The 62,044-nt window shown below is 31.0% G+C and overlaps 4 protein-coding genes and 1 long non-coding RNA gene across 12 annotated transcripts; 1 reads left to right on the top strand and 4 right to left on the bottom strand.

The window, feature by feature from the left end:
- Positions 1-1,935: 1,935 nt before the first annotated feature.
- On the top strand, positions 1,936-4,936 carry LOC130975891 (protein FAR1-RELATED SEQUENCE 5-like). The gene is made up of 3 exons (XM_057900608.1): positions 1,936-4,275; positions 4,380-4,460; positions 4,745-4,936. Exons 1-3 carry the CDS (start codon positions 1,936-1,938, stop codon positions 4,934-4,936), a joined length of 2,613 nt encoding a protein of 870 aa, XP_057756591.1.
- A 692-nt stretch (positions 4,937-5,628) lies between these two features.
- Positions 5,629-30,721, bottom strand: LOC130977097 (uncharacterized). 8 transcript variants are annotated; one of them, XR_009084836.1, is made up of 14 exons: positions 30,333-30,721; positions 29,932-30,161; positions 29,265-29,584; positions 28,860-29,085; positions 28,063-28,367; positions 26,975-27,040; positions 26,806-26,892; positions 26,352-26,510; positions 9,435-9,548; positions 8,913-9,341; positions 7,486-8,811; positions 6,235-7,326; positions 6,007-6,060; positions 5,629-5,898 (listed from the first exon to the last, which is right to left on the bottom strand). XR_009084836.1 is itself a non-coding variant. In XM_057902107.1 (5 exons), exons 2-5 carry the CDS (start codon positions 29,944-29,946, stop codon positions 28,095-28,097), a joined length of 690 nt encoding a protein of 229 aa, XP_057758090.1. In that variant the 5' UTR covers positions 29,947-30,161; positions 30,333-30,533; the 3' UTR covers positions 27,425-28,094. The 8 variants fall into 8 exon arrangements, 1 of the variants encoding a protein (XP_057758090.1); XR_009084834.1 differs by having other exon boundaries at positions 6,235-6,377; positions 7,140-7,326; positions 29,265-30,161; positions 30,333-30,716; XR_009084835.1 differs by having other exon boundaries at positions 6,235-6,366; positions 7,140-7,326; positions 29,265-30,161; positions 30,333-30,716.
- Positions 30,722-36,143: 5,422 nt separating this feature from the next.
- Positions 36,144-37,620, bottom strand: LOC130976473 (uncharacterized). The gene is made up of 2 exons (XR_009084687.1): positions 37,224-37,620; positions 36,144-36,675 (listed from the first exon to the last, which is right to left on the bottom strand). It is a non-coding gene; the product is annotated as an uncharacterized LOC130976473 (long non-coding RNA).
- A 2,949-nt stretch (positions 37,621-40,569) lies between these two features.
- Positions 40,570-41,632, bottom strand: LOC130976542 (uncharacterized). The gene is made up of 2 exons (XM_057901429.1): positions 41,409-41,632; positions 40,570-41,043 (listed from the first exon to the last, which is right to left on the bottom strand). Exons 1-2 carry the CDS (start codon positions 41,491-41,493, stop codon positions 40,883-40,885), a joined length of 246 nt encoding a protein of 81 aa, XP_057757412.1. The 5' UTR covers positions 41,494-41,632; the 3' UTR covers positions 40,570-40,882.
- An 11,489-nt stretch (positions 41,633-53,121) lies between these two features.
- On the bottom strand, positions 53,122-54,324 carry LOC130973701 (uncharacterized). Its single transcript, XM_057898334.1, has 2 exons — positions 54,074-54,324; positions 53,122-53,602 (listed from the first exon to the last, which is right to left on the bottom strand). The coding sequence occupies exons 1-2, from the start codon at positions 54,162-54,164 to the stop codon at positions 53,349-53,351; spliced, it is 345 nt and encodes a 114-aa protein (XP_057754317.1). The 5' UTR covers positions 54,165-54,324; the 3' UTR covers positions 53,122-53,348.
- Positions 54,325-62,044: the final 7,720 nt, after the last annotated feature.

Raw genomic sequence — 62,044 nt, 5'->3', positions numbered from 1 at the left:
AAATGTTTGTACATAAAATTACGAACTCAAAAATTACAAACTAGTATGTGTATGTATACATGTAAAAGTTCATAATGTGACCATATTTATTTTTTATATTGCAAACTAGTATGTGTATGTATACATGTGTTAAGGGTCGACAAATTTTGTGATTTGTAGTCACCAATTAATCATCAATCGTATTTTTAATAGCATAAAATTTCATCTAATATTAAAAAAGTATTTATTTTTTTCTGGCTAGATGCTGGTCTGATTTTAATAATAACGCTAGTGCTATAGAGTCCTAGACTTTCTCTAATTCTATTATTATGATAAAGTGTCGCCTCCTACTGGTAATTCAGTCAAATGAAAATTGAGTGGATTTCTCTTTCTCCTTTTACTGTGACTAGAATTTGCTCCTAATAATAATTCATCGTATATAAGAATTTTCGTATGTCAAGAGGCTCGTATGTATATGAAAATTTAATTACTTTATAAAATAATGAAATAACTAAGCTCTCTTGGAACAAAAGGTGTAATAATTAATGGCTTTCATGATTCTACCCTATATATATGCAAGAAGTAATAGCCAGTTAACCATAGCCATATCAATAGAGCATATACACGTTGGATTTATATTTTCCGGAACATATATATACATAACATTTTAAACGTCCTACCCAGTTAGCTTGTTAGTTAGATAAAATCATTAATCAATAAGATGCATATATAAGCCAATATAATGCGTTTCTTTTTATTCGATAAACATTACATACAAAAACTTACATCAATTTCTATTTGAAATTGCTGAAACACTGAAATAACACATCATTGACAATAAGATACCAAACTTATTCATTAATTAATCATAATAATAAAGGCTAGGCTCTTTAGTTCCCTCCATTGAACCCTATTATTATATTAAGGTTACTATTTAGGTGAATTCTTCCAAACCCATGGCAATTTTGTGGGTAATTTATCCCTGTACATGTGTCTTCATCTCAGCCATTCATCAAAAAAATTTTCAACCTTGCATTAATGCATTCATTGGTTATAGCAAAAGCTTTTAATGAACATATACCATAATAGATACTTCATTAATTAGAGTATATACATATTGTATAGTGTATTGGAGAACATTTGTAATTATAATTTCTACTATATCACTTATTTTTCATTTTAAAAAATACCCTCCATCTCTTCCTGAAATTCAACATGCATCTCTCAGAACTTGAAAAACACAGCCTCCAACAGTGAAAATTTTTATACTAGTACCCACTATCCAACCCTGTTTGGTTTTTTGGCTTTCGTTGAGTGTTACACCAAAGAGGAATCCACCCAGCGTCCATTTAGCAATATTGATCTCCTTCGAGTAACGGGAGCCGGAACTGGTACTCTGGTTCCGTCGGCTAGGCATCGACGTCAACTGAGGAGATGGCGAACGCTAAACTGAGGAGAATTTTGTAGCAGAACTTCTGCTAGATCCGAAGTTGTGGCTGCTGGAAGCTGGTTTAACAACATTCATTTTTCGGCTGCCTTCGAATTAGGTGCGTCGGATTAGGAAAAGGTCACCTCCCTCCGACTCCGACAGTGCAATTTTTATCCGTTGAAGCTCAACCTCTGGTTCTCATCAAGGTATGTCCGATTAAGTTTTTTTGTTAATCCAGATTAGTTTAATTTTGACGATAGTCTATGCCTTTTCAACGGTTCTCTGTTTAACGGTGTTGGATTGCTATTCTGGATTTTGCAAATAAAGCAACATTGTCCAGTTCTAAGCTGTGGCTAGGTTTGGGGAATTGAAATTAAAACCTAATACTTGGGTCCAAAACAATTGGGTTAGTTTAATTGAATTTGGTTCATTTAATTTTACATGCAGGTTAGTTTAGTTTTCCTTCGTTGCTGCCATTGGCTCTGGTAATTGACATTTTTGGGTAAAATTATGGCAGGGGTTAAATTATGTCCATTAACGAGGATGATGTGAAGAATGATTCTGATAATGATTTGGGTGTTGATTTCGATTATCAACCGAATGCAGAAGACAATGCTGAAGACGACGATGTGGATTCGCTGGATTCTACTAGCAAGAGTGAAGAAGTTTGTGGGGTAAAAAGAATAGCAGATCTAATGGTGGAGGATATTTGGAACCTGGAGTTTAGGACAGAGGATGAGGCCTGCCAGTTTTATAACGCTTATTCTTGTTGGCATGGATTTGTAATGAGGAAGGACGACGTGGTTAGGGATAATCAAGGTCGAATTATTAGCAGGCAACTTGTTTGCAACAAAGAGGGCTGGAGAAATATGAGGTATCTTGATATGGATGATAGATCAAGGGAGGCAAGGTCGCTAACGCGAACCAAGTGTCCAGCTCGGCTTAGGGTAAAGCTTGACTACGGCTGCGGTAGATGGAAGGTATCATGTTTTGTTGAATCTCACAACCACGATCTGACGCCACCCCAATTTGCGCATCTGGTACCGGCCAATCGTCGTCTCACTGTGAGTGATAGAGTCCAAGTGGAAAATCTTCATAATTTTGGTGTCAAGAGCTGCCATATTATGGGGTATATTGCATTCCAGAAGGGTGGATATCGTCATGCTGGCTTCACACGGAAAGATTTGTACAACCACATCGATTGCTATCGTCGGGCAAAAGTTAAAAACGGGGATGCCAATGCGGCAATAAACTATTTGATTGGCAAGTCAAACAACGATCCGCTGTTCTTTGGAAAGTATACGTTCACTAGTGACGAAAGGCTGGAGCATATTTTTTGGGCAGATGGGCAGTCGATTATCGACTATCACTGCTTTGGAGATATTGTTGCCTTTGATTCAACCTACAAGAAGAATAAATACAACAAGCCTTTGGTGATTTTTTCTGGATGCAATCATCACGGGCAGACTGTTATCTTCGGCTCCGGCCTACTATCCGACGAAACCACAGAGACGTATAAGTGGTTGTTGGAAACCTTTGTTGAAGCGATGGGTGGGAAAAGTCCAAAAGCAGTAATAACTGACGGAGACCTTGCCATGCGAGATGCAATCAAGAATGTTCTGCCTGATGCGACCCATCGGTTATGCGGCTGGCATCTGCAGAGAAATGCATGTGAAAATATAAAGAATCCTAATTTCCTACGCGATTTCAAGGGTCTTATATACGACAACAACGACCAGAGAGACTTTGATCGGAGATGGACAGCCATTTTGGATAAGCACAACCTTGTTGGCAGTACCTGGATGGAGAAGACGTACGAAACCCGTGAGATGTGGTCCCATTGTTTTCTCCGGGATAAGTTTTTCGGTTACATAAGGACGACATCACAGTGTGAAGGTATAAATTCTCTCATCAGATTTTATGTTAATCGCAAGAACACCCTCATTGACTTCATGCATAACCTGGATAGGGCCTTAAAGGAGTATAGAAACAATGAATTAATAGCTGACTTTAAGTCTCAGTGCTCAGAGCCTGTGATGATTACCTCATTGGAGGTATATGAAAGATCTGCATCCTGTTATTTCACGCGAAACATTTTCAAGGAAATTCGTAATGAGATTCAGAGGGCAGGGGCTTTGAATATAACGGTACTAAGCACAACCTTGGACAAGGTAGAGTTCAGTGTGACTGCTCTGGGAGACCCGGCCAAAGATCGCCGGGTGGAAGTCGATAGAGGTAAGAATCTGTTCTCGTGCTCGTGCAAGCTGTTTGAATCACGTGGTATTCCCTGTAGTCATATCTTCTGTGCCATGAAGTTCGAAAACATACTTGAGTTTCCAGATTCGTTGATATACAAAAGGTGGACAAAGAATGCAAAGAACGAATTTATTAGCACAGATATGCCTGTGAATGATGACATCGAAAGGGTCTTAAAGTTTCGAGTTGGAGCGTTGGCATCGAACTGCAACAAGCTGTGTGATATTGCTTGCAAGGATCTTGCAGACTTTGATGAAGTCCAGTCTGAACTTGTCAATTTAGTTATCCGCCTGCAGTCACGCAAACAAGGCAAGTCAACTCCTAATGTTAACGTGGAAGGCATTAACGATCCATTCGTTGTCAGAAGCAAAGGAGCCCCTTCGAAGAGGTCTTCTTGGAGGAAGAAGAGAGCATGCTCTAATTGCCACAAGTACGGTCATTACTACAAGCGCTGTCCAGATCTGATGCAGCATAGTGTGGAAGGCAACCCTCGCGATGGATCATACGGCAATGCATCAGCCAAGGACTCAGGTTTTAGTCCACAAAGGTTTGCTAATTCTTCAAGGTCGTTCTCAATTAAGTCCGAACACCACTCAGGAGCTAATACCAAGGTACGATCTGTTTATTCGAAATAGGCTCCTGCTGTGAAAATCTTGTTCGGTGTGTGTCCCTTTAAAAACCATTAAACTATGTGAATGTTCCTCTGTTTGGGCAGCCTTTTAAAAAGGGTGGAACAAGGAAGTTTACGGCGACGGGTATGAGGAACCGGAAGGGTAAAGACAACACTTTTGTTGAGGTAATTTTTTTGAATATAAACATCTAATTTCCGTGTCATGAACCGGGTAAATTAATGATGATCTCGGACTTCTTGTATATAAAAAAAATATAAAACAGCGGAGCCTCCATGAAAGCAGCGAATCCATTGACATCGCGTCCACGAATGGTGTTTTCAATAAAAATCTCTACTCGTTAACACAGGTGTGATGCGTAAAACTCCACTTAACCACTTTGCGATGAATGACCATTATGGTTTTATGCATGATTATAGTTTCTGATTGGGGATTATGATGTTATCAGCAGGTGAAGGAGTCACAGCAGGACAAGAGACATTCATTCAAGAACTATGATTGCGTTAATGATGTCGTTGATGATAAATGTGACACACGACATGTGCAGATCGATGTCCGAGATCCGTTAACATCGTCACTGCCTTGTGGCAACAAACAAGGATCGTACATGGCATTGTTCGCGTCGATGCACAGGACACTTTGACCATTTCAAGGAATTAGTCTTCTGAATTTAGTGCAATGAAAGTATAATTGGTTCTAAAAGCATGATTTATCCTGATTTAGTGACCGCAATGTATTAGTCACTGCTTGGTATTGAGGAGTTTTTTAGTTGTAGTTATTTACGTTAAGTATGAACATTGCTGTGTTCTTGTTGCAGTTAATTGCGGTTGACTTTTGGGTGACGATTTGCAACCATTGTGATTATGCAATTCAGTTGATCAATTAGAGTTGTGTAAATTGATTTTTTTCCCTACTTAGTCCATTATGATGACAATAATCAATATGCATGTGTTTTGCTTACATTGCTGTATTTTAGTTGAAGTTTATTGTGGTTGCATTTGGAGTAAAGATTTCCTACCATTGTGGTTATGCAATACAGTTGAAAAAACAGAGCTGTGTTAAATGAATTTTTTTCCTTTCTTATTGCATTTGATTTACCAACCAAATTATTTGATTGAATGGGTTGTAGTCACCAAGGTTGATTTGTTCTTAGACGGTTACGAATCTCTTTTGTAACGTTGAGTTTGTGAATCTGCTTTGTTATTATGGATTTCCTGTATTCATTGAAAATTTTATTTTAGGGAAAATGGCACACTTCGTATGAAAGCAGTTTGAAATATATATCGATATATGAAGCAGATAAATCGTAAACAGAAACACATTTTTGTTGGCTCATATCATATTTTCGATTGTTAGGTTCAATAATATTTTGAGGTTGTTAGACTCTTACATACTGACTGAATTTAACACTAGAAACAATAAATGTTTGAAACACTGCCGACATTTCCTTTAAGTTGTACAATAACGAAGATTTCTATCTTCTCAGCTACTTGACTACGGCATGATTTTACTTTGACAGGCAGGGTTTTCCTTCCCGGCATTGAGAGCTTGAATATTTCCAGAATGTAGTCATCCAGCATCCGTAACATTGTTTAGTATTAGGACCTGATATTAAGAAAACTCATCACGACAACTATACACATTAGATGAATCAAAAAATTCAATTAATTCAACAAGAAGAAAAAAAAAAGGATCCACGAAACTGCTAGTTACCCTTTAGCCTTTGGGTTCTAGGTTCTTCATCAATTTTCTTTCCCAGTGTTCCACCTACATACACAACAACAGCCTATGTTAAATATAAGTATATAAATTCAAATAAATACATCACATGGACCAACCATACATTAATCAGATTATTTTAATAGGTCTACTGCATGCGCCCAAACACCATCCGAGACACTTGTACTCTAAATTACAACAAGAAGCATCTTTTTTTTTTACCTTTAGACGGATTTCTTCCGTGGGAAAATGAATCGGTCCCGCAGCTCAAGTGCCTAAGTTGGTTTGGGAATGGTCCTTCTCATTTTCACCATCTTCCTGATCTCTTGGGGGAGAAGCAACGTCATCTGTTCCCTTCGCGCATCCTCGTCGTGCATTGAGATGAGATACGGTTAGTTAATATTTTGCTTTTGTCTTCCGTGCATAAGTATGTGGAAAAGGTATAAGTACAACTGTTCGTGAAACATATACGGTGTTCCGCTACGTAGGAAAATTATGAATTACTCGAGACAAAACCAAGTGGGAATGATTATCAACTCCAATTTTGTCGGAGCTACCAACTGGTGACGGAATGAAAGTCAGACGGAAGAATGTAGATGATAGTGTATGGTTAAATGAAGGTTGGTATGCACTTCCTGAGTTCTTAGGACTAAAACATGGATATTTTGTGGTTTTCAAGTACATGTTAAATCCTTATACGAATTATTTGTGATCCACTTTGAGCGAATCAAAGTTTGAGTAGTCAAGTTTGAAATGTTTTCATAACGACCAGCAGGAAGTGATACGGAAAATCATTTCCCACATCCACTGCTCGTGATGGAAACCGATCAACCTCGAAAATTCAATCATATATTCACTCAGTAGTGTCATAAGGAATTCATCATGGATTTACCAGTGTACAAAAAAACAACAAAATACCCAAGCCTTAGCGCTAAGAAACCAACAACTCCATACCAACTTTCATTCAAACATACACGAGCATCTATATTTTTTCTGAGTCAAAACTTTTTTCCGTCACCCGCTGGTATCTCCGACAATATTGACTCCGACAACATTGTATTAAAAGAGCCTAACCTAGTAACCCTTAAAATTTTATTCACATTACAACCATCACGCCATTGTCTTACCTTCATAGTCAGACGTGTTGGCTGCTTTGGGTTCGGTTATTGAGTGGCTTCACATGTAAATGCAGTTTCCAGGATCTGAATGGCGACGGCAACCCCATTGCTGTCAATTTCATCAACCAATGTGCATCTTGGAACACAAATGTCCACCCAGCAACACTTTGAAAGAACACTGCTTCCCGAACACAATCTGAAATCCCAGAAAGACACATCAGGTATAAAACACTCGATAAGTCATTCATCAAATAAATTATATACGTTAACAACCGTGTTCCAACAAAATCATCTCCAAGTATACAACCTAATATAATGACTTCACGAATTATTCCATAAATGGAGAAGAACTTACCATCGTATCGACGAAAGAGCCACTTTGATTTAGCGAGAAACAAACCATCCTGTGAGTCGATTCAGGGCATCCATGATACTACCGCTAATTGTGACGATTAAAGAAATTAGGGAAAACCTCAACCTCACGAGCGTTGATGGGGTTGAAGAGAATCTGCCCATTTGTAGAACCCTCGCTTGGTGTTGGATAGAGTGATATTGGATGTGGATAAAGTCTTATCTCATTAGAATCGGCAATTAGTGGTTCTCGTTCTTCTCTTCAAGATCCACCGCTTCTTATCTATGCGCTGGACCTGCAAAATAATTAAAAAAAAAAGGCAGACACTCCACTCTAGACCAGTGACCCAACTGAGATCCAAGCCCAACAACAATAAATTACCCACCCTTGCTTGATTAAAATAAACGACGGTTGGGCTATTTTACGCATTGATTGGGCCTAAAAAATTTTTACTATTCTGTTCATGTGTCAAAAAAGAAAAACATTTCTCATTAAACCAAGTTAAAAAAAACAAAAAGTGTTCACATACGACTTCATTCAAACATTACCGGTGTTTTCATGTTTCTCGATTTACTTTTTTTTCTTTAACATTTTGAGGTCAAATAAAATCAATTTTTTTAAAAAAAACCCCCTTTACATTGTAAATTTAAAGCCCAACATATAAGGGATAGCATCACATAAAAAGATACGAGGTTTTGTTTTCTTCCATGCCTATTGGGCCAGATTTTTTTTATAAATTTTTGTAAAGGCCATCAAACATTTATTCCGGCTATACATCATAGTTAAAAAAATTAAGGCAACTCTGCCTTTTGTACTTGGAAAACTAATTTCTGTCCAATCAAGTTAAAATGGAAAACTCAATTAAAAAAACGAGCAGAAAAGTATATCATTTGCGAATGCGATTTTGTTTTAGGGTTACTACCAAAAGTTGTTTTCAATTTCATAACACCAAAAAAAAAAAGTCATTATAACTGTTCAACAAACAAAACACATATAAACCTAATGCAAAAGTCGTATCATGATATATTTTGACACTGAGGTCAAACACAGGGGCTAAGCGCCTTCAGTCACTCATCCTTCTGCATCCTATCTGCATCTGACCTGGATGATCGTCACTGGCTCCGTTGATATCACCTCGAAGACACCCACGCCGCCTGGCTTGAAGTTGCACAATGAAGCAAAGTTCTCCCATCCTCCAGAAATGACGCCGAAGCTTCCATCCCTTTTTTCACTATACCTTGTATATGTAGCTTCGACCTGTATGTGGCCGTGTGTGAGGATGAGACGGTGTCTCTGACCAGTGAAGTTACTGAGATGAGGGACGTTCGGCTGTTTATAGCACAAGAAATTTCAGTTAGCATTATCTACTTTAACGCTTACTTCAGTAAAACATCATTCCAACCAAACTGTCTTAACAACTTAGCGCTTACCAATAATCTCGACGACATCATGGGAGCAGTTAGGTCCATCACAAAGAAAGGCCACTTGCTTTTGACCTTTGCGGCAACCGCTCTAGCACTGGCTGAAGGAGGGATGTTGATACACTTTGCAATTTCATAATTACCAGTCCTTATATATGGTGGTTCTTCAGGATCACGGAGTTGGTACGAGTTCTCAATACCACCAAAATCAAAAATCCTAACTTGGAAAGTGGAGTTTCCTTTGTGTGTGAAATATAGCATGGAGTCCAGATTGATCTTGTACATCTGATAGAACTCCTCCCAGCCTCGAGTCAATGCAATTTTCCCACTTTGGAGCTGTGTCCAGAAGCACCTACAGGGGTTATTCCTTCCGTCAGGAACAACCAGGTCCAGGTAGGGGGTACGGTTTGGTAGCTGATCGGGAGTTATAGGTAATGACTGTTACAAATTGGTGAAGTTCTGTCAAAACATCGATAGCATTGCAAAAAAAAACTAAAATTAACAGGTGTTACCGAAACGGGTGTTAGTTACCAGTTTGAACATTGAAGGCCTTATTATTGGCTTCAGAAACCTCATCTTGTAGCTTTGTGTCGTACCATTATCAATCTCTTGGACTCTCTTACCCTTGTCCTTCGAAGTCGTCGTCTATGGCAAGTGTCACACAGATGCCAAGTTCAGAAAGAAAAAGGTCAGCGTTCATTTAAGAAAACCCATACAGCAGAAGCTTCTGATTAAAAATCAACACACATGCATGTTTTTGAAATTGGAAACTAAGTGGTTCAATTTTTCCACACACAGTGCAACTATATTTTGTTATAATCAATTACTTTCGTGATCTATTTAATGTTGAGCAGAACAATCTTAATCAAACCTAAATGCATAAAATCCTTTACAGACGATCAAATCAGAAACCCAAATCATTCCCCCAATCATTTAATAAATGCTCTAACCATCTTAGTTTGATTTTACTACGATTGCATTTTTAGTACATTGACACTAAATGCAGATGATGATAAACTAAAGACCACTATCAGGATAAGATTTAGGATAGAGTTTCACCTTGTTTGACATATTCTCCGAGACGAAGCTGTTGGAGTCGATGCCTACAGCAGTGTATTCTGAGTTATGCTGGGGTTGCTGTAAGGGTTTTTTTTTTTAAAGGAAGATGGAAGGTGAATAGTGATTACATAAGGATACTTATCTTGCACGCTTGTGACTGAGAGGAATATATAAAGTAAAAAAATGAGGGGTTAAAAACGCCGCGTTTTTACAAAAAAATTTAGTGAGTACTTTATTCAGCTACTTAAACGTTGTGGTTTTCGATAATCTCCAACAAATATTCTCTTCTATCCCAATAACTCCCCGTAAATCCCTCTCCTTAGAAATTCGTTTCCAACGAAACACTAAATTAAATTTAGTTTAACTCCAAAAAAAAAAATTCCTACGAAAAAATCAATTACTAATTGATTGCTATTAACCGCATTAATTTAATAAGTCGGTTTATACGTAACTACTACCATTTCCTTTGAAAATTAAATTCTTCAACAATTGATACTACCGAAATTAATGCTAGATTAAATCAAAATCGCTAGAAAGTCGAAACAAACGTATTAAACTTTTTAAAATTAAATTCACTTTTTTATATAACCTGATTATTGGGTTTCTTTTTCTCTTTTTTAACATGCGTGTGACTAACTATTTCGTAACTATTATCCTTTATATCTAGATTCTTTTACGAAAATTATTAAACTTCATAAAATTAAAAAAAAATCTGTGCACATTTACAAACGACACATTTCCAAAACATTTTGATAATCAATTTTATGTTACCTTTTCGAAAATTTCGGATAACACAGACTTGGCTAATAATAACTACACTCTACAACTGACTCGACGTTTCGATTAATTTTACATTAAAAGGATTAATAAATTCTCAACTAACATAGTCACATAGCAAAGCAACTGAAGAAGGAAACAAGTTACGTTGATAAAGCAACTATTGTTCGTCTGAAAATTTCGTTGGCAACTCCCTCCCTTCAACCACAGTAATCGTTGAAGTAATTAATCTATAATGGAGGGCGGTTTCCGGTAACCTTCTTCTCTAATTTTTGCCACCTCGTTTGATAGCAGCCGTATCTGTAAATGATAAAATAGAACATATTGAAATAACTGAACGCATTGATTAATTAAATAAAGAGTGAGAAAATGTTTGGCTACTCCCTTGTTTTATGGTTTCTGGCCACTCTGTTTTATTCGTTGTTGTTTCTACGTGTTGGTTTAGGTATGTTAATGCATTAAGGAACATTCAACAATCGTACAACCAGTTCTATGTGTTTGGGCTTTTTGCAACAGATGTACGTATATCCACAATTTTGCATTATTTTGTTGTTATGACCAAATGTTAAAAAATGTTTGGAAAATTAACTTACCATGGTTTTGTCTTGTTCCGCCACAGGATGATGTTGAATTCCCACCTAATATTGTGCATCTCTTCAAGTGGTACAGTACCACTGATCTTTATTTCGTTGACACTCAAGACAATTGCCTCCACATCACACCCAAGCAAGAAGGTAACAGGTTCTGGATAAAGGCAGCTGATTTAGGAAAGATACGGCGTATGTACAGAAGAAGTTCTTTGCTGAGTGTGGAGCTTAGGTACGTCGGCTGGGGAGTCTTCTACATGCTCGTAAGGGACATTAACCGGAAAGATGAACCTCCGTGTGTTGTTGATGAACTGTATGCGGCAAAGGTTTTGCCTGACTATATCGTTCAACGCTTAGCTTCAGTGTGCGGGGCTTACTTCAACAAAGAAGCCCAACTTAGAGTCTACCAGACCGAGATGTTCCTGAGGAATCACCGCCGGATCCAACAACAGCAAACTTTCGATACTCAGCAATCAGGGTGAGTAACAATGGACCATAATTTTGTTGTATAATTTCTCATGTTTTCATGTTTTATGCCTAAGTTTTTTCGACTCAACTACAGTGTCAACAAGAGGCAACATGGTGGGGGGGCTGAGGCAGGTCCTAGTAAGCGACACCGACCCCAGACCTCTCCTGAATCGTCTGTCAACCAGGGGTCAAATTAACAGATTTATGGAGAGCATATAAACTATAATGTGTACTGTAATTAATCAAAATGTTATCCTTAATGTGTTATTTTGTATCTGATGTAATGTGTTTGACATTTGGTGATCAGCTTTGATAGCATAATGGTTTGTATTTATGGTGCTTATGTTGGTTTCTATTTTATTGCGTCTATGCTTGGTTTCTATTTTATTGAGTCTATGTTTGACTGCTATAGTATGCAAATCCAATGCTACTGAATGCAAATGATCCTATACACACGTATCATATATGACAACATTAGTATGTGGGAAAATAATGGATTATTTTAAGCATTAAATTTGAAAAAAAATTCCGGTTAACTGTTACAGTTTTAAGTATTCTTCTTGTTTAACATTTGTTTGTGGCCATAACAAAATAATTGTAACAATATTGTAATCCCTCAAGAATGCTGGGTTTATTTGTTTCTTTAACTTTGTTATTTTTAAGTTGCAGCACTCTCCCTGTTTTGGGTTTCCAAAAAAAATCAAGGAAAAAAAAGAAACGTACTATATTTCCAAAACACGTACATTCTCACGGGCCCACTTAAATGTCATTTAGAATTCTTCGTGATAATGTATAATTAGTGAGTTTTTGAAAAAGTAAATTTTTTTTCCTAACAACACCTTTAGGGCCCACGAATAAAATTAAAACTTAAACACAGATTGTCTGCCACATACACCAGTCCGAATCTAAAATGACCAACTAAAAAGGGTGAACTTCAAGTAATACAGTTGTAAAAACATTCCTGCTATGTCTTATACGTTAGTCCCAGTAACTTCTAGTTCATAAAAATATCTTCTGTTTGGGAGGTACATGGTGAAGGACTCTAAACGACATTAACTTAATTAATGGTCGTATGGTTTGTTATTTCCAATTTAAACTTCATGACTACAGCCGAATAAGGAACCGGATCGATCAAGGTTCTATCAACAGAATCAAGTAACATGGAAAGATCATCTAACTTGGATATTAAAAATGAGACTACAACGAATATTTCATCTCCCTTAACAAGTAAAGATTCTGTTTGAACTGGATTATTTTGGAAAAAAAAAAGAAACTAACCTTTATCGTAAATTACATGACTAATTCACACAGCGATAATGTGTTCCTGTCCACCATCGTATCCAACATTTCATGCCTTGTATCGTATGATGAACGACATTTTTGTCCCCCATTATAATGCGGGGGATTGATGCATCGTTGAAAAGAACGAAAGCAAAATCACCCGAGTCCTTGTCCCTCCGAGGCATGACTGTCACCCTTTGAACCACATGACCAAACATGTTGCAGAAAAACTCAGCAATGCCCTCTGCAGTGGGCACGGACTCTCGACCGAAGCATACGGTCAGTGTCTTTGGACGTTCCGCGTCATCCAGCTCCTTGCAGACGTACTTCTGCTTTCCCTTATCTGGATCAGTTTGCCTTCCTCCTTGTTGCATTTGGAATCCTCGGCCATTGTTATGTCTACTCAATGCCTCTTGTGCAACGGATATGCACTGGTCAAGTGTGTTGAAACCCAGTAGTTCTTTAGGAGTCCTCTGGTACTCCAACCACAGCGCATCCATCGTTATGTCGCCCATAATTCTTGCGCAAATGGTTGATAGGGTATCGGGAATTAGAGTTAGGAGGACGGATCTCATCCTATGAACCTGATATAACGTGAGCTCAGTTTTCAGCACGTTTCCAAGGGTTTCGAGTTTTCTGGACTTCTCCACAAACTCAGAGAACTCATGACATACTAGGCATTGCAAACAGATGACACATTCATCGGCAAGACTGTTCATAAACCAGCCTTCTTTTTTTATGGCTGTTTGCACAATACCATTCAGTCCCATTGTCTCCAGTGACAGTAGAAATGCCATGACCATCAGGGACTGTTTAACTTCACGGTGAAGGACTTGCGTCAGCATCCTGAATGCAGTTCGATCGATTCCATGGAACATTTCCAAACATTCGATTGCCATGGTTGAGGGTTTCCTTCTAGTATCCATGTTGTATGGGTTAGAATTTGTAAGCATATAGTTTGAAGTTGTAGTTTTTGATGCTTAGACCACCAACTCATTTCCTCCTTCTTGTAGTCATGCAGCATGGTCTCCACTTTATTGCACAATCTTCTTACTCGTAGTCCAAGACTAACCATCACCTACCTAATTGGAATATTATTTAATGGCCTTAATTACATTACATTGTATTCACCTACATGTATATGATTTTATTGATACCACTAGGTTCGGTTTATACTTTCTTCTTGAAAAAAGAAGATGTCATAACTTTATCTAGTATGGCGAAATTGAAATTTAATTGCGTAAATATCGCCATATGCTATGAATCATAACAGGTTATATAGCATAGGCAGTAACAATTTTTGTATACTACATTATCATTTTAATTTACATAACTCAATAGATGTTACTAATTAATTCTCTAATAAAATTAATAGTTATATACCAAAATAAAAATAACATATAAAAAGTGGGAAACATTATTTTTAGTTAAAACTAATAAAACATAAATTTTAGAGATAAAGGAGAATCATTCACAAAAAGCTAAATATTTACGGTCTAGGGTTAACGGTTTAATCGCTAGGCCTTTTAGTGAACGGCTTCGTGTATATTGTTTACTGATTGCCGGTTTCCGGCTCAATTTGCACGGTGCAGCGTGTACGGGTTTAGTGAGTAGGGAATACCAAGTTTGCGAGAACCGGACCGGTAAATGAACCGGTAAGGTTACTGGTTCAATGGTTCTATGGTTCGATCGGGGTTTAGCAGGAATTCAACCGGTTAAATTAAATATTAAATATAATTATTAAAAAACCTAAAAATACTTTTCAATATATTAATTTAATAAAAAACCGTTAAAAAACCGTTAAAAAAATCGGCAGGCTCGACGTGTTTACCGGTTAACCGGCCGGTTCGACCGGTTTTTAAACCGGTTCGACCGGTTTTTAAACCGATTTTTTGCTAGCCGGTTTTTCAGCTTACCCGGACTGCTTAACTGACCGATTCCCGGTTTTTCCGGTTGAACCTGCCGGTCCGGTCCGGTTTTCAGAACTATGGGGAATACGCCTTAGAGTAAACGGTTTCGTGCTAATAGTTTACTCTTTGGTGGTTTCTGGTTCAACGTATACGGTTTACGGTTCACAGTTTGGTCGTTAGCTATCTTAACGATTTAGTGTTCACGGTTTGGTCGTTAGCTATCTTAAGGTGAATGGTTATGTGCCTCTGGTTTATCGTTTGGCGGTTTCCGGTTCAATGTGTACGGTTCAAATTGTACGAGTTAGTCATTAGGTCTTATCATGAATGGTTATGTGTCTATGGTTTATCGTTAGGCGGTTTCCGGTTCATCGTGGACGGTTTAGGGTTCGCGGTTTGATCGCTTGGTCTTTTATTGAACGGCTTCGTGTATATTGTTTATTGTATGCCGGTTTTCGGTACAATGAGAACGGTTCGCTGAGTCAGGAGTAGTGATTACATCTCATACTGAATGGTCTTCGTGCCGATGGTTTATTGACTTGCGGTTTCCGGTTCAATATTAACGGTTTAGTGTTCACGGTTTGGTCGTTAGCTATCTTAAGGTGAATGGTTATGTGCCTCTGGTTTATCGTTTGGCGGTTTCCGGTTCAATGTGTACGGTTCAAATTGTACGAGTTAGTCATTAGGTCTTATCATGAATGGTTATGTGTCTATGGTTTATCGTTAGGCGGTTTCCGGTTCATCGTGGACGGTTTAGGGTTCGCGGTTTGATCGCTTGGTCTTTTATTGAACGGCTTCGTGTATATTGTTTATTGTATGCCGGTTTTTGGTACAATGAGAACGGTTCGCTGAGTCAGAAGTAGTGATTATATCTCATACTGAATGGTCTTCGTGCCGATGGTTTATTGACTTGCGGTTTCCGGTTCAATGTTAACGGTTTAGTGTTCACGGTTTGGTCGTTAGCTATCTTAAGGTGAATGGTTATGTGCCTCTGGTTTATCGTTTGGCGGTTTCCGGTTCAATGTGTACGGTTCAAATTGTACGAGTTAGTCATTAGGTCTTATCATGACTGGTTATGTGTCTATGGTTTATCGTTAGGCGGTTTCCAGTTCATCGTGGACAGTTTAGGGTTCGCGGTTTGATCGCTTGGTCTTTTATTGAACGGCTTCGTGTATATTGTTTATTGTATGCCGGTTTTCGGTACAATGAGAACGGTTCGCTGAGTCAGGAGTAGTGATTACATCTCATACTGAATGGTCTTCGTGCCGATGGTTTATTGACTTGCGGTTTCCGGTTCAATGTTAACGGTTTAGTGTTCACGGTTTGGTCGTTAGCTATCTTAAGGTGAATGGTTATGTGCCTCTGGTTTATCGTTTGGCGGTTTCCGGTTCAATGTGTACGGTTCAAATTGTACGAGTTAGTCATTAGGTCTTATCATGAATGGTTATGTGTCTATGGTTTATCGTTAGGCGGTTTCCGGTTCATCGTGGACGGTTTAGGGTTCGCGGTTTGATCGCTTGGTCTTTTATTGAACGGCTTCGTGTATATTGTTTATTGTATGCCGGTTTTTGGTACAATGAGAACGGTTCGCTGAGTCAGGTGTAGTGATTACATCTCATACTGAATGGTCTTCGTGCCGATGGTTTATTGACTTGCGGTTTCCGGTTCAATGTTAACGGTTTAGTGTTCACGGTTTGGTCGTTAGCTATCTTAAGGTGAATGGTTATGTGCCTCTGGTTTATCGTTTGGCGGTTTCCGGTTCAATGTGTACGGTTCAAATTGTACGAGTTAGTCATTAGGTCTTATCATGACTGGTTATGTGTCTATGGTTTATCGTTAGGCGGTTTCCAGTTCATCGTGGACAGTTTAGGGTTCGCGGTTTGATCGCTTGGTCTTTTATTGAACGGCTTCGTGTATATTGTTTATTGTATGCCGGTTTTCGGTACAATGAGAACGGTTCGCTGAGTCAGGAGTAGTGATTACATCTCATACTGAATGGTCTTCGTGCCGATGGTTTATTGACTTGCGGTTTCCGGTTCAATGTTAACGGTTTAGTGTTCACGGTTTGGTCGTTAGCTATCTTAAGGTGAATGGTTATGTGCCTCTGGTTTATCGTTTGGCGGTTTCCGGTTCAATGTGTACGGTTCAAATTGTACGAGTTAGTCATTAGGTCTTATCATGAATGGTTATGTGTCTATGGTTTATCGTTAGGCAGTTTCCGGTTCATCGTGGACGGTTTAGGGTTCGCGGTTTGATCGCTTGGTCTTTTATTGAACGGCTTCGTGTATATTGTTTATTGTATGCCGGTTTTCGGTACAATGAGAACGGTTCGCTGAGTCAGGTGTAGTGATTACATCTCATACTGAATGGTCTTCGTGCCGATGGTTTATTGACTTGCGGTTTCCGGTTCAATGTTAACGGTTTAGTGTTCACGGTTTGGTCGTTAGCTATCTTAAGGTGAATGGTTATGTGCCTCTGGTTTATCGTTTGGCGGTTTTCGGTTCAATGTGTACGGTTCAAATTGTACGAGTTAGTCATTAGGTCTTATCATGAATGGTTATGTGTCTATGGTTTATCGTTAGGCGGTTTCCGGTTCATCGTGGACGGTTTAGGGTTCGCGGTTTGATCGCTTGGTCTTTTATTGAACGGCTTCGTGTATATTGTTTATTGTATGCCGGTTTTCGGTACAATGAGAACGGTTCGCTGAGTCAGGAGTAGTGATTACATCTCATACTGAATGGTCTTCGTGCCGATGGTTTATTGACTTGCGGTTTCCGGTTCAATGTTAACGGTTTAGTGTTCACGGTTTGGTCGTTAGCTATCTTAAGGTGAATGGTTATGTGCCTCTGGTTTATCGTTTGGCGGTTTCCGGTTCAATGTGTACGGTTCAAATTGTACGAGTTAGTCATTAGGTCTTATCATGAATGGTTATGTGTCTATGGTTTATCGTTAGGCGGTTTCCGGTTCATCGTGGACGGTTTAGGGTTCGCGGTTTGATCGCTTGGTCTTTTATTGAACGGCTTCGTGTATATTGTTTATTGTATGCCGGTTTTCGGTACAATGAGAACGGTTCGCTGAGTCAGGTGTAGTGATTACATCTCATACTGAATGGTCTTCGTGCCGATGGTTTATTGACTTGCGGTTTCCGGTTCAATGTTAACGGTTTAGTGTTCACGGTTTGGTCGTTAGCTATCTTAAGGTGAATGGTTATGTGCCTCTGGTTTATCGTTTGGCGGTTTCCGGTTCAATGTGTACGGTTCAAATTGTACGAGTTAGTCATTAGGTCTTATCATGAATGGTTATGTGTCTATGCTTTATCGTTAGGCGGTTTCCGGTTCATCGTGGACGGTTTAGGGTTCGCGGTTTGATCGCTTGGTCTTTTATTGAACGACTTCGTGTATATTGTTTATTGTATGCCGGTTTTCGGTACAATGGGAACGGTTCGCTGAGTCAGGTGTAGTGATGTTGAGTAGTATAATCCATACAATATTTATTTTTGATACAAATATTGCCAAACATAAATCACGTTAATCCAAACTTACTTTTCATCAAAATCAATTTTGTAAATTCATTTCTAAACAAACTTATTTTATATTTATTTAGTATTTTATATATAATATTTATTTTATAGTACTCTATTTTAGTATATTATAATTTTTTATTATTATAATAAAATTTAGTATTTATTTATAAAATTAAAAAATAAAAATAAGTTATGATACTAATGAAAAACTTCCAAACACATTTCTGATAGTTAGTTTTAGGTTTTGTTATTATCTTTCGGGGAAGGAAGTGCTTTGTGATGAGGGATGGGAAGTTCAGTCTCCAATAAGTGATAGGTAACGGGCCTAATGGTGGAAAGCAAAAAAGTCAATAAATTAGGGTGCACCATAAGTTAGATGATGAGTGACCATGACAAAACAAAAAATGAAAGATCTGTGTGGGAGACAGGTAATGGTATACACATAGTTAATGAAAAGGAATATAACTCATAGGAAATGGAATAGAAATTCCCCTTTTATTGACCTAGCAGCAAATACGTGTATTATTTCGATGATAACATTTAAGAGTGTTTAGCCGTCGCATTAAACTCTGTTGCGGACTAAATCTTTGACCGAGTGTGTGAAACAACAAGAGATAACAACAAACACAATTCTGTTATATGAGCATGTTACTTTGTGAGCATCTTTACGTAGACAAGCATTCATTACGGAAATTAAAACAAATCTTCCAGTCACCGATTGGGAAAAGGAAAAAAAAAAGACGGTTACCAGAAAATGTTGAATAGCCTTGACTACAGAAAAGGAAATTAAACACATGTATTGAGCTGAATAAATTCAAATAGATTTAAAGGATCAGTACCTCGACTAAACGAAAATAATTTAAAAAAAATTGGTTGCAGCCTTATCTTTTACCAATAAGAAAACAGATATTTATGTAAATTATTTGTATTCAAAAATTTAGGAATATAAACTGGAAACGTAAACTGCCAGATATATTAAAGGCCAAAATCCAAATATCACTCAATTGTCAAAACTCCTTTGAATAGTAGGGGCAACCTACCATGTTTGTCATTCTTTTAAGAAAGTGTGCTTGCTAGTGGAGTGCAACTCATTAACTGAACATGTTGCAGTATTTTTTCATGTTTTTTTTTTAAATAAAAAAATTAAACAGCTAAAACACCCAATGGCTGGCAGAGGAAAGCGACGCTCAACACAAAAAATAGAAAAGGGAGAGGACGAAGCCAAAAAGGAACAAAGCAGAAAAATGTCAAGAAAACTTGTCGACAAGGAAGTCATAGAACTGTCATCAAGGTTAGAATTAAATAACATTTACAGAAACTAGTGGAGTCCTTTTATAACGATTCCGAATATACTGTATTCATATTTTTAAGTTTTGTTTTCTCATAGTCTCCGAGGAAGCACCATGCATGACCAGCGACTACATGTAAACTTTAACGGTGGAGCCAGCAAAGAGATAGGCGACGACTTCGGTAAAACTACAGTCGTAGAACCTTCCCTAAAAGAAGTGGTAACGCAAATATCGATGATGATGAATACACTTTCAAACCTGATTGCTTCCCAGACCAAGACGTGTTATCCTGTGTTTGGAACTATGCCACAAACAATCAATCTTCGGAATGGGCCGCCCGATAACTTCAGCCCCACATTAATGCCTGTGATCATGAGTGGATTCAGCATGCCTTCCGGTACTCTTGAGAGGAATCTGGATTCGTCCAAGAAGATTAGATCCAACATGTCAAGCATTCATGAAGCCGCGGATTCAAAATCGCATATGGCTACAAAGTGTTGTTCAATGTCTCTTAAGTGTGAACAGACACCTCCAGATGATTATGTTATTCGCCGAAGTTTGTTTAGCGATGATGGTACTGGAAAGAAGACAGCTACAGAACCAGTTATAACGAGTAGCTTAGACAAGGCTGTATATGTTAGCTACTTCAACCCGGCTGACAGAAAATTGCCACTAGCGAATGAAACCGCAAAGATACCTGCGGTGAGTTATATCATGTTAAGTAAGTTTTACAGATTTGTTGTGCTGGTCTACTATTAATATATAACGGCTTAGTTTTCGTTGTATCAGTGGAAGCCTGTTCTGTTCCGTCCCCCACCTGATATGGCACTGTGCAAGGACGAAGTTTCAGTCGTAACCTACGTCTTTGGTTCGGATATGGAGGATGAAGAACTGAATTCAGAGATAATTTCACAGACAAACTTGTGGCACGCTAACAGGAGAGTCATGTATACTCTACTGCCGAACAAACCATTGGTGGACGAGGTATGGATTTTTCAGTCTTCAGCCTTCGTTAATTTCATAAATGAAACTCGTTACATATAAAATAATTTTAACAAGGGAATATATGTTTATGTTTTTTCTTATTGGCCGTCAATCAACGAACACTGAAGCAGATCATAAACCTGACATCAAGCATGCTGATGTGTGATGCACGCAAGGACACCGGTTTTCCCTGCTTTTGGTTTTTACCGACTACATTTTCGGTGAGTGAAAACCATTAAGAGGATCTCCATCTCCTGGTTTCCATTGATCTTATACATGTTTCTGAAAAATCAAATTTCAGCAATTTGCCCTTAATTGGACTCACTCCCCAAAGACTTTGAAACGCTACTACGCTGACGAATACATGGGAGAGTTTGAGTCGTTATGCAAGGTAACTTTATAATTTAATTGTCGTAATACATGATAATGTAAATAAAAAACGGTTATTCCAATATAACTTATTTGTGTATATTTTCCATAGATTTTTGTTCCAATGAATGAGGATAACATGCACTGGTACCTGGTTGTAATTGATATAGAAAAAAGACACCTAATATTACTGGATTCCAAACCATGCGTCTCAAGCAGAACCAGACGCCGTCGATGTGCGAAGCTAATGGTAGTGTTGCACAATTTCTAAATGGTGGAAAACAGATTTTAAAATGCTTAAACAGACACCAGAGTTGACACCTGAATTAAATTTTACTTTGATTACAGGCACTGTTTATTGAGGAGATGCTTGATGACTCCACCTTCTATGCTAACCAAACAACACACAGACCAGTAATTTCAGAGTATCCTATAATACACCCTGCAGAAATTGGCGAGCAGAACGATGACTCGTAAGAAACCTTACAAGTTATTATTGATTGTTGAGTTCTCAATCACTGAGATGCATCAATGAATTTGCTAACATGTGATGAATACATTTTCCGTATGCACAAGTACCATTTCGTCTTCTATGATTTTTTCCCCTTAGGAATTAAGTTGGTTATAGACTTCAATAAACTTTTTTTACATATACAAGGAATGATTGTGGAGTTTGGGTGACAACCTGGATGAGGGAGTGCCAATGGAGGAGTAACTACAATATTAAGGTAGTTATAAAATAAAATTCGTTTCATGGTTTCATATATTATCTCAAAATTTTAATCTAACCTATGCGTCTGAAATATTTGTTTTTTCTCCTAGGTGAATGATAGCACTAGATTACGGCTGGCTATTGATCTGGTGATGAATCCGTTCAATTTGAAATCCCAAGAAGTTCTTGAAGCAGCAAAGAAATACTACAACGAAATATCTAAAAAAGAAGAGCGATTGGTTAAGGGGTTAGGCAGTATGCTCTGAGTTATTTATACCTAAGGCATTAAAATAATTGTGTCCATTGCATAGACTCTTATTACTATAATGCGTGCAATAAGTTATTCTGGTTATGTTATTTTAAGTACGTTCGGTTAATTTTTGATTGACGTTTTGTGTTGCGCTTACTGAAATTGAAAAAAGTGGGTCTTAAAAAATATGCTTATGTTATATGAAGTTCTTTATGTTAAATTATGAATGGAACAGCACATTCTGATATGTTAATACATGATTTCGTATATTTTGTCAAGCAATTTAGTAAACAGGATTTCAATAATTTACGTAAATATGAACACAATACTAAACGTTATATTTTTAAACTTTATTATGTGCAACCTTCGTTATGTTTATTCATCTAGTGATACGTATACCAATGAATGGTTATTAAACGACATTTACCTTTACCAAAACATGAGTAATACAATTCAAATAGAGTTTATTATGTGTATTTATTATTTAGTTTAGATTTACGAAAAGGTATGATTAGTGATGAGGTTCGAATCCTAATTGGTGGCTTCAATATATCCCTTCAACTTCATTTCCAACCGCTGTGACCTCTGGTTTTACCCTCTTTAAAAGAAAAACTTGACTTCCTATAGAAAATCATTTGACAACACCATTGTAATTTGTAAACCGTCTCCTAATTCACTCACGGCGGCTATCAACTTCAGAGACTACTTACTAACATTAGCAAACAAAGATGGAGCCAGAATTCCGGTAAGCAGATAACTATTTTTTTCATTTAGTTAACTATTTTTTCCATACGCATCACCTTCTCTCCTTGCATGGTTTGTTCTTTTTTAACATTGATTACTTCTCAAGTTTCTGTTCTGTCCTTCCATGGTTTCTTTTTCTTAACAATACTGACTTTTCAACATTTGGGTTCGTCGTCGCTACCGGCCAGTTACGTCAGTGCCTTAAGGAACGTGAGAAGATGCCCTGAACAGACTTTTGTCCTAAACCTATTCCCAACAGATGTAAGCCTACTTCCGGCACTGCGGACACCACTCTTCTTTACGGTTTTTCTATCTAATTTTTTACAAAATCTGTTTAACATCTAATTTTGTTTCTCTGACTATAGGAAGATGTAAGGATTCCACAGCACATTGTATGGCACTTTTCGTTCTTCACAACCACTGATCTGTACTTAATTGACAGACAAGACAACTGTCTCCATATCCACCCAACTAGAGACGGTCATAACTACTGGATCAACGCAGCCGACATGGGGAAGATAAGATCTCTCTTTCGACCAACTCCACGGCTTATGCTGGAACTCAGTTACGTAGGTTGGGGTATATTCCACATGCTTGCATGGGACCATACTCGTTCGGTTGAAATGCCCAGAGCCGTTGATGAGATATATGCCTCCAACGTATTGCCGGACCAAATCAAACACTGGCTAGCGGACAGATGCAACGTACACTTCAACAAGGATGAACAGGTGGCTGCGTTTGAGACTGAAAGGTTATTACGCCGGCAGCATCGGAGGCAAGAAGGTTCACCACCGCGTCCTCACGAGTCAAGGTAACAATAACTTGTTTACTTAGGAATGTAAGTCTACATACTTTATTATATTAATTTTTGTATAATAAATTTTCCAAAATGACTGCAGGTTCAACCGCCGTCAACAGGGGGGAGGTGCAGTGGGAGGACCTATTAGGAGGGAAATCGCAGGACCTAGTAGGAGGTATGGAAGAAATTCGCCATCTCACTCTTCTGACTCTTCTGTGAACCAGATAACACCATCATCGTAGGACAAAAGACGACAGATTAATTTGTTAACGTTTTATTGTTGAAATAATGTTTTGTTGAAGTGTTTCGGTAGCCATGTCTATATATGTTCATGCTTACTTTTGTGGAAATCTTCAGTTAGTATTCTGTGTAATAGCTTTGATTTTGTTAATGTAAATTATGGTGTTGGACTTCGTTATTTTGTTAATGTATATACATCTATGGGTTTATTTTTGATCAAGTCTCACACAAGTCTACCATCGGATGTATTTTTTTATTCCGGTCATTATTTGTAAGAAATTATGGTAACAACGACTTTTTTTTATCATGGGGAAAACTTGAATGATGTTTACCTGTGGCTGCATGGATGAGGGTGTGCCAGTGGTAGCTGGTAACATCCTAATTAGGTATTGAAAATGAATAATTTGGGGAGTAACATGGTTTTCTTTAGGATGAGGAGTTGTAATGTTGTGATAAGTCAAAAAAAAATTGGAAATCAAGTTAACAGATTAGTGAGTAAACTTAATAGGGAAAATTTGCGGCTACATCTAATTTCAAGCAAGAAAAACAAAAAAAAAAGATAACCTTATTGGAGTATGTTGGAATTCCAACTGAATTTATTTACTAGGGTAGGCAAAATCTTGGGTAGACGAGTAAAATTTAATGGTACTAAACACCTAGTTCAAAGAGATTACGATAACACCGGTAAATACAATATTCTGCCTCATCAATTCTCGTTGGATGCTGCATCTCACACAATTAATAAGTTAGACTAATTTAGGTTAATTACTTAAAAGAGAGCAACAGACTTCAACAATTCAAAAACTACAAAGTAAACACAACCGAAAACCAAGACTACGAAGATCGCGTCTAGTAAAATGGCTAAATACCAACTTCCCTTGCCGATTATTCCGGATGAACTGCTACAAGAAATCTTCCTGCGTAGTAGTGCCAAAGCTGTAGGGAGATGTATGTGCTTGAATAAATTCTGGTACCGACAGCTACGCCAACCAGAGACATGCATACACCACATGCGAAGGCAGAAAGTGTTAGATCAACATGTTTTGTTTCATGTTGGATACTCACTACTGTTAATGGGTTCAGATTCACTATATATAGTGAATGCTGCTTCTGGAGAAGAGGTGAATGTTCAGCATCCTTTCGGAGTTGGCGTCCATGGGTGGTTTCGTATTGTCGGAGTGTCAAACGGGAACATATGTTTCAAGTTCTCTCGTGAACGAGACGACACAAGACTTTTGCTATGGAATCCGACAACACAATGCTCTAGAGAAATTTTCGACCCCCACAGGGACCACGGTAGATCGTTTTTCCCAGTATATGGTTTCGGTCATGTTCCAAACTCAGATGCATACACAGTCATACATATGTGCAAAAGGGACATAGCTGATGCCTACGTTTTTTTCTCTAGATATTGTTCAAGGCGTTCTACATGGTTTCACTGCGTTGATTGTCTCCCTGGTGTAGAAAAAATTGACCCTAACTCTGTTTTTAATAATGGTCAGGCGTATTGGATAACTGGTACAGGAGATAGCTATGCTACACCCAAGTCTGTTTTATGTTACAGTGTTGAAGATGAATCATTTAGCGAGGTGTCTATCCCTGTAGGTGCAATATATACCATTCACAATTTACTAACCCACAAGGAAAAAGTTGCACTCCTCGCTCATACGCACAACGAATTTGGTTATGTCGCAGCAATTTGGCACTTGAATGAAGACGCGAATGGAAACAGAATACTAGAGCAATACTGCAGGTTTTCGAGTCGAAGCATCAAAGAAAATCCAATACTATTCGTGGATGAAAACCTACTTTTGTTGGTGAACAATTCAAAGGAAAGAGAGTTACTCGTCAATTACAGGTACAGAGAGCTTGTGTTGACAGAGTATGACATCGAACATGGCACTAGAAATCTATTGGTGAGGAGAGCATGGCGATACCCAGAAATGCCACACCCGATCACAGTAAGGTCTACACTCAAGTATTTTGCAGGGATGTTTCCTGTCTAGAAATAATTGACATTTAGATATACTTCGACTACATGTATTGTGGAACTTGGTTGAAACTCTTTGTTTACTATTCCAGTTGATGTTAATTATGTTTTTTTTTTTGTTAATGGAATCCCTAGAACTGTTATGACATTGGTTAATTCATACTGTTTTTTCTCTCAGCCTGTCTTTACAATTGTATGTTTTACATTGGTTTGAAAGAGGCAAAATTAATAGAAATGGTTGCATAACAACCTCAGTTTATCTAATTCGATGTGTCGTATAGTCTTCCTCATGTACAGGAGATTTATAATGGTGTTATTCAGTTTCTAACCATCATAGTATGGGGATTATGTGAGAAATAACGGTTAACCTATTAACAATTTACGCGAGTACTCAATCAACAAATGATATTCCAAAAAAACATTAATCAACTTAACGGTAAACACAAACATAAATGGAATAAATCGTTACCTGGAAAAACTTGGTTTTCCTTTAAAATTCCGGACAGAGTTGGGCTTAACAGGTTTCAAGCCAGTTGCTGCATTAATCCTGACTTGAATTATCCACTAATTGTTTTTGTAGCTGGCCCAAGTTGATAGATAGCCCACTTTACTTTTAGATAGACTTGAACTACCAAAAAATAAACGTCTTTCCAGGTTAGTTGACCGAGCCCAATCCCAAGTATAACAGAAAGACTAAATATTCAGTTAATTAAAGTAACAAACGCTGGGGAAAAAAATTCAATGACATTTGATCATATACTATGTTACACCTTAGTACCTAACCAGAACTGATCCGGGATAATCGTGAATCGAGACAATTCGACCTATAATTCGACCAAAGTTTTCCTATGTAACACGATTCGACCAAGAAAGACGACATATAAACGGACATATAAACGGGCAATGTTACAAGAGAAACTTACATGATGGCCCTGGGTTTTAAGAGAACATTTGTATACACCACTGCTTTGTTGGACGATGACAGGACCTAGTCCAGTGGACGGTAAAACCTGCAATAAGCCATATACTCGTTGAATATTATTTTATAAGAAGAAAAAAAGAGCAACCCAGTACATGGTAACCTGGTAAGACCTGCAATAAGCCATTAGAACTCCATGAACAAACTCCAGCTTGCACTCTACCTCCACGGCCACGTCGCTGAAATGATCAACCCATTAACACTCGTTCATTTACTTTGGATTATAGACTAATAGGAATTCAATCAAGTACATGAAGGGGTGAATAAAGTCAAACAAATTGAGCAAACAAAGGATTCAGCAATAATGGGAAGTTATGGTATTTTAAAAAGTCAGATCTTTCAATTGGAGTATTATACATCATGTGCAATGGTATAAAGATGATGATCTACAACTTCAATACATAATGAGATGAAGCCTTTAAAACCCATTATGTTAACAGACAAGATAGCTTATTTTAAGCATCATAGCTTGCTGAACAATTTATGTGTATTAGAACAAAGCAGTGGCCATTCATCATGATCAAATAAACTACAAGTGTTAAGATTTATTTAGGTTCAAGGGATTAGGAATTTCAAAACCTATCCAGCAAATTTTCTGAAAGGAAAGCAATTAAACTTGACCAACAAGTTGCAATTCAAAAGAACTTCCAAAGCCTAACATAACATTCTAGTTTATTTTCAGCTTTTTCATTCTAACACAACTTAACATTTATGCTGCACACTAGTATATAAGAAGAAAAACAGATCTTATCAATTATCTATTGTGGTGGATGCATGATTTGTCATGGAAGTCACCAAATCATCGGTGTATATTGTCATGCCCTTCTCCTTCCTACTCTTACAGAATTGCCGAAGATTGAGTTATAACATGACTGCAATCTTAAGCATTCGTTTCACTAATAAAAGGTTGCTATTTTCTGGTATTCAGGCTGACTTACTACAACATATTAGCCTTCATACGATATTGAAATTAGTAGGGAATTTTGGTAACTAAGTCACAAAAATAAATACCACATAACATATACGTATCTATGGGTAAAACAAAAACACGTAACTAGAAACATAAACAAATTCCAACCATGTTGACCAAATCAGATGAACGTCTTCGACAATTTTTGCTTTTAAAGCTTCAAACATTTGTGTCTCTACATTCCAGTAGCAATTTTCAGCAAAGAAGAAAATTATTCTTAAGTTTCTGAACCTAATCGAGGTGCTTCGGGTTCTGGTTTGCAGCTAATTAGTAGACGTTCTTGATGAAGCATCCATGTCTCTTGCAGCTGCTTCTCTACCCTTTTTCCTCAACTCTGCTTCTCTACTTTTCTTGTTCAGCAGCTTCTCCAGTTTTGCTATTCTTTCCTCTACATGGTCTATCAAGTTATCCATTCCCAAGTATTTTCCAACATCACTCTGCTTCCCGTCACCCGATCCCCTTGTAGCCTCCCCCGCTCTGACCCTAACAATGTGGTCATCAACCCAGAGAAAGAACTTGCAATGTGCTTCTGTCACCTACAACGAATAGAACACAATTAATGTAAGGGGTTACAAAATACTCCAATTCAATGTAATCCATGTACGTCACTGTAATTAATCCCTAAATTCTACATCTATAAAATCCTTTCAAATTTTAGCATCCATTTTTAATATCAGAACAGGTACCATCTCAATTCTTGTCACAATCATGATTTTTAATCTAGGTAGATCTATTTTGAATAAATCAACTTTTTTCCAATTCTCAGTCATTCATCAAAATTAACCAGCACCAATATCAAATCATATACAAAATCAACCCAATTTAACATCACATCCATAACAAAATCAAATCATTTTCATAACCAATAGGCATGCAATTCCCAACAATTCAAAATCACAACCACAACAACTTGAGCAAGGTGGAGAATAACCAAAATATAGAGTATAAAGCTCCATTCCAGAAAATTCAAATTTTAATCAAATTTTAGCATAATCTTAGTTCTCATACATAAAGAATTGCGTGGTTACCTTTAATAATGGGCATCCAAAAAATAACCTATTTGGGTTGGTGTCTGTCTTCGACATGTAACTGATGGCATATTTTTCGCAGAAGCATTTTGGGGCCACACCATCTATTACATCCTGAGGTTGGAGCGAACTTGAGGTTGCATTTCCAGCTCTTAGTTCCCGTTGTCCGCCGGCTCCCCCTATTCCTCGTCTCGTGTTTGAGGAGCATGCATCGCTGGCCATCGATCTGATTAACATTTAACACCACCATGGACAACTATCATCATCTATTGCATTCGAAATTGAATCAATCTTCTTCGATGAATGGTGATTACAGAAAGTGATTAACAGAACAAATCACGCAAATTGGCTAAAAAAACAAAAAAAACGAACAAATGACCTAGATGAAGAAGTAGTAGGGCTTACAAGGGTTTTCCGAGAGCGTTCTGCACGTGGGTCACCGGAACCTTGCTAGCAAGGGGATCACTTACGTTCTTCGACGGTAAATCACAGAAAATGACACCCGCGTAACCCTGGACGAAGACGCAGAAGGCAGGGTCTTCCAGGGGGTTCGAGAAAATCTGTCCCTGACGATGACTGACCTAGAAATCAGAGGAACGAGGTAGAAAAACAGGCTGTAGACATTACGGCGGTATTTCGGGGAAGGTTCACCGAGTGGGTCGTCGGAAAAATCAAACGCTTAAGTTAAGGGGAGGGTAGAAGAAGCACTGAGGTAGATGAAGCAGCTGTGGAGAAGGATAGAGAAGAAGAAGAAGTGAGATCATAGAAGGGTAAAAGAAGCAGTGAGGTTGAAGAAGTGAGATCTTTTGAAGTGTCTTTTGAGAGGTAGAAGAAGAAGCTGTACACATTTCAATGGTATTTGGGGAAGGTTTTGATTTGTATGGTATTTGGGGAGAGATTTGTAAAATCAACTATTTGTGTATTGCATCAAGTATAATAAAGTTATGGGGTATAATGTAAATAATATAAAATACAATGTAGTGTGAAAATATTTAATGCATCAATTAATGAAAGGTTAAAAATTTTATTGATCAATAGCTGAGATAAAGACACATGTGCAAGGGTAACTTACCCACAAATTTGCCATGGGTTTGGAAGAATTCACCTACTATTTAATGTATTGAAAAAACTTTAACAAGTGGCTTAATTAGTTTCTCGTCGGAGCTTAATTATTGTGCGGTGGCGAGTAGCATTTACGCCTGTAGGGGTTCTTGCATCGTGGCCTGGGCGGATAACAAGGTTTGTTAGGATTCGAAGGATCACATCCAATACCCTTATTAACAACGCTTCTCCCACTCACACCTGCATATAATACATACTTAGCATATCATATATATTATCATAATCATTTTTTTTTTTAATTTTCTTCACATCAAATGAAAACATATTCATTAATTAATTTATTTAAAAATTCAAGATATTAGATAACTATATATATAAGTAATTATACATATATCTAATAGAAACTCTTACGCTGATTGTGTGCTAGTATTCGAGCAGCTAGAGTTGAAGAAGGAAGGAAGATTAGGGAAGCCAAAAGCAAAAATGCAACAAAAATGGGCTTCATCATCTTATTATGATTATTAGGAATATAATAGAACAGTTTTGGTTTTGCATAGAGCCACACAATAATCATGTATTTATAGTCACAAAGGTTTGAAGCCAAGAGTTGGAAAAAAGGAAAAAGGTTTCAAGCTAAGAGTTGGAAAAGTAGAAGATCACTCACTTTTTTTTATGGTTAAGTGCTAGCCACAAAACACAAAAATTGTTGGTCTTAGATTTTTTCTTAATTAATTTATTTACCTTTTAACATAAATTCACTTGACTAAATGAATATTAATTGAGTGATCATAATAACTAATAGAATATTGTAAAATGTTTTTTACTCTTTTTCTTTTTAAGTTTACAATTTAAAATTAAAATTTAAAATTTAAAAATTGAGTTTGTAATTTAAAATAAAAATAATTTAAAGAATTGACAAAAAAATTAATTTCTTAGTTTAACTCTTGTCCTTATTAGTTATTTAGGAACGAATATAGGAAATTATTACTTCCGTCCAAATGAAATTTTAATCCCAAATTGTTAGATAAAATCATTAATTAAGAATATTTGATTTGTCCTGTATGTGTTAGATAAATTATTTGAAGAATTTTCTTAGCTGCTTCTTATGTCATTTTTCTACCTGTGGAATTTGAGCATCTTACCAAAAACATGTCAATTTCTAAATAATTTTAAAGATATTGCTACTGTTGCCGACAACAAATTCTTATATACTAATCACAAATTTTTTTTCCACTCCATAATTGAAGTTTCTTTTCCTAGTGATAGTGATGATGATTGAATGGTTGTGATTCTTCTCCATATTTTCATACTTTATAATAATGGTTATTCCTTATATACTAATGATTGTAATGTTCAATGAAACTATAACTTTTTTTTTACGTACTTTTTAAAATCTTATTTTATATTTATACCTTGTAGAATTTGAAGGTATGATTATGGGTATCAACATATCTTAGGGGGGCAAACGGTCAATTTTGATTATAAAAATATCAGGACTATTAAACCATAGTGATTATTATTGTGGTACTTAAAACGTAATGTTTAATTTAGTAGTAACTATATAAGCTTGTAAGTTGTAACTAATGTAAAAGAAGTTTTTGTGCAATGTAGAAGAAGATGAGATTAACCATAACAGTGAAATCCATTTTCTGCAGGATTTGACACTAAATGATTATTGAACTTGTTAAGGCATCCCTTTCTTTCACAATACCACAGCTCCAAATTAAACTAGCTAGCTAGTAAATGAACATTTTAACCATACCATGGATATTTATAGATGATGATTAACTATTAATAATATTAAAACTTAAAACCGTAGAATTTGTATATGAATAATTTTAGAGGAATGATAGGGCCAGCAACTTTTGTGATTTGTAGCCATCAAATAGCCATCAATGATGATCTAATGGTGTGAGATTGGTGTGAGATTTCATCCAATGACTCACTTTTTTTTGTTATTTATATGCTGACCAGAATTTAATAAAATTGCTGGCTCCCTAGACTTTTTCATAATTTTATATCTAAAGTTAATAAGTCCATATAATTCTTAAAACTTCCTAGTATGTTAGATAAAATATTAAAATCATTAATCAAGAATATCCATCAGACCATCACTATATGTATTATGCTTTAATTTGGGTAGAAGAGAAATTAAGAGAAATAAAATTTGCGGTTACTTAAAGAGTAGAGAGTAGTTAAAGAGCCTGGTCTTATGTACCTTTGACTTCTAGTAGTTCACGAGCTGCTAGAGTTGAAGAGGGTAGGAAGGCCATGGAAGCCAAAAGTAATTAAATATGCAATAAAAATGACCTTTATGCTGATTATATATATTAATGGAAACTACTTTAATATATATGTTGTCACTTATTATCTTATTTCTCTTTCTTTTTGCATGATTATATATCCAACGCTGTTGTGTATTTATACACGTAGATGTAGTCTAAATAAACGTAACCGAGCTACTCAGATAAAGACGCCTAAAACGTCTTTGTTTTAAAATATTTTTTAGTAATTAAAATTTAATATATATAATCGATTAAATTATGTTATTTTTTATCAAAATTAGGTTAAACAAATTAATTTAACTGAAAAATTAATGAATCAAATCTTAAAATTAATATTATTTTTTTATAAAAAATAACTACAATACCCTTATTATAGAAAATGATTAAAATACTCTTTTATATATATATATATATATATATATATATATATTAATTTTAAAAATTTTAAATCCTAATCCTACGATAAAAAAATAAATAACTAAAATTTAAGATTTTCAAAATTAATATATATAATAAAAATATTTTAATTATTTTTATAATAGAGTATTATAGTCATTTTCTATAAAAAATAATATTAATTTAGACCAACTCAATATTTGATTCACCATTTTTTGGTCAAATCAATTTGTCTACCCTAATTTTGAAAAAAATAACACACTTTAATCAATTATATGTGTTAAATTTTAATTATTAAAAAATATTTTTATAAAAAGACGTTTTCATCGTCTTTATTTGAGTGACTCTCTTCACATCTAGAAGACTTGGTCAGTGACTGCCCAATAATGACATACACTTTAATATGTACCGTTAAATGAAACTTTAATCCCAATTTGTTGGATAAAATCATTAATTGAGGATAGTGTAGGCTTAAACTATATTAATTATTTGAATAATTTTCCTCTTCTTTCGTCATTTTTCTACTTGTAGAATTTGAGCACCTTATAATACGAACAAGTCAATTTCTAAATAAATTTAGAGACATTATTATTGGCTGACAAAATTGAAATTACTAGCTATCTGGGTAATTTAGTTTTCGTAATACTAATAACTAAGTCACACTACTCACACAGAATTTTATTATGTTAAAGGTGCGACAGAGTAATACAACAGGACACTATAAATAGAAATTGAATGAAAGATTTTTTTAATCGTATATTATTTTATATTTATACCTTGTGGAATTTGAAGGTATGATAGAAATATGTTACGACAAAGTGGTCAAATTTGATGGGAAAATATAGCAGGACCACTATCAAAGCATAGACTCGTATGTATATATAGAAGACTTGACAAAGTACAACGACATTTATATTAAAAAGAATATCAACAAATAACAAGGAATATATGCTATTTTTAGTGATTCATATATAAAAAGAGAGAAGAATTATTCATATATATAAAATGCCAAAGGCGAAGACTTGCAAAGAAGACCACTACTTATTATTATTTACTTTAGCTATATTATATTATGAATTCTTTTTAATTTAAATGAAGTTGATGTTTCAGCGAAATAAAATCCAAAAGGATAATAATGTTTTATTATATTTCCAAATCTTTTTACAAGATTTATTGTTGTTTGTTGAAATTTAGTTGTATAATTTAATTAACATATATAGAACAATGAAAAGTAGTTTACTGTATTATCTCTTTTGCCATCACTTGAATGAACTTAATTAAGATTGTGTGCATATATGTGTAGAGATTTGTTAGATATTTTTATCAGGTCCCTACTAATTTATAGCGTCCAAGTTTGTTAGCTAAAACATAAAATCATTAATCAAGAATATCCATCACTATATGTATGCTTTGGGATTCATTGACTCATTGTGTGAAGAATTTTCTTCTTCTTATGTCATTTTTTACTAGATTTATTTTGAAATCTGACATACACTGACAGCAAAATACATTATCCAATAAGACACAGATAAACTCTGTAAAACTTGAACATTTAATTAAACTCATCATCAACAGAGTTTTATTATTTACATATCACTATATAGACTAATAATGAAAGCTGCTTCATCACTACGATCCATGAGTGATAAAATCCAATTTATTTGTCTTCATAGATATGTGTATATAGTAGATACTCACGTACAATTATTTTTATATAAAATTGATAATTGATAATTTTTAGATAATAATTTAATTAAATCTATCAAATTATCTAATAGTTCTCAACTATCAATTTCACACTAAGACAATTGTATCTGAGTTATATATATAGATCGATAATTTTCATTGATGGTCATCATTTGCAGCCACGATTGTACAGTTTGTTACATTTTGGAGCTGGCGGATTGAGGCACCTTTCATAAGGCGTATTTGGTGGACATTTAATAGCAGGCCCCTTTGGGTTATTAGGGTCAACTACGTATACTGCTGCTTTCTCTCCTTTAACCGCTACCAGTTCACGGGCTGCTAGAGTTGAAGAGGGTAGGAAGGCCATGGAAGCCAAGAGTAGGAATGCAATGAAAATGGCTTTCATGGTGATTAATGGAAACTACTATTGTAGTGTATATATATGTTGTCACTTATATTCTCTTTTTGCATGGCTATACATGCTATGCTGTTGTGTATTTATATTGCCCAAAACCCGGGTATGGAGGGGAGGGAAGAAATCCAATAATGCATGTAGATGTTAAGTCTAATTAAATAAACATAATAAATAAATTAGAGCTTAGAAGAAGACTTGGTCAGTGACATTCACATACATGACTGGTCAATAATGACATTTTAAATATGTCCCCTTAAATGATACTTTAATCCCAATTTGTTAGATAAAATCATTTATTAAGGATAGTGTAGCTAGGCTTGGGATTGGATGAAATTTAAGCTAATATTAATTATTTGAATAATTTTCCTCTTTTGTGTCATTTTCTACTTGTGGAATTTCAGTACCTTACTAAGAACAAGTCAATTTCTAAATAAATTTAGATAGAGACATTACTATATTGTTTGACAACACTGAAACTTTTATACTAATAATCAAACTTTTTCTTTCCACTCAGTGATTGATTGGTTATGATTCTTCTCTAGGGTTATATCGTAAAATAGATAAATACTCATGTACAGTCATCTTTATATAAAGTTAATAATTGAAAATTATTAAAAGATTAATAAGTTTGACTAAATTATTTTCTAAAAAATTTTAACTATTAATTTCACATAAAAAATATCTGCACCAGTTCAAATAATACAACACAACACTGTAAATTGAAATTCAATGAAAGTTTTTTTTTTAATCTTAAATTATTTTATATTTATAAGTTGTGGAATTTGAAGGTATGATACACATATGTTACAACAATAAAGTGGTCAAATGTGATGGCCAAATATAGCAGGACTATCAAATATATATAGAGAGAAGACTTGACAAAGTACAGCGAAATTTATATTAAAAAGTATATTGACAATGAAATATAGATGAAGAATTATTGGCCTGGGGACTAGCTAGCAATAATTTTCTACGACAACTATTTCTTTTTAATTGATCATCATTTAGAAAATCTAGCTAGTAGCAGAAAGTAATGCTCTTGGTTTTTTACATACCAATATTTAAAAGTAAAATTTTGGAACAAATGTGTAATTTTATTTTATTTGATGATGACTTAGTTATATATGCTCCACAGAAAAAAAGGAAATCTAATATTTAAGTAGCAGAATGTAGTGTAATTGATTTGCCAATACAAAAATGAAATTTTGGAAGAAATCTTAATGATCTCGAGCTAATATATTTTAGATTAATTAACTGAAATGTTTGGTAATAACCAAAGAAAATCAGTCAAAATCAGTCATAACTTGTCTTATTTAGTATTTATTAATTGTTGTAACAATTAATAAATGCTAAATAAGGTAAGTTTTGGCTGTTTTTTTTGTCTACCTAGCATTACCCATTAATTAATTAAACAAGAAAGAAAAAGCCAACCCCTGAAAATTGAAGGCCAATATGTGGTTTTATTTCACAGGCACTATTAAGTTTACAAGATGCGCAAATCTAACACGCTAGTTAATATATTACAAGTTTATGCATTTGGATACAAGCTAAGGCACACAAATTAAAACGAAACACTTTATATATGAGTTATTATTATTGCTTCTTCTTTGACCTCAATTAATTAATGAATTGTTAAATGCTTAATTATTAGGTGGTGGAGAGCAAAAACACTTGTATGGATTATTAATACATCTTCTATGTGGATTCGGAGCTGTTCCTCTATAAGAATAGGGAGGAATAGGAATAAAGCACTACATTAAGCTAAGAAAACAGCTCTATAAGACATGAGGCTTAGGATGTGGATGTGGTGGTCCTCCTCCTCGTCCTCTGTATGGACGTCTAGGAACAAAGGGAACAGGATTAGGAGGTGCATGTACTCCTCCAACTCTTCCTCCTTCATATGGATTATTTTCGATATAAGAATTAGGAGCTCTTCTTCCTCCTCTTCTATATGCTTCTTTCTTATCACCACCTGCATATATATATATAAGTAAGAAAATTTACAGGCCATTCACAATTTTTTTTCTTATATTTAAATTAATATTAATTAATTTTCTTTCTTTTTTTTATAATAGAACTGTTGATTCTCTAACATTATTTTCTAATAAAATTCATATTTTAAGGTTTAGTTTAGGTCAACATTTTAATTAAGTTCTTTTTAAAAAAAATAGTTTAAATAATAAATATTTATATTAAAAAATTATTTTGTATTTAATATTTTAGTTCTAAAAATATTTATTTTAAAAGAAATGTGAATTTTTATTACGAGAAGTTATTTTTTTAATTTTTTTATAAAAACTTAAATAATTTTTTAGAAAACTACAATTTAATTTTAAAAATTGCACTATATATTAATACTACTATTTTTTATAACTAAAAACTTAAAAAATTAATTTTTAAAACTTCCTAAATAGATCCTAAATTGGTTTTTAATAAAATTTTGTATTTTTTAAAATTAAATAATGATTATATCCTTTAACATTCTATAAATGATTAAGGAGATAAGATAAGAGTTCTTACGCTTTCCTACTACTGGAGCTGCAAGTGTTGAGGGGGGAAGGAACATTACCGAAACCAAAATCAAGAATATTATTGCAAACAAAATTGACTTCATCTTATGATATGATATGATTATTAGGAAATCTTTTTTTGTGAGTGATATGAGACTACAATTTTCCTTATGCATGGCGATATCATCATCATCATGTATTTATAGTCTTACAAGGTTGAAGGGTATTCAAGTAGATATGTCTTGTAATCTTATTTTGCATATTATTAGCAGCCACATGCGTCCTACTCATTTAGACTAAGTACACCAATGACAATTTTTGATAACCCTACATACACTCGATAGATCAATCTGTAGTGGGTTGCATGTACCAACTTAATTTCATGGTCAAGTCGTCACAAGCAAAGTTATGTATTTTATATTAGCCGCCCTTCGTTAACTCAAATTAGGGTGGCAACAATATCCGAATCTGCGGGTATCCACCCCGCCCCTATCCGTTCGGGACGGGTTCTTAGGCGGGGCGGAGCGGAGTCGGGTTTAAGTTAAACCCGCTCCGGTATATATAATATATATATAAATACATAAATTTTTAATATACAATATATGTATATATAAAATAATTAATAAAATGATTAATAATATTGTATCATATTTTAATTTTTGATTTTATTTAAGTTATATATGTAAATGATGGTTATATAATTTTTAAAATTTAATTTTATTTGTTGGATTTAATAATTATAGGGGCGGGTAGGGGCGGAGCGGTACCCGCAGGGGCAGGTTAAGGTTTAACATTTTACTATCTGCGGATAGAAGCGGGGCGGATTTAATGCGGGTTTTGTACGGCGGGACAAGGTCGGGTAGAGCAAAAATCCGCCCCTACCCGCCCCGTTGCCACCCCTAACTCAAATTGTTCAGAAAGTTGAATCGGTCATTCACAAAATTAGTCTTTTATTATTTAAAGTGTCAAATAATTTAATCTATTAACAATATTATATTTTTTTAAGAAGAATTAATACTTTAACACTTTTTAAAAAATATTAGAGATTATTAATTTATTTAATATTCTAAAAAAGTAAACCTTAGTTTATCCAGAATAAAAACTAATAAGAACCCATTTGATATTTCACTCAAATAACAAATATAACACACAAACATATCTTAATAAATTTATCATGATTTTTCTGCATTATATTCTTGCGACAGCTAGCAACATGATGCTTATTGCTTAGTGTAGTGTAGTATCTTCTTGACTGAGTACTACCTGAAGGGAATAATGAAATAATCATCAAAACTGGTGGTGTTAGTTTTAAGGGATTATTTTGTTTAATTATGGTGCAGTGATTTTCAAGTTGACTTGACTATATATATGGACAAAAATTTGTTTAGACAAATTATTCTCCTTTAAATTTAAACAGTATACAAATTGAGACCAAATTTATAATTTATTGGAGACGCCATAATTTGAAAAATGGGAGTGCGGGAAGGAAAGAAAATACATTAAAAAGGACATAACGATGGTGATTGATATACTCTTTTCGTTTTAAAATAATTTTTCAAATTACTAAAGAATATATTGTATTAAGAAAAATAATAAAATATTTTTTTTGTAATGTTTGAGATTATATAGTAAAAAAAGTTAATATTAATTGATAGTAATAGAGAGAGAAAGAAAGAAAAGAAGGGGGAGGAGGAGGTGGAGGGAGGAGTAGGGGAGGAGATGAACAAATTAATGTGTGTTATTTACTATACTTGATAAATGATTAAATATAAGTATTTAAAGTATTGGTAATGCTAAAAAGATAAAAAAAAGTCTGATTTTATTTTATTTAATATTGATTAATTGTTACAGTAATTAAAGTAAAATTTATCTTTTTATTTTTAAATTTTATGAGTAAAATTTAGATACTATAAAAGAGATTTAAGTTTTTAATAAACAAATTTTAAATATATAAAAATATTATATCGCTTCCTCGTTTTTCTTTTTATTTGAATGCATAGAAATCAGTTTTGTTACATATTTAAATTTTTTTTGGCAACTAAATCTAATTAAGTTAACTCAAACTCAACAAAAATCACTTTTATTAAACACGTGTTTCACTAATACAAATATATTTTTTTTTATTTTTATGTTTTTTTTCCTTCGTGTTTTTTTTTTGTTCTTCTTTGCATTTCTCATTCTTTTTCTTTGCGTTTCTTATTCTTTTTCACGTATTTTTTTTATCGTTGTTGTGTTTTTTTTTTCTTTTTTTTTTCTTTCTTAATAATTTTGTAACATTGATTTTTTTTATTTCTCTTAAAGGAATGAAATAAAAAAAATTATAAAAAAATAAAAGAAAAAGAACATAAAACTAAGAGAGCAACAAAAAAAGATGAAGATAAAAAGAAAAAGAAAGAAAAGAAGAAATAAAAAATGTACGTGATTTAGAAAAAGGTTATAACAATTTGATTAGATTTTATTAAATATTTGTTTGCATTGTATGTAAAGCTTTAGCCCATGGAAATATAACTACGATATCATGCATTTTTATAGTGTCAAAGAAGGATTTGAAATTAGATACAACACAAAATATTATATATATATATATATATATATATATATATATATATATATATTTATGTGTTATTTAATTTATTTTTAATATATATTTTATATTTTAGTATTTATTTTATATTAATAATTAATTTTAACAATTAATTTTAATATTCACATAGTATAATTATTGTTGACATAGTAAAATTTTTCCTATCTTTGATCATTTATGATTAAGTGGCAAGTTCGCTTGACTAAAGACATACTTTATTTTATTATTATTATTTTTTTAAACAAAACGAGACTCTCGAATTGGCATATTGATAGAGCTATATAATAACAAATAGAATATATAAGTATAAAAAAACTATTTCTTAATTAATGAATATTAATTATTTTTTTATTATAAAAATATTTTTAACTCACTTTTTAGAATTTAAAATGTAAGATAAAAAATAAATTTAAAAAATTGAAAAAAAAATTCTTAGTTTAACTCTTATCCGTAGTTATTTAAAAATGAATAGAGTAAGTTATTAATCACTTCCGTCCAAATGAAATTTTAATCCCAAATTGTTAGATAAAATCATTAGTTAAGGTTATTGAAAAAGGTTCAATAACTAGTACTTTCATTAAAATATAACTAACATTTAACCATAAAAAGAAAAAAGATATAATTTCATACTATTAAATATAATTTTATATTATTAAAAATATTAATGATAATTAATTATCCGATCCATCCTGTATTGGGTTGAGATTGAATATTTGGATGATATTATTTGAAGAATTCTTTTAACTTCTTCTGTTATGTAAAACAGAGTCTCTTCTCTTCATATAAAAATACACATATTCAGAATCATTCTTTCTGTTAGATACACATATGCCCCTAATAAATGGGGTTGATTCATTGTGTGAAGAATTTTCTTCTTCTTATGTAATTTTCTACCACATTGTGAAATGTGACATACATTGACAGCAAAATACATATATAGAGAGATGATTAACAATATTAAGACACACATAAAACTCATCATGAAGAGAGTTTTATTACTCACATATCACTATTTATAGACTAATTAACAAGGAAAGCTTCTTCTTTATTCACTCCAATTTATTTGCCTTCATAGATATGCATCATCATGGTGGGCAGCGACGAGTGTAGTCTGAACATTTTGGCGCTGGCGGCGGCCGCGGTTTGAGGCACTCTCTGTAAGGCGAACTAGGGGGACAGTTAACAGAAGGTTTATTAGGGTTATTAGTAGGAGCTGTTACTGCTGCATGTCTTGCTGCTTTCTCTCCTGCATTCATTAATCATTAGCACATACCATGTTATATTAGAAGGAAATTTTTGTACAAGAGAAATTCTTAAGTGCTTATACATATAAGAAAGATTTGGATCCTCTAAAATTTGAATTTCACTTTAGAGAGTAAAATGTGATTTTCTATCCTTAAATAATTTCTCTTTCATATTTATTCTTGGTCCCACCTATGAAATCAATAGTGAGAGATCACAATTTACTCTCTAAAATGAAATTCAAACTTTAGAGGATCCAAATCCTATCAGAATATATAAATCATGTAATACGTGACACTATTTGTAGGACTCATGCATATGATTTTTGGATTAATTAACTCTTATAATTTATGGCAAAACAAAAGAAACCTTTGATTTCACGAGCTGCTAGAGTTGAAGAGGGTAGGAAGGCCATGGAAGCCAAAAGTAAGAATGCAATGAAAATGGCCTTCATGCTGATTAATGGAAACTACTATTGTAGTGTATATATATGTTGTCACTTATATTCTCTTTTTGCATGGCTATACATGCTATGCTGTTGTGTATTTATATTGCTCAAAACCCGGGTATGGAGGGGACGGAAGAGATCCACTAATGCACGTAGATGTTAAGTCTAATTAAATAAACATAATAAATAAATTAGAACTTAGAAGACGACTTGGTCAGTGACAATTGACATACATGACTGGTTAATAATGACATTTTAAATATGTCCCGTTAAATGATACTTTACTCCCAATTTGTTAGATAAAACTATGTGATAGTTTTCAGTTTGTCATGGTGCTATGTGTTAGTTTTTCTATTTTTCATTTGATGCGCTGAAAGCTAACGCCTTTTGCATCCTCCTATAATCATAACTGTTCTCTTAATTATTATTCACGTGTGAATATAAAAAATAATTATTTTTACTAATATAATATATTATATAATTAGATGCAATAAAAAATAATTTTTAACTGATATGCATCAAAATATATATATGTTTTGAGCTTTAATTTTCAGGGGATGTTTAATAAATCTACAATACTAGGTTAAGATTTGTTCCAAAATTTTTATTTTTTTATAGAAGAAAATTGGTTAATTGACGTCGATGTTAAAGTTCACCCGTTTGTGAGTCTTCTTTGCAAGTCTTAGGCTTTGTCATTTTATTAGTCAATGGAAAAATATCTACTAGACAATATATAGGAGTAATATCATACTCCAATGATATGACTAACCATTTATTAAATTGAACTTTAAATTTAGTTTACTTTTATATAATATATATTTATGAAAAATGTTATTATTTAATATTTTTTATCACATTAACTAACACTTTGAATATTTTATTTTTGTTATTTAAAATATTAATTTAACAAAAAATAATAAATTTTTATTAACTATATAATATTTTTATATATTTAAAATTTTCTTGTTAAAATCTTAAATCTCTTCTATGATATTTAAATTTTACCCATAGAATTCAAAAAAAAAAAAAAGTAAATTTTACCTTATTGTTCTATCTCTACTTTTATATAAATTAAACAAAAATTTCATAAGCACCAAATAATTTCTCTGAACTTAAATTGAATTTTAAGTTTGTACTTTTATCTTGTAAATACTTTAAATACTTGTATTTAATAATTTATCAAGTATAGTAATTAAATAATACACATATTAATTTTTTTCATCTCCTCCCCCTCTCCTCCTTCTCTTCTCTTTGTCTCTCTATCAATTAATAACTTTTTTTATTATATAATCTCAAACATTACAAAAAAATATTTTATTATTTTTTTCAATACATATGTTTTAAAACGAAAAGAGTATATCGATCACTTCTATCGTTATATTCTTTTTAATGTATTTTTTTTCCTTCCCACTCCTATTTTTTAAATTTATGGTGTCTCTAATAAATGATAAGTTTTGTCTCAATTTGTGTACTGTTTAAATTTAAAGGAGAATAATTTGCCTAAACGAATTTTCGTCCATATAGTCAAGTCAACTTGAAAATTACTGCACCATAATTAAACAAAATAATCCTTTAAACTAACACCACCAATTTTGATGATTATTTCATTATTCCTTCAGGGTAGTACTCAGTCAAGAAGATACTACTACACTACACTGAGCAATAAGCATCATGTTTGCTACTATCAAAAATATATGCTGACGAAAGAATGCAGAAAAATCATGATAAATTTATTAAGATATATATGTATGTATGTGTGTTATATTTGTTATTTGATTGAAATATCAAATGGGTGCTCATTAATTTTTATTCTGGATAAATTAGGGTTTTATTTTTTAGAATATTAAAAAAATTAATTTCTAATATATTTTTTAAAATGTAATAAAGTCTTTAATTTTTTTTTAAAAATATATAATATGGTTAATAGATTAAATTGTTTGACATTTTAAGTAATAAAAGACTAATTCACTCACAAATAAGTATTTCATAATAATCATATCATATCATAAGATGAAGCCAATTTTCTTTGCAATATTCTTGTTTTTGGTTTCCGTAATGTTCCTTCCCTCCTCAACACTTGCAGCGTACAAACTCTACTCTTATCTCATTCTAATAATTTATAGAATGTTATTACTACTTATTAGGGATATAATTTTAGAAAAAAGAATTTTAGTATATATATATATATATGCAAAAAAAATATGTTTTAAAGTCGAATAAAGTTATTATGTAGAAAAAAAATATTAAAAATATAATTATTTATATATTTTTATCTAATAATTTGAAATTTTGATGAATAACATTTACTATACATTATTTAACTGTCATGATATAAGATAGATCTATTTTTTTTTTTTTTTTGGCTCCGGTAGTTGTGTTGTTTTATTTAGAGTTTGCCACAAATTTTGCAAAAACTTTTATTTACTTTTTTTTTTTTAACTTGTATTTTGCAATCACACCTCGCGCCCTCCGGCAACGACGACACAATGTGGAGGCAGAGCGACGACGTCTGAATGGCGGATATATTTAGAGGAGGTTAGATTATCTAATTCAAATTATGCAAATTCATAAATCTAATTATTTAAAAAGAGCAATGCTAGGGGGCAGCAATTTTTGTGATTGTTAGCCATCAATTAGCCATCAATGATGATTTGATGGTGTGAGATTGGTGTGAGATTTCATCCAATGGCTCACCTTCCTCTGCTGATTATATGCTGGCCAAAATTCAACAAAACTGCTGGTCCTCTAGACTTTTCCATTTAAAAATTTGATTTAAAATTAATTAATTTTTTTTTTTTGTTGTTTACGTTGTTTATCTATAACAATATATAAAGCCAATACAGAGAGTTGACCATGACTTTGGTGTCCAATTTTTTTGGACTATATTAACCCTACAATAAACTATTTAATAAAGCAAATTATAAGGACAAAATAGACATAAAATTTGTTTTAAAAAATCTAATAACTTCCCACTAAAATAAAAACAGTTTTGTTATTTCTATTAACTTCTCACTAAAATGAAAACAGTTTTGTTACTTCTATAAATATAACAACGCATCTTCCATTGCATCCATCCACTGCAGTTTGGATTTTACTTTTCTATATTTTTCTTGCTGTTCTGTTCTTCTCCTTTCTTCAACACTCTCGCCTCCATCCTCTTCCATTGCATTCATCCATTGCAGTTGCAAATTTCATTGAGTTACTACGTTTACGCATAACATTCACTTATATCTCTTCTCTTTAGTTTACTTATCTAATCTATATTTTCAGTCATTTCTCTGCTTTTTTAATTTATTCCCAACTTTTGACGTATGAAAATAGTACTGTATCTCCTTTTATTTTTATCAATTTAATGTAAAAAAAATAATTTTTTTTGTCTTATCAATTTGATGCAGAAAGAAAACAGTTTCTTTTTATTTAATATCTGTTTTTATTTTTTTATATGTCTTTGACTATTAATGATTGAATGAAAAGTTTCATAAATATTTTGTTAATTATTTTAAATGCTTTGTAATAATTTTTTTTTAATTTTCTAAAATATTGATTATGTAGAGTATTATGTTCGAAATTTGAATACATAAATATTTACTTTAAAACTAAATTAAATTATTAATTTTGTCTACGACAATATTATTTTTTATTAATTATTAGTTTGACAGATAACACAATAAATGTAACAATATAAAAACTTTGTTAATTGATTTTTCAAATAATTTGGCGACTTAAAATAAGAATTTTGTTAATTGATTTTATTAATTTCTTTTTTATTTTTAATCTATTTTACATTAGATAATATTATTTTTTATTAATTATTAGATTGACATATAACATTTAAATGTGGCAAGATAAGAACTATGGTATACATTTTTTATTGTTTCAACCTTTATGATTATTTTCTTCTCTTTATTTTTCTATTTCATGAGCCATGTAAGTTTTAATTTATTATTTTTTCTATATATATATATATATATATATTATACGTCTAACAACAATATATAGAGCCAATACAGAGAGTTGACTATTATTTTGGTGTTCAATTTTTTGGACTATATTAATCTTACAATAAACTATTTTGGAAACTAAATTATAATGACAAAATAGACATAAAATTTATTTTGAAAAATCCAATAACTTCCCACTAAAATGACAGTTTTAAAAAATGTAAGACAATCTGTAAATTGCTAATAAATAAAAAGAGAATGGACTGGTATGAATATCAATATCTTCACATTCTTCATCATCTTCATGTTTTGTTTAATTCTATGTTAGTTTTAGTTTATATCGTTTGTTTTATCAATATCTTCATGCTTTGTTTAATTCTATGTTAGTTTTAGTTTATATCGTTTGTTCTGTCATTGTCTTCATTCTTTATCATGTTCATATTTTGTTTAATCTTATATTAATTTTAATTTATATCCTTTTGTTCTGAGTACGTTATCCTTTCAGTAGTTTAGTTTTTACTTTTCTGTATTTTTCTTGCTATTCTATTATTCTCATTTCTTCAACACTCTCGCCTTCGTCTTCTTTCATTGCCTTCATCAACTGCAGTTGTTAATTTCATTTAGTCTTACAGTTACTATTTTCACATATAACATCCACTTATATCTTTTCTTCTCTTTAGTTTACTTATCTAATCTATATTTTCAATCATTCATCTGCCTTTTTAATTTATTCTCAACTTTTGACATATGAAAATACTACTATATCTTTTTTTTATCAATTTAATGTAGAAAGAAATATTTTTTTGTCTTATCAATTTGATGCAGAAAGAAAACAGTTTTTTTTATTATTTGATATGTGTTTTATCTTTTTTATATGTCCTTACCTATCAGTAATTGAATGAAAGAGTTCTATAAATATTTTGTTAACTTATTTTTTTCAAATTACTTTGTAATAATATTTTTTTAATTTTTTTAAATATTGATTATGTAGAGTATTATGTTCAAAATTTGAATACATAAATATTTATTTTGAAAATAAATTAAATTAATAATTTTGTCTACCACAATATTATTTATTTTACATATTGGCTAAGTTATTTGATTGGCATATATATAGGACGCAAGAAAATTCGCACCCATCAAAGATTCGTTAAAAACATTAATATGTTAATTTCCTAAACTATCTAAGCTATTAATTATGTAGAGTACTGGATTTGATATTTAATTATATAGAGTACCATTTATTAATTTCCTAAATTGTATTGCAAAAAAATTAGTTAATTTTATATTATTTATTTGTCACACAATTAACATATAAAAAATAAAAAAAAGCCTACACCTATCAGTAGAATGAAAATTTCTCACATATATTTTGTTAACTTCTTTTTTTTATTTGTATTCTATTTTACATTGGATAATATTATTTTTATTAATTATTAGTTCGACATATAACACAACAAATGTAGCAATATAAAAACTTTGTTAATTAATTTTTTAGAATTTTGTTAATTGATTTTGTTAATCTCTTTTTATTTTTAATCTATTTTACATTAGATAATATTATTTTTTATTAATTATTAGATTTACATATAATAACATTTAAATGTGACAAAATAAAAATTATGTTATACATTTTTTATTATTTCAACCTTTATAATTATTTTCTTCTCTTTATTTGTCTAACTCATGAGCCAGGTAATGTAAGTTTTAATATATATATATATATATATATTCTATTTTGTAAACCATTTTATTTTAATAGATTTTTTAATTAATTTATTTTATTGTATTTTTCTTTTACTTTAAAAACTTTAAGGGTCTAATGATCTTCCGTTTAAACGATTCTAATTATACAATCAAGAAGTAGTTTAGGAGAATAGGTTTGAATTTTGGTAATTTATTAAGTCTAACCTTTATACAAAAAGTTAAAAATATTCTGAAGTCTGAACTTAAAAAACTATTTAATAATAAAATTGAGTTTGTTCAAGATCGGAGAGAGAGAAAGAAAAAGTTAAATTTTTTAACTAATTACAAAAATTCACCACTATCAAAGCCATTAAATTTGAGTATATTAAGTGAGGATTAATAAGAAGCAAACCAGAACGATAAATCTAAAAGTTTTTTTTATCTCTCTTTATATAGTGATTCACTTTAAGTAACTATTTTAAATAGATAGTATTCAAATAACAAACAAAATAATAAAAAGATTCGCATTAGATTATGAAAGTTAATCTCATCCTTATAATACAATGGCAATATTTCAAAACATGTAAAATAAAATAATAAAGTACACTTAAATTAATGTGCACAATAAAATAAATGTAAAACTTAGATAATAGCAGTCAAATATGAATAGCAATGGTTGCCTTTTTGTCCCAATGTACTATATTAAATTGCGACTTAAATTTATAATTATTAGTTTAAAAACTTACAATTATGTATTTTTTATTATTTTAGTTAAAAGTAATATATTTTGATATTGTTTTTTAGGATTATTGACATCAAATTTTGATAATTTGAAAAAAAAAATTAAATGCTTTATGTCTTACTTCTTTTAACAAAACTTCAACAACTCATAAAAGTTAACAGAATAGATAGTTATAAATCAAAGTGATAGACAAGATTGAAAGTTGCGATAATAATACTTTGTGATAATTAATTACGGTCGGGGGAAGAGAAGGTGGAAGGAGAAGAAAAAAAATGAGAAAGGAGAACAAGGTAATATAATAATGGCGATGAGACCATGACAAGTATGTGTATAAAGAATAATAATAAGAAAAAAAAGGTGTTTGACATAGTAAAGGGATATAATAAAAATTTAAAGTAATAATTTTGAAAAATAACAAAATTAAAGATAATTTAAAAAAATTAAATATAAAATTAAAAGAAAATTAAAATATTTTTTATCAATTAGAAATATGCATGAAGATAAATAGTGTTTTAAATATAAATTTTTATCTCGACTTCAAATTAAATACTATTAAAAATAAATAACTAAACTTAATAACGTTTATAAATAGTTAATTTGTAAATAATGCTTTTAAATTTTTATTTTGATTTTGTTACCTATAATAACAACATACTAAATTTGTTTAATATCTTATTTAATTTAAATTTATAAATTTTATACGTTCTAAAAGTTAATTTGATAATTTGGATAAAAATTTTAAATGCTTTATTTCTTACTTCTTTTAGCGAAATTTCAACAACTCATAAAAGTTAATATAATAGATGGTTATAAATCGAAGTGATAGACAAGATTAAAAGTTGCGATAATAATACTTGGTAATAATTAATTACGGTCGGGTGAAGAGAAGGTGGAAGGAGAAGGAAAAAATGAGAAAGGAAAACAAGGAAATATAATAATGGTGATGAGACAATGACAAGTATGTGTTTAGAGAAAGATAGTAAGAGAAAGAATAGTGTTTAATATAGTAAGGGGATATAATAAAAATATAAATTAAAAATTTTAAAAAAATAATGAGATTAAAAAAAATCTAACAATTAAATATAAAATTTAAAAAAATAAAATATTTTTTAACAATTGGAATTATGCACGAAGATAAAGAGTCTTTTGAAAATAAATTTTTATCTCGGTCTCAAATTAAATACTATTAAAAATAAATAATTAAACTTAATAACGTTTATAAATATTAAATTTGTAAATAATATTTTTAAATTTATATTTTGATTTTGTTACACATAATTTTTAATTGAATAATATTGAAGCGGTTATATAATTATTTTATGGTCAATAAATCTGACAGTTTTTCAAAACTCGAAAAGTTATTGATAAGAAGATGTATAATGAATTATGAATGATTTTTTCTAAATACACAATTTTTATACTCTCCTATTTTTTTTATTAATTATTCTTACAGTTTGATATTTAAAACGAAAAAAATAAGCATTCCTATTTCTTCTATCTTTCACTATTTATAAAAAAATGAAGGCCTCTTCATATTTAGATTCATATTTTGACCTACCACTTAAAATATATGAAGACAAATATGAATATTCATGACATTTAAGTAAAAATTATTTTTTGTAAATAACTAACATATATTTTGGTTTATGTATACTTTTTTTAAATTAGGATAATGTTATTATCATTTTTTTAAATTATATTTTTTCTGATAATATATATACCTCTCTATTGCGAGCTTTTATAATTTAATATTTAAAGATTTTTTATAGTAATTTTAATTTTAATAAAATATGATATAAATAAGATCACATCAATATTAAAATAAAAAAATACTTATCTAATAAATTTAAAGAGAAAATAATATATTAACAAAAAAATAAAATTAATTTCTTAAAAATAATAGAAAAGCGGCTGAACAGGATAATAAAAATAATATTATCCAATGTAAAATAGAATACAAATATTATCCATTTGTTAATAAAAAATTAATTAACAAAATTTTTATATTGCTACATTTGTTGTGTTATATGTCGAACTAATAATTAATAAAAATAATATTATCCAATGTAAAATAGAATACAAATAAAAAAAAAGAAGTTAACAAAATATATGTGAGAAATTTTCATTCTACTGATAGGTGTAGGCTTTTTTTTATCTTTTATATGTTAATTATGTGACAAATAAATAATATAAAATTAACTAATTTTTTTGCAATACAATTTAGGAAATTAATAAATGGTACTCTATATAATTAAATATCAAATCCAGTACTCTACATAATTAATAGCTTAGATAGTTTAGGAAATTAACATATTAATGTTTTTAACGAATCTTTGATGGGTGCGAATTTTCTTGCGTCCTATATATATGCCAATCAAATAACTTAGCCAATATGTAAAATAAATAATATTGTGGTAGACAAAATTATTAATTTAATTTATTTTCAAAATAAATATTTATGTATTCAAATTTTGAACATAATACTCTACATAACCAATATTTAAAAAAATTAAAAAAATATTATTACAAAGTAATTTGAAAAAAATAAGTTAACAAAATATTTATAGAACTCTTTCATTCAATTACTGATAGGTAAGGACATATAAAAAAGATAAAACACATATCAAATAAAAAAAAAACTGTTTTCTTTCTGCATCAAATTGATAAGACAAAAAAATATTTCTTTCTACATTAAATTGATAAAAAAAAAGACATAGTAGTATTTTCATATGTCAAAAGTTGAGAATAAATTAAAAAGGCAGATGAATGATTGAAAATATAGATTAGATAAGTAAACTAACGAGAAGAAAAGATATAAGTGGATGTTATATGTGAAAATAGTAACTGTAAGACTAAATGAAATTAACAACTGCAGTTGATGAAGGCAATGAAAGAAGACGAAGGCGAGAGTGTTAAAGAAATGAGAATAATAGAATAGCAAGAAAAATACAAAAAAGTAAAAACTAAACTACTGAAAGGATAACGTACTCAGAACAAAAGGATATAAATTAAAATTAATATAAGATTAAACAAAATATGAACATGATAAAGAATGAAGACAATGACAGAACAAACGATATAAACTAAAACTAACATAGAATTAAACAAAGCATGAAGATATTGATAGAACAAACGATATAAACTAAAACTAACATAGAATTAAACAAAACATGAAGATGATGAAGAATGTGAAGATATTGATATTCATACCAGTCCATTTTCTTTTTATTTATTAGCAATTTACAGATTGTCTTACATTTTTTAAAACTGTCATTTTAGTGGGAAGTTATTGGATTTTTCAAAATAAATTTTATGTCTATTTTGTCATTATAATTTAGTTTTCAAAATAGTTTATTGTAAGATTAATATAGTCCAAAAAATTGAACACCAAAATCATAGTCAACTCTCTGTATTGGCTCTATATATTGTTGTTAGACGTATAATATATATATATATATATATATATATATATATATATATATATATATATAGAAAAAATAATAAATTAAAACTTACATGGCTCATGAAATAGAAAAATAAAGAGAAGAAAATAATCATAAAGGTTGAAACAATAAAAATGTATACCATAGTTCTTATCTTGCCACATTTAAATGTTATATGTCAATCTAATAATTAATAAAAAATAATATTATCTAATGTAAAATAGATTAAAAATAAAAAAGAAATTAATAAAATCAATTAACAAAATTCTTATTTTAAGTCGCCAAATTATTTGAAAAATCAATTAACAAAGTTTTTATATTGCTACATTTATTGTGTTATCTGTCAAACTAATAATTAATAAAAAATAATATTGTCGTAGACAAAATTAATAATTTAATTTAGTTTTAAAGTAAATATTTATGTATTCAAATTTCGAACATAATACTCTACATAATCAATATTTTAGAAAATTAAAAAAAAAATTATTACAAAGCATTTAAAATAATTAACAAAATATTTATGAAACTTTTCATTCAATCATTAATAGTCAAAGACATATAAAAAAATAAAAACAGATATCAAATAAAAAGAAACTGTTTTCTTTCTGCATCAAATTGATAAGACAAAAAAAATTATTTTTTTTACATTAAATTGATAAAAATAAAAGGAGATACAGTACTATTTTCATACGTCAAAAGTTGGGAATAAATTAAAAAAGCAGAGAAATGACTGAAAATATAGATTAGATAAGTAAACTAAAGAGAAGAGATATAAGTGAATGTTATGTGTAAAAGTAGTAACTCAATGAAATTTGCAACTGCAATGGATGAATGCAATGGAAGAGGATGGAGGCGAACTGTTTTTATTTTAGTAAGGGGATATAATAAAAATATAAATTAAAAATTTTAAAAAAATAATGAGATTAAAAAAAATCTAACAATTAAATATAAAATTTAAAAAAATAAAATATTTTTTAACAATTGGAATTATGCACGAATATAAAGAGTCTTTTGAAAATAAATTTTTATCTCGGTATCAAATTAAATACTATTAAAAATAAATAATTAAACTTAATAACGTTTATAAATATTAAATTTGTAAATAATATTTTTAAATTTATATTTTGATTTTGTTACACATAATTTTTAATTGAATAATATTGAAGCGGTTATATAATTATTTTTATCGTCAATAAATCTGACAGTTTTTCAAAATTCGAAAAGTTATTGATAAGAAGATGTATAATGAATTATGAATGATTTTTTCTAAATACACAATTTTTATACTCTCCTATTTTTTTATTAATTATTCTTACAGTTTGATATTTAAAACGAAAAAAATAAGCATTCCTATTTCTTCTATCTTTCACTATTTATAAAAAAATGAAGGCCTCTTCATATTTAGATTCATATTTTGACCTACCACTTAAAATATATGAAGACAAATATGAATATTCATGACATTTAAGTAAAAATTATAGTGCCTGTTGAGCCGCTAGTTTAATTTAATACGAGTGTTGTTCCCTATGCTTTTTCTTTTTCAACCGGGACAACGCTCAAATTATTATATACTAATCAAATATTTTGTCCACTTAATAATTGAATTTATTCTCCTAGTGATGATTATATGTGATTCTTCTCCATATGTTTATACTGTACAATGGTGATCATTTCTTATTTTCATGAATCACCATATAGAAAACGAAAAATGATGAGTCATTTTTATACAAAAATAGCGTTCCATGATATAATTTAAAAAGTATATATATACTTTTTAGATTAATGAATTAAAAAAAAAAAAGAAAAAGGCAACCCTTGAAAATTGAAGGCCAATAATATATGGTTTTATTTGACAAATAGCAAGTATTACAACAAACTGAAACATACATTATTGAGGTGGATTATTCTACGTACTGGCTAGTAAAACAAACACATGCATATTTGGGTATATATAAGCCACACAAATTAAAACGAAACACTAGTTAATAAATATTGCTTCTTCTTAGAAGACCTCGACCTCAATTTATTAATTAATTAAGTGTTAAATGCTTAATTACTAGGTGGGGGGCAAAAACCACCAATGAGTGGATAATCAGGATCGCATTGGTGTGGGTGTGGGATACGAGGTCGACCTAATCTTGGAATTTTAGGTCGAGGAAATCTTGGAATAAAAGCATCAGCAAGATTGGGAGAAGCAGGAATAGGTGGTGGATGTATTGGTGTTCTTCCACGTGGAGCATTTCCAATACCTCTTCCAGATGGATCTCTTTCCCTTGGATTTAATCCAAAATCACCTCCTCCTCCTACATAACACAAATTTGAAGAATAATTAATTAAGATGCATTACGTATGTACATTCTATAAACAACAATGCTAGAAAACCAACTCTATATAAGCCAAGAATCATCCAACTGATAAACCAGAGGCACCAGTGACTTTAACCGGATATTGCTACTGATAGGCACACGGATGTTTCTTTTTCTTATAAATTGGATGGTTTTGGATATGATTTCTATATTTCATGTGTTACGCATTAATAAAACATAATTAATTACTAATGAATTATCAAAGCATCTGTTCCGTGATTCTCTCCTATCACTAGCGTATCTTTCCTCATGTTTTGAACGTGGTCAACAATAATTTAAAAAATAAATTAAATTATAAATTAATAAAACTAATTATAATTAATTATGTTGTTCCATTATTGACTGATTATTAGTTGGTTCCATATACTTTTTCTTCTATAAATGATTATGATGAGAGAGAGTTCTTACGCTTCCCTGCTACTCGAGCTGCAAGTGTTGAGGAGGGAGGGAACATCACGTAAACCAAAAGCAACAAGATTGCAAACAAAATTGGCTTCATCTTATATGATTATTTTGAAATACTTATTATTTGTGACTGAAGAGTGAAGATCGATGAGGCTACACTTCAATTTTCTTATGCATGGAGTATCATGATCATCATGTATTTATAGTATTACAAAATTGAAGGGTATTCAAGTAGTTATGTCTTGCAATCTTATCTTGCATATTAGTAGCCACATGCGTCCTACTCATTTAGCTGGCTCTTTTTTTTCTGCCAAGTAGTCGGTGGCCCTGTATGAAATGGAAACATGAATATTACAAAAGGAATACGACAAAAAGTCCAAAAGAAAAACAAGGGAATACGATAACATTATTGTCTTCTCATTTGATCTGCCATTGACTTATAAAATGACAAAGGAAAAGACTTGTAAAGAAGAACACTACTTATTTACTTTAGCTATTATATATATTATGAATTCTTTTTACTTTAGATCGATGAAATCGATATTCCAGTTCTTACTAAAAAATAAAATTCAAAAGGATAATGCTTTATATTTTCAATTTTTTTACAAGATTATATTTATTGTTATTTGTTGAAAATTTAGTTGTATAATAATCAATATTAAAAAGAAAATGAGGATCGTCAATCTCTAATAAGGATTAGTTGTATACTTTAATTAACATGTATAGACCAACGAAAACTTTATTTACTGTATCGTTTCTTTTGCCATCACTTGAATGAACTTAATTAACATTGTGTGCATATGTATTGTGTAAAGTAGGAGTGGCAATGGAAAAGGGTAGGGTAGGGTTTGGAACCAAATTAAAATACATGTGGGTTAAGATTTTTATATAAATTTAATTCAATTTTATTTGTGGGTGAAGAATATTTCAATTCTAATTCTATTCATTCTTAACTTGTGGGTACCTAATTGTACCTGCGAATTACAAAAAAATACAACATTATTATATAATTTGATGATAATTTGAAATAGATCTGATTTTTATGTAAAAAATATTAAATTATCAATTAATGATATTCTTTTAGTAGTTAAGAATTTTTTACATTTAGTGAAAAGTTTTTGGATCAACATCCACTTAATATATATATATATACACGAGAACCCTAGCCATATCCTATCCTACCCGTTGCGAATTGGATTGGTAACTCTTAGGTACTTATGGGTAGAGTGCATATTACCACCCTAGTGCAAAGGTTCCAAACTCATAATATAAGGATATAGACAAGGATCGTAATGCAAATAACAGTTAGAAATTGTTTATGTTATTTATTATAGGATAAAGTATATTTTTTGTTTCTAACATTTATAATTTTTTATAATTATTTATCGTTAGAAATAAGAGATTAAACTAAAAAAAATATAATATATTATTGAGTCAATATCCAAAAATACAATATACAATATATATAGATACTAAAAAAATCAAACTAATAAAAATATAAAATTCTATAATAAGAAATACAAAGATATTAGTAGCCACATGCGTCTTACTCATTTAGACAAAATACACTAGTAACAATTTTTAATAACCCTACATACACTCGATAGATCAATCTGTGGTGGGTTGCATGTACCAACTTAATAATTTCATGGTCAAGTTGTCACAAGAAATATTATGTATTTTATGGTGTATCCTACATATTATATATATTTTTAAGAAAAATTAAAGCCTTTATTACCTTTTAAAAAATATTAGAGATTAATTTGTTTAATATTCCAAAAAATAAAACCCTGATTTATCCAGAATAAAAATTAATAAGCACCCCTTCGATAATTTTACTCAAATAACAAATATAACACACATTAACACATACATAGAAATTCAATGAAAGATTTTTTAATATTATATTATTTTATATTTATATATACCTTGTGGAATTTGAAGGTATGATACAAATATGTTACGAAAAATTGGTCAAATTTGATGGCAAAATATGGCAGCACTATCAAAGCATAGACTCGTTTGTATATATTAAAAGACTTGACAAAGTAAAATGACATTTATATTGAAAAGTATATTGACAACGAAATATATGCTATTTTTTATGATTTCATATATAGAAGAAGAATTATTTATAATATTAAGGGATTTTTTATTTTAATAAATAAATTTATTATAATAATTATCGAAATAAATAATTTTGTATGTATCTGTAAACGAGATAAGCCAGGTGGACGCGAAACGTGTATATCTTGTTTACAGTTTAAACGAGATATACACATATCTCATTTACTGTAAACGAGATACATGTATTTTTAAAAAAAATTAAATAATAAAAAATGTTAATATTATCAATAATTCAAACTTTTAGCATACAATTAGTACATAAAAAAATTGGTAAAAGAGATTAAAATGAATATGTTTGATCGCTCCAAAAGGTTGATAGGATATTTAAATAGAATGGAAACGATTATTTATACGTTATCTCCCAATATCCACGTGAGATAACCGTTTCAATTTTCTTCCCACTATCTCTCATATGAATGGTGGGAGTTAAGGTGAGATAAGGGTTTCCATTCTCTTCCTATTATCCCATCAACCTTTTGAGTACCAATTAATCAAACATATCAATTTTAATCTCTTCTACTAACTTTTTTATGTATTAATTACATGCTAAAAGTTTATATTATTAATAATATTAATATTTTTTATTTTAAATTTTTTTAAAATACATGTATACCATATACAGTGTAAATGAAAACGAGATATGTGTATATCTCGTTTACACTATAAAGGAGATACATGCAAAATTATTTCGTTTACAGTGTAAACGAGATAAAAAGAAGAATATTTATTTCAGTAAATATTTTTTAAATTATTTATTTCGATAATTATTATAATTTATTTATTTATTAAAATAAAAAAATCTTAATATTAAGTTGTTATTTCACAAAAATACTTAAAAAATATTAAAAATTTATTAAAATTTATTATTTTTAATTATTAATTTATTTTTTATCTAATAATTTAATAATATATTTTAATTTATATTTTAAATATTAATGACTAATAATTAACTATAAAAAATAATAAATTTTAATAACTCGTTAGCATTTTTCGAAAAATTAAATTACATTTGTTGCAAGATTTTACTTTTAAATTGGTGCCTAAAACTAAGAGCATTACTCTCTGTTACTAACTTGATTTCCTAAATGTTGATATAACTTGAAAAGAAATAGTTGTTGTAGAAAATTAAGGCTAGCTAATTCAGTACGATTAGGTATTCTTTAAAAGCAAGGTTGTGAGAATTGGATCGATTAATAAATCGGTGAGATCACTAGTTTAATAGTTTATTGGTTCGATAAAGGTTTAACTGGAATTTAACCGATTTAATTAAATATTAAATAAAATTATTAAAAAATTTAAAATAATTTTAAATATATAAATTCAATAACTTCTAACTTACTAAAATTTAAAATTTCACATAATAAATTATCCATAACTTAATATTAGAGTTCACAAATAACTTCAAACACCAAAATTTGTAACTAAAAAAAAAAAAAAGCACATAATGACAAGCAGAAAATACATGTATATTGAGCCTTGTTATTTTTGTCATACTTCACTGTAAAATATTGCCAAGCTGAATCAGATTTACTTTTAGATGAACTAGTTTAAAAATTTTGAATAGCATTATCTTATGGCTGTGAGTTACTTTGTGATTGTTCCATCTGTAACAATGAGAAAACCAAAAACAACAAAACTAAATGGTGCTTTTAAGCACTTAAAACTGATCCTTTGGATAATTTTTAAAGTAATGGCAGTACTTATAAAGTAGAGTGTTTCAGCAGATACATAATGGGATTTTAAGCAATTACTGAACTTGAAAATAAACAATGTGAGAGATTACCATCTCATTGTTTGTGTCTTTATCTCATTGTTTCTGTCCTTTCTAGTTCAGATAAGAAGTTATTTCTCAAATCAAATTCTACTCTAGTAACTGTCTTGGTATCAGACTCTTGAGTGTTATCATTATGCTAACAAAGTGCCTTAGCTTAATTGGATGCAACATCTATAGTGAAAAAATAACCTCAGAAAACCATGAACAAATAAATAACTCAGCAACCAAAATCATAAAGCAGCAAACAAATAAATCATGAACAAATAACTTTAGAAAATCCAAAATCAAAATCATGAAACAGCAAACAAATAAATTGTGAACAGAAAATCAGAAGGTAGCGAGGAAAAATAAGTGAATAACAGAGTATTACTTACCGGCGGCGAGTAACGGCGACGAAGGAAGAGGCGAGCTTGGCAACGAAAGAGGACGCGGTGGTGGCTGCGGGGGTGGTGGCTATGCGACTGCTTGATCCTCGTCGTTGCTGTGGCTGTGGGATGTGGTGGCGATGGCGATGTCGGTGGGCTGCTCGATTGGTGGTGGTGGCTATGCGACTACGAAGAGAGGATAGATGAGTTGCTGTAGGTACTGATTCCTCTTCTGGGTGATTAGGGTTCAGCAGTTCAGCTTCGTTTCCTTTAGCCTTTCTTTTTTTTAGAGACAAAACGACGCCGTTTAGGGGTTTTACTTTCAAACCAAAAATTCACTAAAAAATCGAACGGTTCTGTCGGTTCATCGGTTAACTGCCGATTCAATCGGTTTTTTCACCATTTTTTGCCAAGCAGTTTCTAGCCTTATCCGGACCGGCTAAGTGACCGGTTCTCGGTTAATCCGGTTGAACTGGACAGTCCGGTTCGGTTTTCAGAACCATGTTTAAAAGTAATTTTTTATTCAGTTTTTTATTACAATAATTTAAAAAAATTGAAACAAATACATCTAAATAGATTTAGTGTCTTTTTAAAATTAAATACATATCCAAAATACAAACTAAATAAAAATAAAATTTAAAATTTAAAATTTTTAATTTCTAATTTCTAATTTCTAATTTTTAATTTCCAATTTTTGTTTCGGTTTTAGTATTTTTAATTATTAACAGATTATCATTTAAATACATATTCAAAAACTAAATTCAGTAAAATTTAAGATTTTAATTTTAAAATCCAAAAAATAAATCTTAATAGTTTTAATTATTAACTCACACATCAGAAACCCTTAAAAGAGATCATATTTTAAATTAATATGTTAGATATACTTTTATTGAATAAGATCTAAAAATTTTATCTTAATTATTTATTTTAATAATTTTAAAATATTAATAAAAAAAGAAATAGTAGATACATTTTTATCGAATAAGATATCAAAAAATTAATTTTATTTTTAACGTTTAAATTTAGATTTTAGATTTATCATTTTGGATGTGTTTCAAACATATTTTGTATATAAGTCAATAATTTTAGATGTGTAATAATTAAAAATAATAACCAATTTTTACAAGCATACATTTTAATAATTTTAAAAGCGTTAATGTTCAATTAAGTAACGATAGAATTCAACTAATAATAAAAAATAAGAAATATTAGATGAATTTTTATCGAATAAGATTTAAAAAATTAATTTTATATTTAGTATTTAAATTTAAATTTTTTATTTATGATTTTGGATGTGTTTCAGAAATATTTTGTGTATCACTTAATAATTTTAGATGTGTTACAATTGAAAACAAAAACGAATTTTTACGAACATACATTTTAATAATTTTTAAAGCGTTAATATTCAAATAAGTAACGAAAAAATCTAACTATTAAAAAAATATTAGATGAGCTTTTATCGAATAAGATATAAAAAAATTAATTTTATTTTTAATGTTTAAATTTAAATTTTAGATTTATGATTTTAAATATGTTTCAAAAATATTTTCTGGATAACTTAATAATTTTAGATGTGTTACAATTGAAAACAAAAATGAATTTTTATAAACATACATTTTAATAATTTTAAAAACGTTAATGTTCAAATAAGTAATAAAAAATCCAACTAATAATTAAAAAAAGATACTATAGACCTTTATTAAATTTTTATTTGTTATCTTTTTTTTCTCGAATACTTGTAATTGCTTCTTTATTTATCTTTAATTTGGCCTAATTATTTTATGTTGGAGGTCTTTTCTAATCATTTTTCTAGAGATAAAGATTAAAAAAAATAAAAGAAAAAAAAAGGGAAGGGAAGAAGAAGAAGAAAAGAATATTGATGCATAGACTGATGATTCATTTATTGTTTAATTCACATGTTGATATAATCTTATTAAAATTTCACTCGACAATGATGATAAATGAGTTTTGAGTTAGCATGTATAGTCACTCGAGTCAAATAGGAACAAAATAGCACGATTCATCTAATAATAATAATAATAATAATAATAATAATAATAATAATAATAAAATATTAAGTATGAAGTAATAAATTTACCTGCAGAGAAATAGTATTATTCTGTAAAAACTTTTGTGAAGAACGTGAGAAAGAAGAAGAAAATAACATACAAAAAAGAGGAACGTAGAGAGAGTAAAAAAAATGATAAAGTAACTACTTTATAAAGTGAGTAGAAAATTAAAGAAATTTTAGTATTTAAATTTAAATTAATTTTAATTACTAATATGTTTAACTACAAATTAAGAATGTGATTTAATTAAAAATTAATTAAATAATATTATTTAAATTAAAAAGTTGATTAAAGGTTGAATTCTAAAGGAGACATAGCATTTTCTTTTAAAAATGGTTTGTGGATTTTGAACTGTATTGTACTGTGTTAGTTATTTTAATCTCATTGTGATTGAGGGATCTGTTTAAGTGTCACGTGTCAAGACCATAATACGTTTTTAACACATGATAACATGTCAAGTGCCATTCGAATTAAATTAGAATAGGATGATATCTCTAAGAGTTTCATAAATTTTTTTAATCAAATACTTTAATCTCAAAAATTTTAATCGAATGAACTGAATTTACAATTTTAAAATTTTTTAAAACGATTAAATTATTATTAAATAATGATAGAAATTGATATATTTCATTTTTAGCGTGAATATTGATTTTGTTTAATACTAACACTACAACAAAATACCAATTTTGTGACATTTATTTTTAATGCTTGGCGATGGTTTTAACTGTCATTAACTATTTTTGTGACGGTTAAAAAAAGTGTTACGGATTTGAGTGTCACCAGTTGACATAGTGACAATTTTAGAGTATCGTTGGTAAAGAATGTCGCTAAACTGTTTGTAACGGTGTTTGAAGTATAAAACCGTCACTAATTTGTAACACTTGTCGAGGTGATTTTTGTGTTGTATTTCACGACGTTTTGAAACTAACATTAAATTATTAAATTTTATCACAGTTTTCTCTTATATTTTGTGATTATTTCAAACCGTCATGAAATTTTTAACGACAATTTAACACCGTCACTAATTAAGTTATTGGTTCCTATAAACACTTTTAGGTATATTTAGTGACTATTTAAATTGTCACAATATTTTAGTGATATTTTTTTAATTTAAAACCATCACTAAATTACTAATTCCTCAATTTTTTTCTGTATTTAGTGACTTTTTAAACTGTCATAATCTCTCCAATATCAAAATTTTTTTATTAATTATTACAAAAATTATTTCTATTATAAATAATAATCTATATGTATATAAACACTCTAACATAAAAAATTTTCTTCTCAATAAGACTTTTCTACATCAAAATATTTATACAATGGTAGATCTAATTTATTGTTTATTTGATTCTTAATTCATGTATCTAAAAAGAGTAAATAATACCATACACAATAAAAGTATTGACCCATATCTAAGTGCTAAACAAATATATGATATTCGGCACTTGATGGTCCAGTTATAGTAATAAATTATATAAACTCTCTTGTGCAAGATAGATCCAATCACTTGAGAAGCACGAACACCAAAATCCATTCCTTGAACATAGTCTTGATGCTCTTTACATATGCTAAATTACTCTCACCCATATGCTTTTGCAAATCTTTCCTAGATGACATTAAATAGAATCAAAATTCCTTT

This window comes from Arachis stenosperma, chromosome 4 (assembly GCF_014773155.1).
Source record: "Arachis stenosperma cultivar V10309 chromosome 4, arast.V10309.gnm1.PFL2, whole genome shotgun sequence".
Lineage (NCBI taxonomy): Eukaryota > Viridiplantae > Streptophyta > Magnoliopsida > Fabales > Fabaceae > Arachis > Arachis stenosperma.
Note: the sequence above shows the minus strand (reverse complement) of the source record. Positions and strands in the feature narration are given on the sequence as shown.

Excerpts from the sequence above, each read along its gene's own strand:
- LOC130976542 (XM_057901429.1), bottom strand. The coding sequence starts at position 41,493 with ATGAAGGCCATTTTCATTGCATTCTTACTTTTGGCTTCCATGGCCTTC. Across the intron at positions 41,044-41,408 it reads AGCAGCTCGTGAAATCAAAG|GAGAGAAAGCAGCAAGACAT; the intron begins GTTTCTTTTGTT and ends TAATGAATGCAG.
- LOC130973701 (XM_057898334.1), bottom strand. The coding sequence starts at position 54,164 with ATGAAGCCAATTTTGTTTGCAATCTTGTTGCTTTTGGTTTACGTGATG. Across the intron at positions 53,603-54,073 it reads AGCTCGAGTAGCAGGGAAGC|GAGGAGGAGGTGATTTTGGA; the intron begins GTAAGAACTCTC and ends TGTGTTATGTAG.
- LOC130977097 (XM_057902107.1), bottom strand. Across the intron at positions 29,086-29,264 it reads AACGCTCTCGGAAAACCCTT|ATCGATGGCCAGCGATGCAT; the intron begins GTAAGCCCTACT and ends AATGTTAATCAG. Across the intron at positions 28,368-28,859 it reads TTGGATGCCCATTATTAAAG|GTGACAGAAGCACATTGCAA; the intron begins GTAACCACGCAA and ends TATTCGTTGTAG.
- LOC130975891 (XM_057900608.1), top strand. The coding sequence starts at position 1,936 with ATGTCCATTAACGAGGATGATGTGAAGAATGATTCTGATAATGATTTG. Across the intron at positions 4,276-4,379 it reads ACTCAGGAGCTAATACCAAG|CCTTTTAAAAAGGGTGGAAC; the intron begins GTACGATCTGTT and ends CTGTTTGGGCAG. Across the intron at positions 4,461-4,744 it reads AAGACAACACTTTTGTTGAG|GTGAAGGAGTCACAGCAGGA; the intron begins GTAATTTTTTTG and ends TGTTATCAGCAG.